General features: G+C 37.2%; 3 protein-coding genes and 1 long non-coding RNA gene across 8 annotated transcripts; 1 reads left to right on the top strand and 3 right to left on the bottom strand.

The window, feature by feature from the left end:
* Positions 1-4373: 4373 nt before the first annotated feature.
* Positions 4374-6054, bottom strand: LOC122646451. The gene is made up of 3 exons (XR_006330619.1): positions 5988-6054; positions 4535-4639; positions 4374-4447 (listed from the first exon to the last, which is right to left on the bottom strand). It is a non-coding gene; the product is annotated as an uncharacterized LOC122646451 (long non-coding RNA).
* Positions 6055-29505: 23451 nt separating this feature from the next.
* On the bottom strand, positions 29506-39637 carry LOC122646414 (putative recombination initiation defects 3). Of its 3 annotated transcripts, none has more exons than XM_043839965.1 (13): positions 39537-39637; positions 39253-39427; positions 37790-37943; positions 36771-36971; positions 35691-35743; positions 35378-35581; positions 34942-35007; positions 34778-34827; positions 33480-33660; positions 31395-31476; positions 30589-30700; positions 29791-29824; positions 29506-29751 (listed from the first exon to the last, which is right to left on the bottom strand). In XM_043839965.1, exons 1-11 carry the CDS (start codon positions 39599-39601, stop codon positions 30591-30593), a joined length of 1341 nt encoding a protein of 446 aa, XP_043695900.1. In that variant the 5' UTR covers positions 39602-39637; the 3' UTR covers positions 29506-29751; positions 29791-29824; positions 30589-30590. The 3 variants fall into 3 exon arrangements, with proteins under 3 accessions (XP_043695900.1, XP_043695902.1, XP_043695903.1); XM_043839967.1 differs by having other exon boundaries at positions 35387-35581; XM_043839968.1 differs by lacking the exons at positions 29506-29751; positions 29791-29824; positions 31395-31476 and having other exon boundaries at positions 30659-30700.
* A 4714-nt stretch (positions 39638-44351) lies between these two features.
* Positions 44352-51254, top strand: LOC122646415 (mitochondrial pyruvate carrier 1). Of its 2 annotated transcripts, XM_043839969.1 has the most exons (5): positions 44353-44494; positions 50388-50505; positions 50679-50733; positions 50821-50956; positions 51190-51254. In XM_043839969.1, the coding sequence occupies exons 2-5, from the start codon at positions 50413-50415 to the stop codon at positions 51227-51229; spliced, it is 324 nt and encodes a 107-aa protein (XP_043695904.1). In that variant the 5' UTR covers positions 44353-44494; positions 50388-50412; the 3' UTR covers positions 51230-51254. The 2 variants fall into 2 exon arrangements, with proteins under 2 accessions (XP_043695905.1, XP_043695904.1); XM_043839970.1 differs by lacking the exon at positions 51190-51254 and having other exon boundaries at positions 44352-44494; positions 50821-50960.
* Positions 51255-52814: 1560 nt separating this feature from the next.
* LOC122646413 (potassium channel SKOR-like) lies at positions 52815-61821 on the bottom strand. Of its 2 annotated transcripts, none has more exons than XM_043839963.1 (12): positions 61496-61821; positions 61296-61359; positions 60275-60614; positions 59447-59742; positions 58554-58634; positions 57502-57600; positions 56641-56862; positions 55981-56169; positions 55670-55745; positions 55287-55581; positions 54125-54246; positions 52815-53175 (listed from the first exon to the last, which is right to left on the bottom strand). In XM_043839963.1, exons 1-12 carry the CDS (start codon positions 61525-61527, stop codon positions 52928-52930), a joined length of 2064 nt encoding a protein of 687 aa, XP_043695898.1. In that variant the 5' UTR covers positions 61528-61821; the 3' UTR covers positions 52815-52927. The 2 variants fall into 2 exon arrangements, with proteins under 2 accessions (XP_043695898.1, XP_043695899.1); XM_043839964.1 differs by having other exon boundaries at positions 55287-55576; positions 55670-55735.
* Between the last annotated feature and the right edge of the window lie 9915 nt (positions 61822-71736).

The raw sequence follows: 71736 nt of genomic DNA, 5'->3' as shown, positions 1-71736 counted from the left end.
AAACCAAAAATGAAACAAGAAAACTAAGAGCCCGCCCGCTTGATAATCTTACGAAAAATAGTATCGCTTGATAACGAAGTATTTTTTGTGACTGTTTTTGAAAATATAAATCAAAATTTATGCTCCCTAGAAGACTTTTGACTCGTTTCTGAGCTGAAAATTGAAAAGTGTGCCCGATTAAAAACTCCTATATTCGTTCACTATACACTTTTGTAAAATTGAAAAAGTGTGCCTAACATATCCTTTTGTTAAATTTTTTTTTTTTTTTTTAAATAAAGAGTTTTGCTTGTTTCCAAGAACAGGTTTACCAAGCGAATCAAAAACGATTTTTCAACACAAAAAATGAAAAAACTATTTTACTGCTTCTTAGCACAAAAGTAGAACAGAAACACCCGTAAGATTATCAGTAGTATAAAATTGTAGGTAACTAGAAGCCACAAAATTAAGTAGTTCATCCATCTATGAACCACTGAGGTGGTTCATTAAAACATAACGGTCTACTCCATATAGACTGATTAGCAATTTGGACACACACTTGAGTAGATAGTCCTTGATCATGGAATATTTGAGCCCAATTAAATTCAGAAAGAAGATGAACAATCCTGGTAAGAATCTTTTCCAACCTTCGATGAAAAGTTTGTTTTTCTCTTCCAGTAATTATAGTAATAGCATCAATTACCTGCTTTGATTTAGAAACCAAACCAATGCGCTGGATACCTTGGTCACGAGCAAATTGCAACCCACAAAGAATGGCTTTTGCTTCTAATTCAATCTCATCTCTTGCATTTACTCTCTTTCCTTCTATTGCAACGAACTCACCTCTAAAATTTGTTAGATATCCCCCATAAGAATTGTACAATGATTCATAACAAAAAAGTGCAAAAACGCGCACAATATAGATTGGTGGATCCATGTCTGCCAACTGCTGTGATTGGGAAGGAGTAACTCCAATAATTTGATCAAACTTGAAACTTCTCTGCATAAAAATTTATAAAATAAAATAAAACATTAGTGATCGAGACTAACTAGATTCATGCATGGGGTTCTCTTTAAGTAATTATTGTACAAACATAGTAGTGTAAGAGGAGGACTAGAGCCTCTTTAAATCAAATCAAAGAATAAGGTGCCATGGGATCTTAGGTGCCGATCCAATGGTTGGTAGATGGCAGTTGGGCATTTTTGAATTTTGAGCGTAGGCCATCATTTATCCACCAGTGGATTGGCATGAAATCCATATGAGTTGAGCACAACACGATAGCTGCTCAGCTCCAGGCCGCAAAAATCCAAATCCAAAAGGTATTAGGGCTAAGATTTCAATCACCAATCAGCCTGAGAAGGGGAGGGGGGAATTGAAGAACCTATATTACAATATAATAAATAATAATATATCTTAAGGAAGCAGTTAAAAAAGAAGGTTGAGTACCTTTAGGACATATCTTAGTGAGCGCAAACTCTCCGTATAGAAACTGAAGAAGGAACGATTCTTATCGCAAATAAATTTAGTAAAACTTGCGGTTTGGATATCGTAAAAGAATGATACTCCGCATTTGTTGTCCTCAATAAGCATCTTATTATTCCCGTCCTCTTCCTGTATGTCTCTAGGAACATAAAACTCATCAGGGTATCGCCAAGATCTGTTACAGTACGGAGCGTCCACCAACGGAGTCAAATCAATACTATACTCTTTTACCCACGTAAAGGTCTCATTATTGTGGTGGTGGTGGTGGTGGTGGTAGTCTTTCAGACTCCATATGTCCATTTTGTTGTTGTGGCCTTCAAAACATGAGAGGCAGAGTAACCCTCTTAACTCCACCAATTGGAGATCCACGGGTCGAGTTCGTGTGAGATCACAACATTCTCTAGGACGTGGGAGGATTCGAAATTCTTCAATCTCCAAGTTGAAGGCCAAGATTGAGTGTTGGATGTCGATCATAAACTCCGGATGGCGCTTACGGTTGATGACCCAATGAAGAGCTCCGTCCACGAAAGCCGGAGATTGATCCCGCTCAACATTGTAGGGGGAATTTCCTAAATCTTTCCAAGCCCAAGGAGAAGCATAAGAAGATGGAGAATCCTTATCCATCCCCAAGGTGAAAACTCTACATTGAGTAGGAAGGGTTGGATCATATTCGCTTATGTCTCCATCAAAGAAAGGAGCATTCAAATTAACTATTTTATACTCATCGGTAGATTCAACATATCCAAAACCGAAGTTGTCAATATTACTAGGCAATAATGGTGGCAATGTTATGAGTTCATGTGTACTTGGATTGCAAACATGGATTTCATAATTGTATTGGAAACATACAAGATCGAAGCGGGTAGGAAACATGATGGGGACTGCTTCTTCAGCATTTTTCGTATTGATCTCGAAATTTCTGTTTATCAAATTCCCTTCCATGTCCATGGACGATTGGATAAGAGTAAATATGTGATCATGATTTGGGTCTGAACTAATTACCTTTGGAGGTATAGAGGATGAGAGAAAGAGAAGAGGTGGTTTGGACTTGGATTGCTGAGTGTGGAGTTGAATGAAATGAAGATCAGTTGATATGATCTCAAGCCATCGTTTACTTACGCACTTGAACCTGAGGAGGGACTTCACCGGTAGCCATGACAACACTTCGATCAACAAATCTTCAGGTAACAACACCAACAACGTCAACACGACTGATGGATCCTCCTCCTCCTCCTCATGATCATCGTCGTCGTCACTCCTTCTCCTCCTTCTCCTCCGCCTACTTCTTAGAAGCCCATCTCTTCTCTTACTCATCATCTTCTCTTCTCTTGAGTCCATCAATTAGAAGAAGGGAACCCTAATTATATAACTTATGAAAACACAAGAAATTAGGGTAGAAGAGTAAGGAGGAGAAGAGACGTACTGATTCTAAGTAATTAATACCAAGAACCAATGAAATTAAAGACAAAAAACGAATTGAGGAGACGTGGAAGAAAATAAAAAATGGAGGATTTAGGATAAGTATCCTATGTAGCGTGCATCTGGCGTGGCCCTCAGAGCTGGAAGAAGCTTCATCCAACGTGCTCGATGCAATGAAGTTCTGTTTTGTGTTTTTTTGTTTTTTTTACCTTCTTCTCAATCTGAGCACCGTTAGATGTTGTATCTTTCATGTGTCACACTCTTAGGCCCACACTGCAGTGCATCACCAAATTAGGGTTGATGAATTTTTTCTACTATTCCCCTGTTGTAAGGAGATTTCTTTGCCTTTTTAAGGTGAGAAAGGCTGTTTTCTAACTGATTACATTTAAGGAGAGAGAGAAAAAGATACGTAGCAACTTGGAGGGGAAGAGAGAGAGAGAGAAGTGGAAAGGGAGGAGAGAAATTAGGTTTTCTTATTGAAAGGGAAGTGATATGTACAGAATCCTATCTTCAATAGCTTGAGGACACGTATAACTGGGCCAACTTGAAGAATATACAACCCTAAGGATAAGTATGACGTTTTAGACAATCTCATATAAATAAGGTAAAGTTTCATACACCTTTTGTAAGTATATGAAATGTCACAAACACCCAAGACTATGTCAAAATATCACAGATAACTCCCTATTTTCTGATTTTAATTTAACTTAATCCACTCTATTTGATAGTGTAGTTAAATAACTCTTAATTATTTTATGGGAAGCAATTTTCTATACAGGAGAGTGGCTTACGCTAGCAGTCCCATGTGTCTATCTCTCTCCTCCTTAAAACAAGGGGGCAGAGGTGTGTTTTCACATGAGGAGGAGAGAGATAGACTCATGGGAGTGCTGGCATAGGTTACACTGAGAACTTTTTTTTATATTTTATAATGACAAAATTACCCTTACCACAGGAAACTTGTGATTCTATTTGTCTTTTTTTTTTGGTAATTTACACATCACCCCTGAGGTTTAACGAAAGTATAATTTTACCCCTCAATTTTGGATAAATCTGTGTATCCCCCTGAAGTTTACAAACGTTAACAAATATACCTATTCCGTTAGTTCATGATTAACACCTTTAAAAATATGCTATGAATTGATAGAATTGCCCTTTTAAGAAGGGTGGGGGAAAAAAAAACCCAACCTGCAACTCATCTTCCCCTAAATCGATTGGGAAAGATGAGTTACAAGTATAGGAACCCCATGAAAACCGAGACAGTGACACGGCGAGCGAAGGATCCGGAGCAATTTGGAACAAAGTCTACCCAAATTAGATTCCTCTCTTTAAATCCTATCTTTCATTATGATTTCTTAAATATGGGTTCATAATATTGTTCTGGTTTCATCAAATCATTAAGTTTCCGCCATTGATTTCAGCAATCCTATTTCAATTCTGATTTCTAAAAACTTCAGTATCTGATTCTGGAATCTGAATTACTATTTTGTTCGTATTCAAAAGAACACTGCTGTATCTGTTCCTTGTGAATCCTTGAATGTAACATATGCAAGCTGAGACTTTTCAGATTCCCTAAAATTAGGTGATGCAAGTTTTTTTCAGTATTGAACTACCTAGTAAACAAACCCAGCTAGCAGGTCCATAATAATAGTGACCAACCTTTGCATTTCAACATAATTGAATATCACCAGAGAAAGAGAAGAATTCTTTGATGTCCTGCTCTGATGCAGCTAATGAAATATTGCTGACTTTCACTGTCCTTATCTGACACAAGAATGCGCAAAATAGTGCATGATGGAAAACAAAATTAATCTAAAAAATTCCAAGAAAAACTGCAATATGAGTTTATCAAATAATTTAGGAACATATAAAGTGTGTTGAAAACATTAAATTCCAAAATCAGCATCCCAATCATAGCAGAACACACACAAGTTTGACAAATCCTTGGAGCTAAATGAAAGCAGTCTTAACAATTGAAACTTGCTTATGACACAAAACATAACAAGAACATGAAACTGCAGACAGTAAACCATGAGATCTGACTAAAGATAGAGAGATTGCAGCAGTGAAACAAAAAAAATTTGATTGGAAAATTACAATAACCTCCCATATTAAAAAGAAAATAATTAACAAAAACTCTCTGTTTTAAAGAATTAATTAGGGCTCTTAAAAAGGAAGACACCCACATCTCCTCCTACCGATTCCTCATCTACTGTCTTCCTACTTTTCCACTTTTACCAACCTAGGGTAAAGATTTCAACTATACTTGCTCCCATCTGCATGAATGCACACTTCCCTCCCCCCTCTATCCTCCCCTTCTACTTATTAATTAATGGCATATTTGTTGAGGTATCACGTAGGCGCCTTGATTTGTTCCCTCCTCCAAGTATAGTTGTCCAGGCATCACCTAGGCGCCTTGGTTGCCTTGATTTTGGACCCTCTCCAACTCCTTGGGTTGCCTAGACGCCGTGAAAACTATGCCTCTAATGCCAAGAATCGCCTAGACACCGTGACAACTATGATTAATGGTAGGGCCCCCCCTAAGAAGGGTAGAGGTGAACAAGACTTGTAGGAATTCAAGAGGGAGAGTTTTTGACCCCCTCAGTTAATGACTTTCTTTGTTCAACTAGGCTTGTTCAAGATTTGTGAAAGGAGAGACAGGCAGTATTGTGGTGGAGTAACTTCCGGAGAAAGAGCAAAGAGTTTGCTATCCTAAGAGGGGGACTGGAAGGGGATAGAGCTTGCTCTGAAACACATTTTAGAGGTACTAAAGGAATTTTGTTACAAATGCACACCCCTTTTTTACCATCATTAGAAAGGGGAGGTGTAGAGATAAATTTTTTTTTCCTTTTAAGAGCCCAATTATTTATTTTTAAATGGGGAGATTTATAAATTACTTTCTGAAGAATGGAGATCAGAGCAAATTTCTCTAATTGATTCCATTTCCTAGAACATGGTCTTTCTTTGTACATCAACATGATCACTGGATTTTTGCATTTGCAATTATTTTGATTGAAAAGATAATTGCATCAGTAGTGGAACCCAATTAGTGAAGAGAGGTCTATTATAATTTCAACCAGATAATGGAATTTCAATTAAATTTTAGCCTCACATCTGAATACATTGATCGTCCAAATTTGATGTAGCAGTTACTGGGGAATCCGGGCCTTTGCTTGGATAGAAAAAGACTCAAATAATTGTTATATTAATGCATTTGATTTGAGCTTAAACACTACATTTTGGATTTTATTGTAACTGTACTCAATCCTGTAGTCTTACAACTTTGCTTCTTTTCTAAAATTTGATTGCATCCTTGAAAAAGCATTCCCAAGTCTCACACATTATTCAATTTATCCTTTGTTGAATTAATTTTTTTCTCAAATATTCTTTACCATAATTAAATCGACTCCTTCTCTTTCTCAAGTGAAATCACGAGTTGAGTTTTTAGTATGGCATCAAGAAGCAACACAATATGATACGGCTAAAACATATCGAACTAGGTACGTACATGTGGAAGTTACCTATTTTGCTCCATTTCACTAAATCAACTAATCCAACATAACTTATACAGTTCAAGCAAACTGAAACTTAGACCAAAAAAAGACGGAGGAGAACTAAGGGAAGAAGAAGAAGAAGAGTAATAAGAGGAGACCAACATAACCAACCGTTAAAGCAAACTGAAACTTGACCTAAAAACAGAGGAGACCAATATAATCAACAGTTCAAGCAATCTGAAACTTGACCAAAAAAACAGAGAAGAACTAAGGGATGAAGGAAGAAGAAGAGAATCTACCCAGTTTGCTCTATTTCAATGGCATAGTGAAATCAACTAATCCAACATAACCAACAGTTCATGCAAACTGAAACTAGACCAAAAAAAAAACAGAGGAGAACTAAGGGAAGAAGAAGAGACTCAGAGAAGAGTAGTAAGAGGAGACCACCGTGCCTATAACCCAAGCCGAAAGGGTATAACTGTTGTTCGATGGCTATCACTAAGAGGGGGTGAATCAGTGATGTAAATTTTTCAATTTCTTCGCCACTGCACGTAATTACTGGCGGATCTAAAACAAACCACAAAGTCGTGTACACACCCATGCGACTCAAAGGCTCTACCAAGTGTGTGCACCCATTCCAGCCCACACTCCAAATGCAACAATAAAGATATAATGCAAAAATCCACACGCACAACACGAGGTATACGTGGTTCGCAAGTTGCCTATATCCACGAGACAATGCCACTATGGGTTTCATATTTGCTCAAATACTCAACTTCGCGCACCTACTGGGAGCACCCACACCCAAATTTTCCAGATAGAACCGAAAGGGCAATTAAGCCGATACAAAAAGTACCCAATGCCCGAGAGCACCCACTCCCAATTTAGCACCCACTAAATACAAGACAAAAATCAATAGAGTTGGGTTTATATCAATACCCTACAAATAAGCTCAGACTAACTTAGGTTATCAACATGTATCACCTAACACTAATAAAAATAGTGAACACAGACAATCACAAAGAAAAATGGAAGATTGGAGGCCTTACAACCATTTGTCTGTACCGATCTCAGATGTGATGGAGCCCACCTGGAACTACTAACTCTTCCCTTGCAATGAGAGACTTGGGTTTTCAAGTGCACACTGCCATAAGGGGATCACAGTTGCTCCTTTCTTCTTGTCTCTTCCTCTTCTTGTATTTCTTCAAGAACCAATTAAAAACCCCAATTTCTCTATAAATAGATCTTCAAAAACCATTGAGAACCAAACATGTAACCCCACAACAGCCTTCTATTTCTTCAAAATTCAAAAATATAGAGAGAGAAATCAGATTCCATCTTCACCCATTTGGTTGCTCTATTTTTCAAGCAAAAATCCCTCTTTCTTCTTTTCTTTTCTTTTCTTCTTCTTCCCTCTCCTTTCTCCCTTTTTTTTTTTTTCCCTTAACCTCTCCACGGTTCTGTAGCTTCTTTTTCACTTAGAGAAGAAGAAGAACCATTTCTCTCTTCTTTCTACAAAAGATCAAGTAAAAGACTAAATAGCCTTTTTTAGATGGGCCAATGGAATTTACATAAAAAGAATCTTCAATCAAGCATTGATTAAAATACTTCTCTTAAAGTAGAGAGAGATTGGCACAGTTTTCAAAGTGCTTTTTGAAGAACCAATCAAAAGCTTTTAAATGGAATCAAAGACTTTTTGAAAACCTTTTTAACTCGTCCATTCACAACCTTCACGTGGGAGAGTAATGATTTCCTTTTTTTTTGAAAATCTCTTCAACTTTGATAATTTCAAAAAGAATCCCTCAAACCTCATTTATTTATGTCATTATAAACATTAATTAAATTTATTTGCATGTAAACCCTTGAGACCAAAAAGTGATCTTAAGCTGCTGGCCGATAGCAAAATTTGAAATTCAATTTTCCAGATTTGCTTCTAATTTGCGCATCCAAACGGAAAAAATCATAACTCCCTCATTTGACGTTGGATTGACAAACTGTTTGAACCACTGGAAAGAGGACTCGATGAACTAATTTTTTCTAGTTCAAACCTCTTCAAAATTCTGATGTAGGACCCACTGAAAAAATATCTGAAGGTAGCACAGCCGCGGTGACTTATGAAATAGTAACCCATAAGCCTCCAAACACTTTGTATCGCTGCTACCCATGCTTGTAATGCTCTGAACTGCAACCAACAACATTTCCTAAGCCACTGGACACTGTCATAGCCTCAAGACTGGCCACCTCATCACTGCTCTGTGCTTGGTTGCCAACAATGACAACCCATATGCAACAATAACATGGTAGAAAAAAAACACTTACTCCCTCTTCTTCAGAATATCTATGTAACGACGACCACTGTGCTTATAACCCCAAACCTGAATCGTTGCTCTCTGCCTCCGTGTGATTTGGAGAGCGCTCCGAATGGGTCCAAAGCCAAGAAGGAAACTGCCATTGTTGTTGTCCACAACTTGGGCCTCAAAAGGATCGTGTCTGTCGTTCCTGCCTTCAATGGAGATGTGAACGATGTCAGTCTTTGGCTCGATCTCCAGGCATGAGTCCTTCGAAGAGTAGTTCTGTTAGTGGCGCTTGACGGTTTCCCACGAATCGTAAACGTCTCGTCTCAGATGCAGCAACTTTCTTCTCAAACATGAAGAAGGGCTGTGTGACTAGGCCATCTCTGTTATATATTTGTGCGGCTCTAACAATGCCTTCATAGGAACGAAGCTGTTGTGGTGGCCATGGACGGGGGTGGTTAGGGAAAGAACTACGTGGGTAACGGGGTTTTTGTAATGGTTGATCTGTGAAGGGCATTCTTGCTGGCGACTCAGAAAGCCTCCTTCACAATAAAGAAGATGAGCGAAATGCACTACAGAGTAGAGACCGAGGATGAAATGGAAGGGGACGATGCTCTCTTTCTCTTTCTCTGGCAATATATATATATATATATATACACATGATTCTCCATGTGCTATGTGGATTTTGGGCATTTGAAAGCAAATTAAATGAGGATGGCATCAAAATAATTAAATAAACAAGAAGATTCTGCAGGTATTGGTTAGTGAGGTTTGTATTTGGAAATTTTAGTTGTTGTAATTTTGTTTACTTAGATTAGATTGAAGAAGTAGTGATGTTTTCTTATTAAAAAAAAGTGAGAAAATTCTCTGCCCTGGAGTGTGGCCTACGCCAGCACTCCCATGAGTCTGAAAAAAAAAGAAATAAAATTATCTCGTTTCTCTCTTTCTGTCTCCCATTCACACTATACTATGACTGTATTAAAATAAAATCACATTATTTCAATGTGCCAATACTGTAGCAATGACACAGTCCGGATAAGGGGTAAACAATCAAAAATTTTCTTTTTTAAAAGGATATCAGGGGCAGTTTTGTCCAAAATGGATCGATCCATATCAATACTGTATCGGTATCATATCTATTTTACAAGTGATCGATACGTGATCCGATACCGTGTGCTAAAACCAAGTGTGGATCAATGGATCCGTTTTTGTTTAAAAAATCCCACTATGGGGACCATGGTTTGAGGTATCAGTTTGCTACGCTATAATGGGATATATTGCAGTGGTTATAAAAAAATCCACCGCTAAATATAACAAGTAAATTAAAAAATTTTTTAATGATTATTTTTATAGAAATTAATACATCTTTTACTATTTTTATTACTAGTATTATAATACTATTACTACTAATAATAATGTTTTTTTACTGAATTTTTAGGGTTTAGGATGTTTAGGGAAAAATTTAGTAAAGTTACGTAGAAACTAAAATGTTGATCATATTCATACATTACCATGTATGAAAATTTTCACCAAAAATAAAATAACATATTTCTTTTAATTAAAATAAATTGGTTGAGGTCCAATTTTAGCTATAGGTTATTATTACAAGTTTAGGGCTACTATTATTAGTTTCTATGGTTTACGCTTATTATGGCCGATTCCAAGTAAATCAAAATCGGCTAAGGTTTTAGTTAGTCGATATTTTTTTTTCTTCTTCTTTTGTGACCTTCAAAACTCCACTTCCTCAAAACTCTTGTTTTAGCTAGTCGAGCAGTTTAATTACTCCACTAGTTCTTGATGATAATCGGAGAAATTCTGTTTTGACCCACCTTGGTAGAAAGGACCAAAATGCCTCTTGCCAGTTGTTTTGATCAAACTATGGTCAAATACCCTTAAAATTTATTTGTTCTTTTCAAGTTATATGATGATGTTTATCATTAAAATCTCTATGTTAAACATAGTTTGAAAATAATTAATTTCGATATTATTTTAAAGAGACTCAGTTTTGATTTGAAGTGATCATATTGGAAAATAAAATTTTCTTATGGAAATAGGTTTAGAATTTTATTTGAAAATTTTTATTTCAAATAAATTGATATGTAAATTTTACATTGTGAAAAGTATTCCAATATTCTACCAAAATAAAAAAATATTCCAATATTTATTTTTTGATAAAAAAATATTGAAAAAGTTTTTAACATATAAAATTTTACATTTACAAAATATCTGGATACTTTTACATGCGGTTGGCTTTTCAGGTTTGGACCTTGATTTGTATTTGATGTTAGCGACAAAATTGGGGCGTGGTTTATCAAGACAAAGACAAAATTGGGGCGTAGAAGGAAAACTAGGTAATGATTGGTCATGGGTAATTTGGTCTCTAAAAATAGAGAAGATGTGATACGGTGGTACCTTTTGTGGCAGAGAATAAAAGAGAGAGAGAGAGTGATGTGATTCTGGCAGAGAAATCTCCGTTGCCGGCAGACGTGCTGTTGGAGGCGTGTGTTATGGTACAAAAGGGTTTTCTTATCATGTAAATCGGGTTTCACTACGGTGTGCAACGGGTTTTTATTTCATCTAAAGTGGGATTTTGGTATAAAGTGTCTTAAGGGTGGAATTTTATCTCCTCCCATTCTGACGCCCTCCAATCCCTCACATAGGAGTTGAAATGATCACCTTACCCCACCTTGAGAAGTGTCCAACAGTGGGTAAGTGGTCATTTCAACTCCCATGTGAAGGATTGGAGAGAATTGGAGGTGATAATGATATGCCATAAAGGTGGTTTTTTAGGGTAAAAGACATGTACCTTCTGTCATTTGAAAATTCATGCTTAGGAGAAAACTGGAACACCATTAGAGCTGCAACTCGCGAAAGGGAAAGGGCAATTTGGGTACTTTGCTTTTCTAATTTCTGTCATTTTTGTTGTTTAATTTAAGGGTATTTTGGTAATTTAGCCTTAACAATGGTATAATTGTACATTACCTTCTTCACGTTAGCATTTAACGTTTGAAATTAACGGCGTGGACTTAAATGGCTTTAGGTTGAAAAATAGGGGTAGTACGTGGAATTTTCAGGGAGTGCATGTCGACTTGTCAGAACCTTAGGGGGCATGAGGAATATTGGGTGCATTTTTGGGGGGTACGTGTATTTTACCCTTTTTTTAAGCGGTTGTCTGTTACTCGGGAACCCAGTTGACCAAACCCTGACTGAGTTGTCTCTGTGACTTCAATGAATTAACCCACTGAGTTAACTTATTAAGATTATCTAATTATTTAACTTATTAAGATTATCTAATTAACAATTGTGCTGACTCTTAGACAACGAAGGCTTTATCGGTGACGTGCACGATGGTGTGGCCTATTTCCAATCCATGGTTATTGAATTTATATATCCTTCAACCATGAGTTTTCACGCTATCTAAATAAAATGTTTTTACCCAAAAAAATATATATATTTTCATAAGGTTTGTTTAGTAATTGTTTTAACAAACAACTTTTAAGGACTGTTTGGTTTCTGTTTTAAGGAACAGTTCTGGTTGGTTACACGTTCAAGAAACAAGTTACTTTAAAACAAGTATAGGAGAGGGATAGGTATGCCACCCATGTGCACGCACACGAACGAATGGCACCATTGGAGGCGCGGACAGGGTATTATACAAGAAGGGCAAGGGATCATTTCAAAGGGGAAATAGAGAGAGATAGACATAATGGGGGCAAGTGTGTGTGCATGCACTGGTGATCTAGCGACTAACAAACCAACCCACCATTCCTTCTCAAAGACCCAACAAATTCGGCCTCAGAATGAATTTCGGTGTTGAAGCCCGAAAACTTGAAATTCAACTCAACATAAGTTAATAACAAATTCAATTTCAAACCTACTAAGTCAACTCAAGATGCTATAAGCCTAAGAAAGATGATTTAACAAGATAGAAGAGAACAGAATACTAAACGAGTAGAAAAGCCAGAGAAAGCCTAAGCCAAAATGTTGAATAGTAGGAAACTGGTATTGCCTTTTCCCAACAAGTTTTAAGGTTTTTACCAAAGAAATTTGTTCTAACTTTTGGGAGAATGATTTTTTATACTCCAAAGAAGATTTGATAGGTTAGTTTTATGTAATCCCATAGTGACTTAGGAGCTGTAGAAATCTCATTTTTCACCCTAAAGGATACACAACAATGATGAACAAGTTTTTGATGATAATAGGAGAAAGTCTGGTAATGGCTTAAAGCCTAAAGGCAGTTTAAACTATGTTTCGAACCACCTCAATTAAAATGATCGAAATGCATCTTACCAGTTGTTTTGGTCAAAATATGGTCAAATTGCAATAAAATCAATTTATTTTTTTTAAATTATATGATTTTTATCGTTAAAATAGCTATGCTTAAACATAGTTTGAAAATGATTTGATTTCAACATTATTTGGAAAAGAATCAGTTTTGGTTTGATGTGATCATATTGAGAAAATAAATTTCTCTTACAGAAATGGGTCTTGAATTTTATTCCATGTCAAAATATTTTGAAAATGCTTTTTAATACTTTTTGCACCACTCAATTTGGAATCGTGATTTAAAAATTACGAACTTTTTAATATTTTTATGTATTTAAATGGTTTGAATCAAATTGAGTTGAACCAGTTCTAATCCAAACCATATCGGACAAACTCATGGTAAATAAGATTGTCTCAATGTAAGAATTTTTATTTTTCTGATTGGTGCGGTTCCCTAGTGCTTCTCACAAGAGGAGGATGGACCCCACCTAGGCAGAATGTTCGGTCAGGTGTCCCAAGTAGGTCCCACCCCCTCTTGTGAGAGGCACTAGGGAATTGCAACTGTCAGTGAACCGTAGAAGATAACGATTCCTCAATGTAAAGGTCTTCGCCAACGTGTGAAGTGCCCTCTTCTCTTCCGTATCGCAAGTTCCTCGGATGTCAAATGACAAGTCCCCTTCTAAAATAGTGTCCTGCCTCCTCACTAATTTTCTATTTTGGGAATTTTTGAGGACTTTATTCCTATTTATTCTTCTCTCTGCTTGTCGGGGGAGAGGAAGGGGAATGAAGTCTTAATTGCAAGGAAAAATCCAGTTAAGCAGCGAAATTGTTTGAGTGTCAGAATTCTTAAACGGATAAAAATACTCTGCAGTGCCTTGCAGTTCAGGCCTGAGATCTCGACATCTGGAAGATGCTTCATCCAACGGTGCGAGCTCAAGAAGAAAGGGAAAAAAAATATCTGGATCAATCAAGCTTGCACTGTTGGATGAAGCATCTTCGATGTGTCGAGCATTCAAGCCCAAACCGCAAGGCACCGCTAAATTAAGGCACTACAAAAGTTTTTTATCCCTCTTAAACCTGATCAATTACCTTGTTTGAGGAATAAATTTTGAATATTAACTTGCAATCGACTATTCATACAAACTTTTTTCTTATACAATATTCCCGCAAATATGGACCTGTAGTAGACAAATAATGAAACTCCAAAAAAAAATTTGCAGTGCATAAAAAGTTCTTCTTTCATAGTTCATCCCATTGGAGTATGAAGAGGAACCGCAAGACCAAGTTTATCCTCAAGGGTGTCAGTTGGTTCGGTTTTGATTATTCGGTTCAGTTTTGATTCAGTTTACATCTTGACAAAGTGCAAATCACAATTGAATTGGAAGGATCAGTCAGAAATAGAATCCTTTTGCATTTTGTCCGATTTAACCATTTACTATTATGTTTTCATTATTCGTTTTTACATGCGGTTTATAGTACCAATTTTGAAAAACAGTTTGCAATTCTGATTTATAATGTGTTCACTTCCTGTTAATATTCAATTTATAAGCGATTTGTAGTGCTGGTTCATATTCGGTTTCACTTTCTTACCCTTTAATTTAATTCCTTTTATACCTAATTTAAGAGCATGATTTTTCACCCAGAAAATAAAAATAAAAATAAAATAAAAAAGAACATGAACAAATAAACTTAGAATAATTAAAACTTGCCATCTTAAATAGAATAGCGGATTCTCTTATTACACATTTTAACATTATAAAAAGCTACCATAGAAATCGAATTTCTTGAAAACATGGAATCAACCTTTGCTTGAACATAATGTAGTACAAATAATTGTGTAATGCAATGTATGATTCTTCATGACTCATCACAGGCCGTACCATCATAGTATCATGGAAGTAAACAAATTAATGAAAGACTTACTAAAAAAACCAAAAACAAATTAATGAAAGAAGTGTTACTAGAAATTGAATGTCCTTATTTTTAAAATGTTGGAAACTCCAGGTTGGAAGGGAGAAATGTTTTCTGCTTTTTTGTTTTTTCTTGTAAAAGGGAAGGGGCAAAATTGGGGTTGAGCCCTTGACACCGATCCCATGTCACTAGGAAACATGCTCTGTGATAGAAGAAGGGACAAAATAGTTGACTTGCTAATATTACAACTATTGGCGCATGGATTGTATTGATCTCCGTACAGGGTGATGCTTTGGCGGGTTGTACTCTGGGCTTCTGGCTGTCCTTTTTATTACTGCGAAAATAAAAAATAAAAATTATGGCACTCCTTTGATTATGTTCTGATATATAGTTATGACAGTTTGGCACGTGGAAGATGCAACATCCAATGGTGTCCAGATTGAGAAAAAAGAAAAGAAAAATAAAACAAAAACAAAGCTTCATTGCATCAAGCTCGCTCCATTGGATGAAACTTCTTCCACGTGTCAGTCCTCATGGTCACGTCAGATGCACGCACTACATAGGATACTTATCCTAAATCCCCATTTTTATTTTCTTCCATGTCTCCGCAATCCGTTTAGCACTATCCGAATACGTCCGAAAGCTAAACAGATGCGGATATGGATAGGCTATAGCTATCCAAAAAGCTATATTTACAAGTAAACGGATAAAATATCCGATCCGTATCCATGTCCATATCCCTTTAGCACTATCCGAATCCATCCGAAAGCTAATCAGATGCGGATACGGATATAGCACTATCCGAGCCGAATCCGATCCGTTTACTATCCTAGCGAAAGGCTTTGTTCCAAAGTACAAAGTTTATCCTTAAGGGTGTCAATTGGTTCGATTTTGGTTATTCAGTTTGGTTTTGATTCAGTTTATATTTTGACAAAGTGCACATCAAAATCGAATGGGTTAGGATTGGTTAGAATCATAATCATTTTGCATTTAATCCGATTTTATCATTTACTATTCGGTTTTCTTTATCCAATTTACATGCAGTTTATAGTGCCGATATTGAAAAACAGTCTGCAATTCCGATTGTAATGTGTTCAATTCTTGTCCACATGTTGTTTGTAGTGTTGGTTCACATTCGGTTTCACCTTTGTATTTTCTGTTTCATATTTTATTTGATCCTTTTTCATCTAATTTGAGAACGAGGATAGATAAGTTTCAAATAAATTCAGCAAAAATTCAAACCCCTCGATACAAAACATCATATGAAACATCAAAACCCAAAACAGACATTGTTTCAAAAATTCAGAAATTTCAGTTTAATCTCGCTCATTTCGGTCTAAAAAATGTACTGTTTCGTTGAAATTTCGATTATTTCACTCATTTCGACCTTTGCATCTCGAAATGGTCAAGAAAACTCATAAAAAAAATGTAATGTTACGACAAAATTTCACTGAAACTTCGAGGTTTCGGTGGTCTCAATTTGATCGTAACACCGAAAAAAGACAAGTTTTCGAACTATATATGTTACCAAGTACCAACAATCCAACATGATGAACACATGATCTACCTTCATGACGGAACATTTTAAAAGAGTCGCTGGCCCTCATTCCGATTCCTACCGATTTGAATCCCCAAAGACAGACAGAGAACTTCAGTCCAACGGTCCAACCAACCTTTAAATTACGGAATCGCGATCACTAACAGCCGAGTAGGCGAGTATAAAAGACAACTGAGAATAGAGATTTGAGAATGTGGTCCAGTCTGTCCAATGAAGCTTTAAATCGGATGCTCAAATCTCAATCTCAGTGGATAGTGGAAAGCTGCTCTGCAATTGTTCGAAGAAGTTGCGCGAACCTTCAGAATCATCGCTTTCTCAATCTTCTGATCTCGATCTCTACTACAGTTTAGTTTAAATGAAGTTAAAGATTAACAAAGCGTAAGATTTGAATTCGATTTCAGTTTTTCCTCTTCACTCCAGGTTCGGATCCGTTTGAAAGTGGTTTTCTGCTTCTTCTTCTACTTCTTCAATAGTGTCGTTTCTTATGCTTTTCGTTTTTGTTTTTTTTTTTGGGGAATTTACATATACCACTCCAGAGGTTTGACGAAAGGATATTTTCGTCCCCAGTTTTGGAAAATTCTATGTAGCTTCTGAGATTTGCAAACGGTAACAAATAAGTCCATTCCGTCGGTTCATGATTAACACTTGTTAAAAATTAGACTTGAACTAACGGAATTGTCCTTACGAGAAAAAAAAAAAAACACACACCTGCAACTCATCTTCCCCATACATACAACTGTAAAAGAGAGAAACTAGAAAGGGAGGAAGCCACTACAATTTCACTACTGCTTATTGCTTGGATTATTGAAGAAGAAGAAGAAGAATGAGGGTTGGAGCAAGGGTTGAGCAAAGTAATTGAACCTCTGCAAATTAAAATTGGGAGTGAATGGAATCAAAAATGGCAGTATGGGTTAGATACATAATGATATAATGAAACAGATCCATGCGATTCCAATAGATATCCTGACAGTGGGTGATATTTATTTCTCTTTCAAAGGTTGCATGACTTCAAGCCAATTAGATCATCACTTATCACCACCTCCACTCTCTTGTCACCTTTTTTTTTTCCTTCAAAAACATAAAATAAAATCAGTTACCTGCTTCACAGCAAGAAGCTCACAGCAGTGTTCTTTCAAGGACAATAGGTCTTCCTGTACATGTATCTTCTTTATCCGATAAACAAGCTTCATCGGATTCGCCTGTAACATTCACATCCAAAAGGAAGGGAAAAATTTTAACTTGATGTAAAGTAAAGCATGTGAGATCATAAAATTAAACAAAAATGAAACATAGCATTTAGTCTAGAAATCATATGAAAAGAAAGACGAGTACAAAACCGAGGGAGAAAAATTAGATCTATAGGAGAGAGAACGGAGGGAAAACATTTTCAGGGTAGATTTGCTGGAACTCCTTCTCCAGCCGGTGATGAACAACGCTCGGGTCATGGTTAGCTTTGGTGAACAAGTTCGCCAAATCGTCCACCACTTGATGATGACGATGAAGGTGAAGAGGATTCTGGTGCCCCATGTCTCTTCTCTACAGAGCTGTGTAATCTATCTCGCTCCGTCTCTCAGTCTCTTCTTCGTTTTTCCTACCGGTTTTCAAAACTTAAATAGGGAAGCGGGAAGCTGCAGTTGAAGCCTTCTAAATTGTCGTCTTCTCGTGAGATTTAAGGATTTCGGATTTCCTTCATGGCCCAGCCAAATCTACAATGGACGGCGATTTTCCTCCCTCAAATTAGGATTTCGATTTTCGAAAGCAGAGGTTTGATTTTTTTGGGAAAGCTCGCATTCCTTTTGCTTTCTGCTGTACACTGAATTTGTTTTTGTGGGGATTTGCTAGATGGGCTAACTCCTGCGTTCTGGGTGCGCTGTGGCTGTTTCTTCATTTCTGGATTTCCCGTCAAAGATTGATTTTGTGAGGAGCATTTCGATCAATGCATCTTTCACTATGGAAACATATATCCCACTGTGCATCCCTATTCCTGGAGAAGAAGAGTAGGAGGAGAGATGGGTCGGATTTGACAGAGGAAGGCAATGGTAACCCTTCCACCCTCCGGCAGTTGCAGGAGAATAAGCTCAGAGAAGCTCTCGAGGAAGCATCGGAAGATGGGTTACTGGTCAAATCCAAGCAATAAGCAGTAGTAGTAGTAGTGATGAGCAAAGCAAATCAGAACTTTTTATTGCTTGGACAACCTAGTGAAATGCTTCCACCCTCCGGCAGTTGAAGAAGAAGAAGAATGAGCTGCAGTTTTTTTTTTTTTTCTTGGAAAGGTAATTCCCTCAGTTCAAGTCTAATTTTTAACAGTGTTAGTCATGAACTGACGGAATGGACTTATTCGTTACCGTTTGCAAACCTCAAGGCGTATGCAAAATTTTCCAAAACTGAGGGATGAAAATGTCCTTTCTTCAAACCTTAGGGTGATATGTGTAAATTTCCCTTTTTTTTGTTTTTTTGGCCTTTTGTTCCTCATTTTGATTCTCTTTTTCGCAGGAGCGCAAATCCAATACCTTTGGCAACGGCTTCGGCCTTGGGCAAAACCCAAGGCTATCAGCTCCGATCGCAGCAGTCGTTCTCGCAACCTTCATCTCATCTTGGAATGTCGTCTCAGCTCTCTCAGAACTCTCTTGATGAGATTATGACGAATGAACAGGTAAGGATTTCAAATTTGATTTACTTCTTGAGGATTTGTAGGAAGAAAATGCATTGTGACATGAAATTAATCTCTCTTTTGCTTTTGAGATCTTTGAGATTGACCTAAATAGATCATTGAATTTCCATGATTCATTCTGCTCTGAAGATCTACAGTATCTCTGTATGATTATTCTCCTAATTTTGAGTTCTAGTTTTATAATACTATTCATTTCTTTTTCACTTTTCTCCAATCTCTGAAACTTCCTTTCTGTTTTAACCAAAAACAAAAACAAAAAAATGAAATTTCCTTTTTACATAAAATGGAGAAAGCGAACTGTGAACCACAGGATTCTGATCCTCTACGTCCGGCAGCCAAGCAGCCATTGTGCGGCCTCACACAAGCAGGGGCACCATCCATTGCCCGAGCACTCTGCCCAGGTGAGGCCGTACGTGCCTTGTCTGTGTGAGGCTGCACAATGGCCACTCGGCCGTAGCAGATCCAAATTGGCGAAGCATACCAATTTAATGGAGGGTCATTTGTATAAATTAAAGGAGTTTAATTATGCAATACATTTATTGCGAAATAATACTAGGTTAATTATATGTTTAATTATGTCAATGGGATATGCTTTAATTATATTAATTTGTCAACCATAATTAGAAAATATATAATATCTAATTTAGATGCTAGTCCTTCCCATTTTAGACACAAGATTGTGTGCGCAATATTTTGGAATTCTATCAATCACCAAAGTAGCATATTGAGTTTAAGAAATTGAACATCTTAGAAACTGACCATTCATCACTGAAGAGAGGGAGGAGGTTGGATCGAATTTTCTAGCCTCTCCCCTCCTTGGCCAAATTCTCTCTCTCTCTCTCACACACACACACACACACACACACACACATTTGGTGAAAGTTCTATCAATCTTCCTTTTGTTACTCAAGCTAGCTAGGAAGAACTACTATCAGGAGGAGGACTTTTAACCTAATGTTCCCTTTTAAATTTGTTAAGGTTTTCTCAAATTTGCATTAAATACGAAGCTGCAATACTCAATCCAAATTCACTACACAATTAGGTCTCATTCCTTCATCAATATAGAAAGGTTTTACAAAAAAATATATAAAAAAAATCAATCAAACTACATAAAATGAAATCTTTGTAAAAGATTAGAGATTTGAGCTTTCAAGCTCATTGTTTGTACTGCCGTATGAGTATGTATTTATACAAGAGATTGGAGTTGTTTCACTCCTTGATGCTAGGTAACTACCCTGTACGTGTAGATAATGATAAGAGTGAAAGAGAGTTGAGATAAGGTGGAACTCAGTTCTTGATAAGATACTGAGATATACACTGTGAAGTGAATGGGATAAGAAAGGACTCGATTAGTGAGGTGTAAACGAGTCCTTGTTTATAGGAATGTGACTATTACTTTGGCCTCTTTAAAAATTAAGAAGCACAAAAGAAAAACTTCCTAAGATTTGTTTTTAGATAGAAAAACTTCTTAAATTGTTTTTTGTTTTTTTTGGTAAATAAACTTCCTTAAATTGTTGAAAAGTTATATTATCTGAGTTGTTAATAAAATAAGAAACATAATAATAGAATCACCTTAAAGAAGTTAACCGAATAAACTCCTTGTTGCTGCCAAGATCATCCTCCAACGGTCCGGTTCAGGTCTGCACACAGTAGAACAAGAAGGACAAAATGTGGGTGCAGACGAAAAGCTTAGTTCCAGAGCTTCAGGGTCGGAGCCAATGGAACACTAGTAGGGGAAACAGACTTCTTTATTTATAGGGAAAATTTCACACCCACCCTCTCTAAGTATATGAAATGTCACGGACACCCAAAACTATGTCAAAATATCAACCATCCCCCTCCCTCTCCCTCTCCCTCACGTCTTAAATTAGAGAATAATAAAGCTTCTAATAACAGGGTTTGAATATCAATAACAGGTCTGGGATCAGAGATATTAAACCAACTAAAATTGATTCCCACCCAATCTATGACATAACTCGGGTCTTAAAAGAAAGGATTTTGAGATGGAGAGAGAAAACCAAGAATACAAAGGATCTTGAGATGGAGAGAGGTTTTCTAATTTCTGACCTTTATTTTTTCGCTGCGCCCAGGAGGGAGTTGAGGGACAGAGGGGACGAGAGTACTAGGGTTAAGAAGGACCCGTTGGCGAAGAGGAAAACAGGGTCTTGGGGAGGGGCTCGTTGGGAAAGAAAGGTAAAATATAGGAGCAGGTGGTAGCAGCACCAAGGTATTCCGACCTTATTCTGATAGGTTAATCTTAAGAAACCGAAAACTGCCTGTGAATCCCCAAAACAATTGTATGATCTGATTAGCAGATCCACCTGAACTCACAAAACTCTGAAACTGGGACACACAACAAGGAAAAACGATAATCAAAATTACTTCATTCGGGTTCCCCGTGAATCCCCAAAACAATGGTAGGATCTGCTAAATTAGCAGATCCGCCTGAACTCACAAAACTCTTAACTGAATCACTTGAACAATGACAATCAAAATGACTTCATTCAACCCCCACCCCACACAAACCTAGAAGAAGAAAAGGAAGACCAGTTTCCACTGGTAAGGGTAATTTTGCCATTATAAAATAATTAAGAGTGACTTAACAGCACTGACCAAATGGAAAATCAGAAAATAAGGAGTTATCTATGATATTTTGACATAGTTTGGGGTGTCTGTGACATTTCATATCCTTACAGAAGGTGTCTGAAATTTCACCTTATTTATATGACATTGTCTGAAATATCATCTTTATCCTTAGGGTTTCGTATTCTTCAAGTTGACCCAGTTATACGTAACCTTATGCTATTGAAGATAGGATTCTATGTTTGACCAAAAAAAAAAAAAAAGATAGGATTCTGTATATATCACTCCCTTTTCAATAAGAAAACCTAATTTCTCTCCTCCCAGTCTACGTCTCTCTCTCTTCCCCTCTAAAATGCCACGTATCTTTTTCTCTCTCCCTAAACTTAATCAGTTAGAAAACTGCCTTTCTCACCTTAAAAAGGCAAAGAAATCTCCTTAGAAGAGGGGAATAGTAGAAAAAATCATCTACCTTAATTTGGTGATGCATTGCAATGTGGGCCTAAGAGCTTGACACATGGAAGATGCAATATTCAACGTTCCAGATTGAGAAGAAAGAAAAGAAAAGATAACCAAAAAAAAAAAAGAAACAAAACTTCTTTGCATTGAGCTTCACACTGTTGGATGAGGCTTCTTCCAACTTTCAGGGCCGCACCAGATGCCTGCACTACATAGGATACTTATCCTAAATCTCCCATTTTTATTTTCTTCCACTCTCCTCAATTTGTTTTTTGTTTTTTCATTGGTTCTTGGTGTTAATTACTAGACTCAGTACGTCTCTTCTACCCTAATTTCTTCTGTTTTCTTAAGTTATATAATTAGGGTTCTTCTAATTGATGGACTCAAGAGAAGATGATGACTAAGAGAAGAGATGGTCTTATAAGAAGTAGTCGGAGGAGGAAGACCAGGAGTGACGACGACGATGATCATGAGGAGGAGGAGGATCCATCAGTAGTGTTGACGTTGTTGGTGTTGTTACCTGAAGATTTGTTGATCAAAGTGTTGTCATGGCTACCGGTGAAGTCCCTCCTCAGGTTCAAGTGCGTAAGTAAACGATGGCTTGAGATCATATCAAGTGATCTTCATTTCATTCAACTCCACACTCAGCAATCCAAGTCCATACCACCTCTTCTCTTTCTCTCATCCTCTATACCTCCAAAGGTATTTAGCTCAGACCCAGATCATGATCACATATTTACTCTTATCCAATCGTCCATGGACATGGAAGGGAATTTGATAAGCAGCAATTTCGAGATCAGTACAAAAAATGCTGAACAAACAGTCCAATCCGTTCCTATCATGTTTCCTACCTGCTTCCAATACAATTATGAAATCCATGTTTGCAATCCATCCAAGTATAGTAGTAGTAGTAGTAGTAACTCCCTTGGTGGACGTGACAAATCTTGGCGATACCCTGTTGATTTTTATGTTCCTAGAGACATACAGGAAGAGGATGGGAATAAAAAGATGCTCATTGAGGATAACAAATACGGAGTATCGTACTTTTACGATATCCAAACCACAAGTTTTACTAAATTTATTTGTGATATGAAACGTTCCTTCTTCAGTTTCTATACGGAGAGTTTGCGCTAGATATGTACTAAAGGTACTCTACCTTCCTTTTCTACTGCTTCCTTAGGATATATTATTATTAATTATATATTGTAATATAGGTTCTTCAATTCCCCCCTCCCCTTCTCAGGCTGATTGGTGATTGAAATCCTAGCCCTAATATTTTTCGGATTTGGATCCTTTGCGACCTTGAGTTGAGTGGCTATCGTGTTATGCTCAATTCATATGGATTTCATGCCGATCCAATGATAGATATACAGCGTCCTGCGCTCAAAATTCAAAAATGCCCAATCGCCATCTACCAACCATTGGATCGGCACCTAAGATCCCATGGCACCTTATTCTTTGATTTGACTTAAAGAGGCTCTAGTCCTCTTACAGTACTATGTTTGTACAATAATTAATTAAAGAGAACCCCATGCATGAATCTAGCTAGTCTCGATCACTAATGTTTTATTTTATTTTATAAGTTTTTATGCAGAGAAGTTTCAAGTTTGATCAAGTTATTGGAGTAACTCCCTCCCAATCACAACAGTTGGCAGACATGGACCCACCAATCTATATTGTGCGCGTTTTTGCATTCTGTTGTTATACATCATCCCACAATGCTTATGGGGGATATCTAACAACTTTTAGAGGTGAGTTTGTTGCAATAGAAGGAAAGAGAGTAAAAGTAAGAGATGAGATTGAATTAGAAGCAAAAGCCATTCTTTGTGGGTTGCAATTTGCTCGTGACCAAGGTATCCAGCGCATTGGTTTGCTTTCTAAATCAAAGCAGGTAGTTGATGCTATTAATATAATTACTGGAAGAGAAAAACAAACTTTTCAGCGAAGGTTGGAAAAGATTCTTACCAGGATTGCTCATCTTCTTTCTGAATTTAATTGGGCTCAAATATTCCATGATCAAGGATTATCTACTCAAGTGTCTGTCCAAATTGCTTATCATTCTACATGGAGTGGACCGTTATGTTTTAATGAACCACCTGAGTGGTTCATAGATGGATGAACTACTTAATTTTGTGGCCTCTAGCTAGCTACAATTTTACACTACTATGTTTTTCTTTTAATTCATTAACCTTTATCTTCTTCTATAGATTCCAATCTAATGCTCTATCTATCATTCTACCAAACTAAAAGGATACATGTTAGTTAGTTTCCTTGTTTCATTTTTGGTTTGGAGGAAGCGAGAGCAAGGTGACGTGGAAAGGGCAGGACAGTTTTCTTCCATATCTCTAAAAATCTATCTTGGATGAGTTAAAAAGGATATTTTTTAATAGGGGATGTGACTGATTTAGGTAGAAGATTTGAAGTTCTTTGATTTCAAGAAATGTTTCAGTAGCCACTTATAGGAATTTTTGTTGGGGTTTCACGTGGTAGGTGAAAAAATAGTCTCACATCGGATATAGATGGGGATGTGGGTGGGTTAATAGGTACTTGGGTATCCTCTCATTAATGATTAGCTTTTGAGGATAAATTCTACCCGAGTCCCTAACAAGTGGTATCAAAGCCAGGTTGTGACAGGGCCAAACTTTGGAAAAAGTTAGGGCGTGGAAATCCAATGTGATCTCGGATGATCCCGTGTGGAGGGGGAGATGGGAAGATCTCGGTCCCTCCAGCGTAAAGGGGGAGATTGTTGGGGTTCCACGCGGTAGATGAAAAATAGTCTCACATCGGATATGAATGGGGATTTTAGTGGATTAATAGCTACTTGGGCATCCTCTCCTTAATGGCTAGCTTTTGAGGATGAGTTCTACCCAAGACCCTTATAAGTGTAGTTACCATAGCTTTTAAAACTTGGACTAGACTGGCACCCAAATCTGGAAGGGGAAACTACCTTCTTTTTTTTGTTCAATCAAGAGATTTGTGCATAGGAACACCTGTTGGTGGGAATCCCCATTTGTTTGATTAAAGATAAAGATTACAAGGACATCTTTTTCCATCGTCCCATGAAAATAAGAAACCATTCCATACCCGAATGCGCAGCGAACAAGCACGCATGAATTCATTCCTGATCAATTCACTCAGTGAAAGATCTTCAAGTCAATCACCAATCTTCCTAAAGGTTTTAAATCCACAACCTCCAAAAACCAAGGTTTCACCAAATCCAAAATCTCTAGATTCTAGAGTGGGAATTAAGAGGCCAAGAGAAGTGAGCAATAGTGGAAGAGGAGAGAGAGAGAGAGAGAGAGAGAGAGAGAGAGAGAATTCGGCAAATGGGGAGGGCAGCCGGATAAAGTCACGTCTTTGGGTATTAGTTTATTTCATTCTCAATTGACTATGAGACTTTTCTTTACGATAAAAAACTTAGCACAATCTTAAAATTGTAAATATTTTAGTTTAATAGATAATTAGCCTTTTTTTGGTAAACCAATAGATACTAAACAAAAATTGTGAAATATAAACAATAAATTATATAACATAACCTAACACAAGACCAGGTCGGGTTGGGCTTAGCCTGAAACCTCAACCCTAGCCCAACCTGACCTTGACCTAGAGCCTGAAAATTTCAATCCTAACCCGCCCTCAAGGTTGAAAAATCCAGCCCAAGCCCTGTTTGGGCTCAGGGTGGGCCAGAGTGGGCTCGGGGCCGACAAGGCCAAACTTACACCCCTATCTGTGATAGAAGAAGGGACAAAATAGTGGTTGTTATAGCCTGGATCCGGATCCTCTGTGGCGCAACAAGACGTTCAATGCACACCTGACAGTTAGGAGCACCTGAGCATGCAGCCCAACACACGGGCATTGGATGGGGCTGCGTGCCTGAGTGCTCATGACTGTCGGATGTGCGTCGGATACCTTGCTGCCCATGGTTTGAGGTATTGGTATCATATATGGGCAATACGAACTGGTTTGCAAGTGATCGATTTTGATACCATGTCAATATCGTATCGTTGACACAATACAGATAAGGGTAAAATGATTAAAAATTCAATTTTAAAGAAAAATCAGGAACAAATTTATTCGATACAATCAATCCATGTCAATACCGATTCATACCAAATCGGTTTCTGAGTTGACTGATACCATTCTGATATCGTGCACTAAAACGACACAGAGGAGCCGCATCCTTATGGCCTCATGGAGTCATGGGTGAAATGGAATCTCAGAAATAGAGATCTTTTACTGCATGTCTGAGGATGGCATGGGGAATGAAGAGGGGAAAGATGTGATGCAAATTATAACGTTTGTTTTTTTTGGTGAAAGGACGGGGGGGGGGTTTGATTACTATTAATAGCTGCATAGGGAATTTCATACAGGTTGGTTCATAGGCTGTATTGCTATCCGTACAGAGTGATGCTTTGGCGGGTTGTATTCTCGCACTCCTTTGGTCGTGTTCTGATAGAAACCAGGTGGCCTTCAATTACCTTTCCACAAGATAGAATCTTATTTGACTTGTCATACGGTAAAACAATTGTTTGCCTGCAAAACCTTCCGTAGACTGATCTACCTAAGAAATATTGTTCCCCTTGTGACTAGAGATGTAAATGGATAATCGAAAATTCGATTCACATTTGTATTCGTTCAGGGGCATCCATATTCAAAAAATTACTATCCGAAAATTATCCATATCCGTTTGAATATTAATCGAATACGAATTCAAATATACCAAAATTCGATCGAATATTATCCGATTCATTAACCCCTCCATTTATAAACTTAAGTAAATATTAATTTAATAATACCATATATTGTAAAACTTGTTAGTGGACAGTTGGACATCATTAATTTAATTTTTTAAATTAAAAAAACCATAGTGGAGACGGGGTGGAGTACTAGGGTTTTTTTTATTATTCCTTCTTTTTCGTACTTCGTTCTTTATTCTGTTCCTTCTTCTTCACTTTACCCGTTTTTGATATCCTTGTCTCTTCCTCTTCTCGATTCAAACCCAAGATTAAGAGGAAGAATGCTGCAGGAAGAGACAGCAACAAGATTTACCTTTACTGGCTTGGAATGTTTCTGATCTGGAGGAGGTGCTGCTATTGGATGGAGAAGCTTGCGGCGGGAATCCCTCTTGTAGCTGCTGCATCCCTTCCTCTCCTTCTCATGTTAACTCCTTTGCAGGCATTAAAGTTGCAATATTTTCAATTCAAAATGCATATCAAGCCATGCATCAGAAGTATGATAAATGTCTGCTACATATATGAAGATTTATTGGGTAAATTAGATTCAGCGGTGACGATCAACAAACGCCTTTACTTCACAGATTTGTCTTATTTTACCACTTTCCAGCAGATGAACCATCTTCAAATTTACGCTTTACAGGTCCCTGTAGTCGGAATTGTGGGATCTTCAAGGGAATCTTGTCGCAGGGGATGGGTATTCACAGTTCGAATCAAATATCCGGATGTCCAGGATATCCATAACGTTAACGAATTCGAATCTAATCAAGGTTTTTCATATCCGTTCGGATAAACGAACGAATTCGGATATTTAACTTGTTAAACGGATTCGGTAACGGAATTGTCAAATTCGAGCTGAATTCGAGCCGTTTACATCTCTACTTGTGACTGACATCTAGGGATGTAAAACGGAACGGATATGGATCGTATGTGATCGGATTTGGATATTTTCTGTCCGAATATAAATGTAAATCAAATTTGCATTTTCGAATATCCGTGTACATCTCTGATTGTGTAACCTAGACCTTCCTCCCCCAATGAATACAATTCATTCTCAATCTATGTTTTAGGTTCATAATTCTCATTTTTTAGCTCATTCTGTAGAACCTATTGAATCTTCAAAAATCTTTTATATCATTAGTTGGATATCTATTTAGATCGGACAATTATTTTTCTGATTATTTGAATAAAATTTCAAATATCCCTAAATGGACATAAATACCCTTAAAAAAATATGAATATAAAATCCAAATTCTCGAATACCCGTTTACATCTCTACTAATAACCAATAAAATTACATTGTTTCTTATCAGAAAAAATAATAATAACATTACCACTATCCAATTAAGTTTGAAGTGCATGGCAAAGTACCAAAAGAGGCCAACTATTTTATGTAAATCATTCTTATGGTCTTGTGAAAAGGGCTTTTTCCACTTGTGACTCGGCTTGTATGGATTGTAGTAGATTTATCTAGGTATTTATACATGGGGATAGCTGTTCAAGTTTGTATCTTGGTTTGTATTGGATGTCATCTAGAAAATAGGGGTAGCTGATCCAGATTCGGGAGTGGGAGAGGGAAGTTAGGTAGTGATTGATTTCCCTAGGTAATTGGGTCTCTAATGGAAGGGAAGAGAGTGTAATGTGATCCGGTTGTACCTATCATGGCAGAGGTGTTGATGCAGAGCTTGTTTGACCTGCTGGTGACATGTTGTAAAGGGAGATATGTCGTTATCGTTATCTGCTACATAGATGTTTCCTCAAACCTCCTAAACATCCGATCTCTTCTGTTATGCATCCATACTACTAAAATACACCTATCGTATAAGAGGATGTAAAGCGGGTTTTGCTATGGTGTAAAACAGGTTCTCATATGATATATAGTGGATTTTGCTATGGTGTACTGGGGACAAATGTTTTGTTTTCATTTTAAGGGAAAGAGACACAATGTTTATCCTCTGTAAAGTTATAAGCTGTAGCACCGTATCCTAGCACTGTCATTCTTTGTAAGCGTGTTTTTGTACAAAACCATCATTTTTGAGGAAAAGTTCAAATAAAACTGAGAATTTTTGGTATAGCCTACTAATATGATATCGGTATTACTCAAACCGTATCAGATTTAAATCGGACAAAAATTCAAAAAGAAGTCCCTTCCATCTTGGTATCATATTGGTCAAGGGCTCAAGGCTGATATCAATATGAATCGGCTAGTAAGATCAATCTGATACCGGTATCTAAAACCGTGTTTCACACCCATTTGTCTACATCTAAGCTTCCTATATAAAGGGAAAAGGTTCTTTGAACTGTTGGGATAGGTTACGCTAGCCCCCCTGTGGTTATCTATCTTCTCACATGAAATGACCCCTGCTGCCTTGCGATGCACCATACCACTTTGCTGCACCTCATTGATGCAGCTCTAATGCGTTTGCTCAGAGAACCTTCTTCCACAAATAAAACACAAGCACCAAACTGGTTTGAAAACCTAAATAATTGGATCACCACTACCAGTGACTCCTGTTAGGTTTTTAAAACTAAGACCGGATTCGCTTAAGCCCATATATAAAACATCTGGGCCAGAGGCCCAGGCCCATCGGGTGAATCACACCTGCTAACATTGCTCCTTGGAAATACAGGTAGCAAGCAACAAATAGAGCTCTGACTTCTACATGCAATGAATCACAAATAGATCTTTAGGAAATGCGCATCTATGACTCTATGTAGACAACGAAATCCCTCTTTCTTTTTCAAAAGAAAAGCTGCATTTTAATCTCAATCATCACCTAATTGCAATATTCCATCTCTATATAGCAAATTAGAAGCTCACTGAGATAAACCAAACCAATGAGCTAAAATTGGAGTAAGACACCCAGTGTAGGTAAATTCTAACCAAGTAATGCTTCAGAAGCATCTGTTTTATTACCTATGGATCGGAGGTGGTATCTTGCCTGACATTTGCAGTGGCACGCATTACTCAGATTTGAATTTCCTGTCCAGAAAAGCCATCTGTATCCAATGCGATGATTAATTTGAAAGCTGTATCCAAATCTGAAGCAAAAAACCATCAGTTAGCAATTCGCTGACATACATCAAATACAGTAAAAACAACCAATTAATAATGTCTCGCACTTCTAGTGCTAGCCTGTTACTCTTAAATTGACTTGATGGTTGACAAACAGATGAGCAGAACAAGTTCAATGAACTGTAATATAAATCTTGGTTTCTTCTTTTTTTTTTGGGTGGGGGGGGGGGGGGGGTTGTTCACTAAAGAGGATTTCTACTATGTACTAGTTACCACACCAGTGATTGTTGACCAAGACTAACAAGAACACAAAGTCTATCTAAAATTGTATCGAGGTACATGAGCTATATATGGATCTGAGTGGCACAAGCACAATTGGTATTTGCAGTGAAAGAAAAGTATAACAAAATTTAAATTGATGGGTTTCTTCTAAATAAGTTATAATTGAATAATGTATCACATCTCTCACACTAATAATAACGTGATACGACCCATGTTACACCATGATTATAATTTGGAACCCATACCATTCTGCAAGACTTGCCTTGCTGGCATACTCAAGTAAAATAAAAAGGCTACACTAATGATAAATTGCTCTGGCTCTGTAGGTGGTCCAAGCCCAAAGCTATCATGGCACATCCAGCAACATAATTTAGGTATTTTAATAATCATAAAAAATGTACAGCGCTTTGCAATGCAAGAATTATGAAAGTTGCAAATTGCCAGCATACCTTCAGTTCAAAATTATGGGATTTAGGAGTTTTCTCTTTCGCCTTCTCCTTGCTCTCCTCAAAATCTGCTCTGTTTCTTGCCGTGTTTCCTCCATCAAATAGCTTCCTACGCCTTCACCAAGAATAGAGATCAGTTCAGTAGTAAGGTTATTGATAAAGCTTTAAACTCTAAATCGTAATATTCTCTCTTATGTCACTAGATCTACATATCCCAATATGTGTCAAAATAACTAAATACACTTCCATCATCTTATGCTTTTAAATAATAGTTAAGATTCATAATGGGATAGTAATAAAGTCATACCATGTATGTTTTAAGCAGGTAAAAATGAAAAAAAATAATAATAATAAAAAAAAGCTAAATGACAGGATTAATTAGACTTAAAGAAACTGGGGGGAGTCATGTTTACTGTTAACTCTGTATTAAGGAGATAAATAGAAATAAAGGACACCGGGGTGATATATTATGACTAGAAACTAGTCAGTTGGGTGATGACTAATATATTGCCTAATAGCATCGATCAATTCTACCTCAAAACTGGCAATGAAATCTTGGCTTAGTTGAGTTGATAGACTAGTCATTGCCTGGGCTACGTTAACTCTACTCCCATTCTCAAGGATCTTAAGTTGATTTAGCATCTGAGAACTGAAAGGAATTAGGGCCAGTGAACCTAATATTTCTGAAAGAAATTTATCAATCTTCATTATTATTTTTTGCACATTTTGGTTTCCGATGAATAAGAGATTCATAGACAACTACTCACGTGGACTACATAAAATCTGGAAGCCAACTTTGGTTTACTTACCCGAATTCTTTTCTTCAAGAAAGAAGGAAAATCCACCATCATTATCTTCATCTGACTCAATAATTATTCTCCATTCTTTTTCCTGAATTAATCAAGCTCAAGTCAGTTCATGCCAAATGGCTCTCCCACATATTATATAGTGGTAATATGTCTAGGAAGTAGAATGAAGTGGCAATAGAAGTTATTAGTTACTACTTTAACAGTCTCCAGACCCATAAGGTGGTGCAATGATTCCTCCTTGGGTGTTCCAAAATAACAATATATATAAAAAAAATTTGCAAACTTCTGTTCCTAGAGTCTCAAAGATACTACCATTCATCCAGGAATATGTCAATGGCTAAATGATATGGTGGGGTACAGCAACTTCCCGATGCTTGGAAAAGTTTTATTCAACTCCTTTCTAACACTAAATTTTTATTCTCAAAAGAATAATTGATTTGCCAGAACATATAAACAATCACATTTCTAATCTTGCTGCAAATTTTTTTACAATTTGAAATGAAGTTCAGGACTTTTTTTTTTTTTTTTGGTGGGGGGAGGAGGGGGGGGGGGGAAGAAAGACAAAAAGGCACATAGTATAAAAGAAAGCTAATGATGCTCTGAAAAATGGGGAGAAGTCATTGTTGGAATTTCCTTTAAATTTTCAAATCCAAAAGTTACTAATGAACTTTTTCTACAAGCTTACAGCTCACTGATGCTGTTAAGGAGACTAATGCAAACAGATTTAGTGGCCAACCTGTAACTTTCTAAAGAACATAATGAAATGCTTTGTGATTTGGAAACTGGCCATACCAACACATAGATTTTCCCAAGTTATCAAGTTACTGATATTCTACACCGAAGAAATACAGCCTCATAGTAAGGGAAGAACTATGATGATAATATCTGAAGGATCTGAGACATGAATTTACTGCTGAAAGCAAATTATCCAAAAAACTTTTCCCTTAGGCTCAAAATTTTAGTTTCCAATGTTTCAAAATGTGCAAGGGTGGGCCTTGGTGCAACGGTAAGGTTGCTCCATTGTGACCAAGTGGTCACGGGTTCAAGTCTGGAAACAGCCTCTCTGTGAAAGCAGAGGTAAGGCTGCATACATTATGACCCTCCCCAGACCCCTCAGTGGCGAGAGCCTCGTGCACTAGGTACGCCCTTTTTTTTTAATGTTTCATAATGTGTCATACCAGCCATCGGTACCAATGCCATCCAGAGCTTCAAAATTCTACCTTATATATTCCACGTAGAGGTCCAAAATTAGGCCCAAATTCCTCTCTAGCTTCTTCACATACCATAAACCTTCAGCAGCTCACCGTACAATCCACTTTTAAATTCTTTTAACAAGAAACAATTTAATCGAAAATCAGAGGAAAAGGCAAAACTAGTGCAAAAGAATACCACCCAAACCAATGGTTTTACTTACAGATGAATGCTTTCGCCAACCGAGGGCCTCACTACTCCTGCTTGGCCAAATCATCGGCCAGCTCCTCAACTGTCCTAGGATTCCATTGAAAGATATAATCCAGTTTACTAAGATGCAACTGCCTAATTAACTGAATGAAATGAGGAAACTCCCAAGGCTCCCCTAAACTCTGGCGTTAGACATCCAGGTAATAACATTTTTTGCAATCTCCTTCCATAATTACTCCATCATAACCTCTCCAGGTCACAAGTTTCAAACCAATTCTCAAGTAGATCATCTCCATGCAAATACAATCTCCCCACCCCCATAGGACCTGATTATGCCCAACCAAACTGAACCATGAGGCAGTCTAATAGAGCCACCACCCAGGACTGACCATGGTTTCCAGAGAACAGCAACTGAAACTTAAATCACTTCTCCATTGATAGAATTTTTCTCAAAGTACATGTTTCTTTTTTTTTTATTGTATCCTAGTGCTCTTTTATGTCATAAGAAAGTTCTGGATTACTTTTCAATCACAACAGCAATAGTCTGCCTCATATCATCCATGAAAGAATAATATAAAGGATATTATTCAGTTCAACTTTACTGCTATACTATGTTTTAAGCTCTTAATAGATTAGCATAAAAATGTACACCACCACCGACCGATAAAGTATTAGTAAGAATACCTGTTCCATGAGGTGATTTTCCTCCTGCGTTTGCTTTGTATTTTCCTCTCTAACAGTTGAAGTAGCTTTTTGTGGTTTAACAGACCGCCATCTTCCCGTTTCTATCTTTGGGGTCATATTTTCTTGTGTTTTAACCTTCGGAGGCATCACTTGACTGAGACGAGGAATATTCTCTTGGGTGCTAAAGAAGGTAAGGAAGAACAATTAAATAAAACAATAAAGTATCAAATAACCAAAAATGTCACTACTGTACATGCTCTAACATTGATAGAAATCATTTAGGTCATTAGCTAAATCCAAGAAAATGGATAAAATGAAAGTACACCTAACAGTTCTTTCTTAAATCAATAAGTTAATCATGTATTTGCATATGCAAGTAGATCTACTTCTGCATGGTTTAATGAAATTAGACAAGACCAACATATGCCCTTTGAGCAATCAACATAGTTCATCAGTTGGATATTTCAAACACCCCATGGCTGTGCCACCTGTTTTGCAGGATCTTACATATAGTTTGCATCTAGATGCTACATCACTAAGTCAAGTAAAATGCAGGATATTGAATTCATCATCCTCAACTCGTCAAAATGAAAGCATTATCTAGTGGTGCTCTAGTCTTCTCCCTAAGGTGTCTTCAGATTGTTTATCCTTTTAAACATGCACATGCTCAGGATACACCATGGATACCATGAGAATTTAGCTGCTGTTCCTTCCTTCCTGCTTGCTCCCATTGGATTGTGATAGTCACACACAATTATTTTTCTCATATGACATCAAATAATTTACTGTGCAGTTATCATGTGTAGAGGAAATATTTGAAACAGTTCGCAAAAGCTGGCAAGTGCACTTTTTAGCTCATATTATGGCTTGCCCTCCAAAAGCAACATACATCACAAGACAACGCCACATGTTACCAGCTAGCAGCAGTAATTTAAAATAAAAAGAAACAGTATGATTAAATGGCACTAAACATTCTATGCTAGTTCTTTCATATGAGGTTAAGATATATGATGATCCAATGAAACTGAATAGAAAAATTAAATTCCAAACCAGCTATGAATTATTCCTATAGCGTTTGAAAGAATTTTCTCAACATGTGTGATTTGTAAATGAAAAAACCAATTATGCAACCCTGAGAGAATTTACTATCCCTTTTCAGGGGTTTTTTTTTTTTTTTTTGGGTAGGGTGGGGGGTGTTATCCCTGAGGAAGTGATTCCAATAGGTTGGATAAAACCTACTCATATAATTGCATGAATAGCCAAGGTCAAAAAGGAAAATGTGAGCCTCAGAAACATACTCCATGACAGGTTGCTCTTTCTGTAACTGAACAGCTCGACAGCCTCTCCTCTGTGGATTATGAAGTGTAAAAGCTTCTGAGGTGAAAGGAATGCAGAATAGATGGGCACAAAAGAAGAAAAAAAAAACTAGAATAAAATCATTCTGTGAGTAAAAAGAAAATACCTTTGGTGGTTGACTGGTGGGTATCTGACAACTCTGGTTTGGAGGCTTTATACTACCAGCCATTGTCTGTACGGGATAAAGAGAAGCAGTTCAATGAACAGAGCTAGAAAAACATATAAACAATATTATTCTTCAAAAATTTTAGAGGTTTCTATGAGGTAATTTATTTATAAAATGATTTATAACCAGCATTGTTTACTCTACCGTGCCAAAGCATCTGATTCAATTTTTTACAAGGCATGCAGCTTATAGAAACAGTGGCTTCAACATTGAGAGTTTTGAAAAGAGCTTGCAATAGAAAAGAACAGTGTAATAAGTTTTGTACCTCAATATTTCAATATTTTTGTTTTCAAAATTTCAGAGTTTAAAAAAAAAAAAAATGCTAGAAATTCTGAAGCAGTTCAGAACTTCTGAAAGTGAATCTTCATGAGAGTACCATACGTACTTCCATTTCTTTACTGAAGGCTTCACTAAGTTCATTTTGTAACTTCAGTAATCGTGCTTCAATCTGGTTTGGTAAAGCAGAAAGCACAGAAATAGTCTCTTGTAACTTGTGTTGGTACAAATCTTTTTTCAATTGATCATGAATTGATTTCAGGGTCCCATCAAGGCTGGCTTTGATGTCGTCCTGTCCCTTGAGCTGGTTATCATCATCATCTCATTTCAGTTGTAAGAAAGCATACATTCATGGATATATGAAAGACGTAAAAAATTAAAGAAAGTTAACAGAGAGAATTTCCTTCTGTTACCATTAGCTGTATTGAATTATCATGATCGATCAACTTCTGCCTTATGCCTTCCACTGAAAGAGGAACCACAATGCAAAATTAATTTTGTTCTTCGGATGTCTGATTGTTTTCAAGATTCTATAATTATTTATTTTGCAATTTGTATCTCTTATTTGTTGAAAATATTTTAGAAAATTTTGATCCAGTGGCTACATTCCTTAGAACCAGGCAAACCGAAATTCATCATGAAAAGTTTCACTTCAAATAAAGAATAAAACACAAGGCTTCAAGACTAACAGGTAGAAATTTTTTTGCTAAGAATTCATTTGAAGTGGCCTTAAACTTCTTGGAGTTACGGAAGGCCTACTCATCCTTAGGACACCATACACCCTCTTTGAAACCAAAAAATTCAAGTCAACAACAAAATACTTAAAGTGATCAAGGACATTTCAGTTTTCTTTGAACTTTTCCTCAGAAATGATAGTTTTGTGTTAAGTTACTTAGGGCTTAGCATTGACCTTAGCAGTTGGAAAGGACATTATTGATGTTTCACTGCCCAAGAGGTGAACAGACAAATGTGGACTAATTAGCCAATTGTTGTGTCATGGAGTTCCTATATTTTTTCTTGGCAGGTGGGATTTGCCATAGAGTTCTGATATTTGAGATGCACCTTTTATACAATTTAAGTGCTTGTAGTTTACATGAGAATCCTTATCAATGAAATTATAAGTTTCCCTATTTTATTCTGAAGAATTACAGTTTCTTCCACACAAGAATGCTTGCTTAGTCTTGGAATGTCATTTTTACCTTGATAAAGAAATTATGGACTTAAAACAAAAGCACAATGACAGATTATATTGAAAGAAGCTGAAACAAGATTGTTTTATACCCCACTAGCTGTTGGAAACCATCAATTATTCATTGATACGTTTTGCTCCAAATGAACCATGAACTTATAGAGTTTCACAGACACACGCTTGCAAAGAATGGCAGTGGCACCATACACTGTAACCACTGAATACCGACTGCAGCTTTAAAATGGATAAACATTTGTCCCTTCCCATCTGAAGTTTCCAGCATTTAAGAAACAAGGAAACTCACTTTCCAGTGACACTTCTTTAATTGCTTTGTTCACTTGCATGATTTCACCCTGAACAGAGTCGAGGACCCTTCCTGGAACTTCTTTAATCGATTTGTTCACTTGCATGATATCACCCTGAACAGAGTCTAGGTCCCTTACAAACCTTCTCAGTGAAGTTTCCATCAGTCCAATCCTGTGCTCAAGTTCTTCAGTAACCTGACCTGTTCAGGGAAACCAAAGTTAGTACCCTTGCAAAATGAACTTGTGCCTGCTATGACACAAGCTCAAGTGACCTAAGAAACATTAAAATACAATGAGGAATACTAGCACTATGAATCATAGCATTACACAATTTGCTAAAACAGAAGAAAAAAAAATTTTGAGGTGGGGGTGGGCTTTGGTGTAAATGAATGCCCCATTTACTAGAAAAATATGTCCCTGAAACTCTGTCATTGAGGTAGTCAAACCTTGCAAGCATTTTTCAATACTTTCCCATTTAAAATGTTTAAGTTCAAATTGATGGCTGAAAATTTTCTGAATCATATTCCAGCTGACCTTATCTTTGCCAGCTTGTGGCTCCAATCCAAGTCTCAGGCTTGGCTTGTGGCACAAAGCATAGGCCTGCCTCATTGACATTTTAATAAGCTCGGCTTAGGCTTGGCAAAAATATTGGACTCAGTTAGATCTAGAGTTCAGCAGGATCATAAACCAAAGCCTGCCATCCAAAATACTAATATGCCCCTTACTAACTTAGCAAACACTATTTTTTTCATAACCAACTTATTAAACATAATATTCTAGAAGATAAAATATAAAGGAACAAGCAAAGCCAACCACAGCTTTCTCAGGCTCATTTAGCCATGAAGTTTAATCTAGCGCTAAGTCTCCTATCAAAGCTCACCAAACAAACCTCATGCTTGGTCAAGTGAGAGGTCAGCTCATTGACAACCTCACCTATCGGGTGAATTGTAACAAAGACTTAATCATGAATATTTAGAACTTTATCACTGAATCATTTGAAGTATCTTGGCTAAATTACATCTGTGATCTTGAATTGAAACAGAGCTCCATTTTCGTGTAGGGTTGTTGGAAGACATTGACAATGCCATCTGAGACTCATCTCGTGTGTATGCAATTGGCGGCAAGGAAGAAACCCTCTTCATGGAACTCTTCCTTTCTTGAGAGCAAATTTTCTGTGCAAGGAGCAAAAATTAATAAAGAAAAAAGGATATTGAAAATATATCGAATAGAGTTAGCAACTCAGAACAAAGGGGCAAGGGAGGGGAGAGAGAGAGAGAGAGAAAGAGTTCTGCAGATTTATAAAAATTATCACTATGACCATATTTTTAGATGAAAATTATTATATAAAGGATACAAAATATATAATTTGGTTTTCCAATCCATCCTAAAATCATTTAAAATTGGTCCACTATTTTAGAACACACAAGACACATTGATATAAAAATCCAAAAATGATAAACACCAACACGAAATATAGTGAGTTTATGACAAAAACACATCAATACTAGACTTGAAACACTCCAGTCTTCATACCAATTCCTCTGCAAAAGAAATTTAAGAATTATAAATAACAAACTACATATTATACAAGTACTTAAAACTTGGCTAAAATAGTAGACAAGCATGAGGATAAACTTGGTCCCGTGGCTCCTCTACATACTGCATTGAGATGAACTATGAAGAAAAAAAAAATTCTCAAAACAGATTTTTTTGGACGTTCATTATTTGTCAACTGTTGATATAGGTCTGTCTTTGGGGGCTGAATTTGATGTAATAAAATGTGGAAGTGACAGTAAAATACCATTTTCCTTTCCTTTCTCTTCTTTTGGGGCCATAGATAGCCAGTGGTTTCTTAAGAATAAGAAAGTAACAAGAAACAAACTTTCAGAAAATTTGAAAAAGAGAGCAGAAGACAGGAAGTTTTAACTGTACAACAGAACATCCGATAAATGGGACACTGAAGCAACCCCTGTACCAGCATAATTATTAAAGTAAATATTCACAATTTTATTCCTCAAACAAGGAAATTAAGGTTTAAGAGTTCCACACACACACAGAACAATAAATAAGATGGAAAAAAAAAAAAGGAATCAGATCCTTGGAAATTCGTAGAAACTATTACCGAGTGACAGCAAATGAGGATACCTTAGCTTCTAGATTCCTCCAGAATTAGAAATTGGTGGCTTTTCTGAAATACTACCAGCTGTAATTCACAGTTCGCTTTCTCCATTTTATGTAGAAAGGAAATTTCAGAGAAGGAAGAAAAGTGAAAAAGAACTGAACACTACTAGAACTCAAAATTACAAGAATAATCATACAGAGATACTATAGTTTTTCAGAGCAGAATAAATCATGGAAATTCAATATCTATTTTTAAGTCAATCTCAAAGACCTCAAAAGCAAAAGAGAGAAGAATATCATATCACGATGCATTTTCTTCCTACAAATCCTCGAGAAGTAAAACATATTTGAAATCCTTACCTGATCATTCGTCACAATCTCATCAAGTGAGTTCTGAGAGAGCTGAGACGACATTCCAAGCTGAGATGAAGGTTGCGAAAACGACTGCTGCGATTGCTGCGATCGGTGCTGATAGCCTTGGGTTTTGCCCAAGGCCGAATCCGTTGCCAAAGGTATTGGATTTGCATTTGCTCTCCTGCGGAAAAAAAAAATCAAAATAAGGAACAAAAAGCAAAAAAGAAAAGAATAAGAAACGATAATATTGAAGAAGAAGAAGCAGAAAACCACTTTTAAAGGATCCGAACCTGGAGTGAGGAGGAAAAACTGAAATCGAACTCAAATCGCACGCTTTGTTAATCTTTAACTTCATTTAAACTGAACTGTAGTGGAGATCGAGATCAGAAGATTGAGATGCGATGATTCTGAACGTTCGCGCAACTTCTTCGAACAGTTGCAGACCTTCTTTCGACTGTCGCAGGAGATTGAGATTTGAGCATCCGATTTAAAGCTTGGTTGGACAGAATGGACCACCTCCTGAAATCTCTATTCCCAGTTGCCTTTTATACTCGGCGGTAAGTGATCGTGATTCCGTAAGTACTCTTTCTGGCGGGAAATCCAATTTGGTTGGACCGTTAGACACTTGGACTTGGACTGAAGGTCTCTCTCTCGGATTTGTTTACCAAAACAAAAAAGTTCTCTCTCTCTCGGGTTTCTAAACCGTTTATTAAATCTCTAACCCAACCCTGAGTCATCTTAATTCAACCTAAGCCCAACCCGGTCATAGGTTTGGGCTAAGATATCTTAGTGTGAATGCTGAATTTTGGCACCTTACTACCTTAGAAGTGTGACTTGGCGATGATGATCAAAGCCTGACTGGCTTGCGTGGTGACCAAAAATGATAGAAAATTACCAATTTACCCTTATCCCACTTTTTGTAACCAAACTATCCCAAGTAGAGCCCAAATCCCTAGGATAGCCTTCTTTAATCATTTTAAGCCCACATGTGAAATTTCACTCCAATCTGACACTTTTTGTCAAAATGACTGTTTTACCCCTAGCCTAGTTTTTGGTATCTGGACCGTCCGAATTGGCTCAAAAACACTTTGGATGACCTTACTTGGTCATATTATGCATTAATGTAAAGTTTTGGCCAATTCGAATAACTTTTGTTAAAATGATCATTTTGCCCTTTGCATGGTTCTTGGTATCTGGACCATCCAATTTAGTCCGAAACATTTTAGATGATCTCATTTGGTCATATTAAGCTTTTACGTAAAGTTTCGACCAATTTGGATAACTTTTGTTAAAATGACCATTTTGCCCTTGGCCTGGTTCTTGGTATCCGAGCCACCCAATATAACATGAAATCATTTTTATAACTTTATTTGGTCATATTTTACTTACACGTAAAATTTCATGTAATTCCGGTATCATTTGGACCTTGATCGGTGTGAAACACCATTTATGTATTTTTCTCGATATCTGTGCCACTTTTAGGAAAAATCCGGCCATATCGGCCACACGGATGGAAAGTACATGTTGAGACCTTCGCGATGATATGTGACGCGTTAAAATGGGCCATTTGGTTTTGGAGATATTAGCATTTGAGCGTGGACCTTTAAAATGGAATCTTTAAAAGGTTTATATTAAAAATTAAATTTAAAAAAAAAAATGGGGCAAACTGAGTTGCCCGGAACGGGTCAACCCAGTGTGACCCGGTCCAGCTGGCCAGTCGGCAGCCTAAGCCTGTCGGCAGAGGCTACAACACCTAAGGCCACATGCACAGGCCGTGGCCATGCACCTGGCCGCAGCCTGCCAGCGCACAGGCCACAGCCCGCCAGCCCCAACCCCCTTTCTTGTCAACCTGCATTAAATGCGTATGGTTCATTCAGTCATTTGGTCGAACATATTTGGGCCTATAAATAGGCTGTGTTTTGGAGAGGTAAGAGACCCAGAAGAATTCAGGAAAAAATACCTTCATGATTTTCACGATCCCCTCTTTCCATCCATACCAGATACATCCCCAGATCATGTTTCCATAGATATAAAAAAATTCCTCAAATACCCTTTTGTTCACCACCCTTGCCATTCAAGGCAATCACACTTGGAGCAGCTTTCGACACCTTCCAAAAATAATTCCGGCCATCCAAGGATAGGTAAACTGAGCCCAGACTCTTCCACGCTTCGAGGGTAGTTTTTATATATTTTTAATTATTTTTATGTATTTTTTTTTATTCTTTTTAGCTAAAAGAGGTTGTTTTCAATTAAAAAATCGTCAAAACTATCACAAGAGTGATTAAATTCTGAAAATTTTAGGGAAGATGTTACCCACTGTTATTGAAGTCCATTAATTTTCCCGAGCTCTAAATCATGTTTTATATGACAGTTTTGCCCCTGTGAGTATTTTAGAATTTTATGAAATCTGAACCTGTGGGTGGGGATTTGGACAAAATCATTCTAACCATGTTAAATATCATGTTTTGATTAGTAAGTGTGGGATTTGGTTTAATCCAATTCAGATCTGTGATAGGGATTTTGTATTTTTTCTTTGTTTTCCCTTATTTTTAGCATTTTAGAAAATATAAAAAATAGCATCAATGAATAAAAATTCATAAAAAAATTATGGGATACATATTTCATCAGGATTGATTTTATGGGATCATTAATCACTGACATGAATGTTTGATCATTTTCATAGGTGTTCCCTACCCTGTTAGGGACGTAGATGTTTTTTTCTATTTGTTGTGAAAATCCAAGAACATCAAAAAATGTATATTTCTAAGCATTAAATTCTGTTTTAAGTTGTTTTAGAATGTTTTCATATCCATAAATGCCCACCATTAATCATGACCATGCATAAAAGTCATTCTTGCCCTTGGGGGTATTTTGGTAATTTACCAAATGCAAGTCCAATGTGCCATTCGGTAAGCTTATTTGGCATGTTTAGTAATTTCAGAATGTTTAATGACATATCAAATGCCTGAAATAACTTAAAAGTTCTTGTCCTAGCATTCTTACCATTTTGTTTGTTAGGGGTATTTTGGCCATTTTGTGACCAAATCATGTTTAGGGCCTCGAAAAGGTTTTTGTCACTTCCTTTGCATGTTTAAACATTCATAAGCATGTCTTAAACATAAGTTTTCTTTTTCAAGAGTTTTTCATGCATTTTTGCCCTTCAGGAGCATTTTCATAATTTTGGTCATTTTGATCCCTAAGACATTTTGTTTATCAAACTTCTCCATGATATTACCATTGCCCTAGGATCTTAATAATTTGGCACAATTGACCGTGTTTTTGATCATAGAATTAAGTTTTTTAACTTAGGTAAAATACATCAACTAGAATAATTAGGGCGTATAATGTATATAATCACCTAACTTAGAAGTAGTATTTAGGATTAAAACATTAATTTTAACTATCCTAACTAGGTTCATAAATTTCAACAAAAATAATCAAAACACAAAAAAAAAAAAAAAAAAAAAAAAGTTTAATTAGGTGCATAATACGTATAACACAACAATATACAATAGAGTTTGGTCTAGGAAGACCGGTCGTCGGCCGAGCGGTTGTTGGGTGCCTAACACCTTCCCAGCCCGTAACTTGATACTTACCTAGAGATCTGAAGCAGACCATCCATTGAGTCATTGGAATCAATTTAGCACCTTTCTGCGAAGGACAAGCACATTTGTAGGTCCTAGACCCCAATCTAGGTGGCGACTCCCTACACCATCAACAAGCAACCCTCGAGTCACTCCCACGCTCGGGTACACGCCAAGAGATAGGGGTCACGAATCGATCTTCGTCAGTTGTACCCACACTCAGCCCAAGCCCAACCCTGTGGTAGCATCCTATGCTTCATTTGCTTCCTCCTTCCCCTTCATGATCTTTTGCAACCGTGTTTTAAGTGCACGGTATCGGATCAAGGATTAGTCACCTTCGAAACTAATACAGATCGGCCTAGATCAGATGGCTTTGCCCTTGGTATTCCTTAAAATTTGGTTTTGATAGTTTTATCCATGGTCCATATTGTTCCACTGATACGAGATCGACCTATGTCGATATCAATCCAGATTGGCTGATATCTATGACCGATACCTCAAACCATGCTTGCATCACCCACTAACAACGATCTCCGTCATACTCTCTTTGTCATGCTCTATCTTTAGTACTTCAGATGTAGCACCTACTCCCATGGTACGACTAACAATCTTCGACGTTGTATTGGGCGGTTTGGCCTATGATGAGACATTCTTTTTCTCCTTTCCTCTCATTTTGCAGTCACTTGGTTGTTGTTACTATTCAAGCTAATTTTTTAAAGGGTGGAGGTTTGCTTCCAAGTCGTGTGACCCTTGCACCAACACCTGGGCCAATGCAATCACGGGCATGGGCATCCACATGAGGGGCAGGGCGGTCTTTTTTCATGCGGCCATGTGTTTGTGCATAGGGGTGCCATCGGTTAGCAATGTAAATTCAGGGATAAGTTCTGGGGGGGGGGGGGAGCGTGGCCCCTATGCATTTAGGGGCCAATAGGAGCACATGGAGGCATCAACAGGATAGGCATTTCCGCCTTTCATGGGGGTGGGGTGTTATTTCGTTCCCCTCTGTGCCCTGGGCGTGGGTGCTATTCCTCCATAGGTATCATTTCTACATAAATTTATTGGGAAATGTTCTCTACACAAACACATGGGGTAGCTGAAATGACCACCGCACCTCCTTGAATGGCCCAAATGACCCCCTTGCCCTGCCTCATGTGTTTGGGTGCAGCTTGCGCCCATATGCTCTCCCGGACAGCAAACAACGCCCCTTAATTTATTTAGGAAGAAAGAACATTGTCTGGTCGCATTAATTCTAATTTAGACATAGAAGCGCACAAAATTACCACGCAACCCACATACCGGGTCAAAGCTTTACCAATGTCCCGGTACCACATGTCGACCAACAAACGTAGAACGAAAATTCTACCATGAACGGTTAATAACTCACTACTTTTTTATGGGGTTAGATCGTTCACGCTGGAAAGGAACCCAACATCCCAAACAATGAAACTGAAAGTCTGAAAACAAATAATGCTTCTCCTTATGTTTTTGGCTTCGGTGTGACTCTTGTGAGGCTTATTAGTAAGATCCCTTCGGAGGGTAAAGCTGTCCAAGGGAAAAGAAACGGAGAAGGTCAGAAGCAGGGCAGTGGAGGAAGGAGGTTTAGGAGGAGTGACATCCTCAGCAGTTCCTGAATTTTCCTCTTCTCTCTGTGAAATCCTACCCAGGTATCCACTTCCCCTCCTCCTTGGTCTTCACTTATTTTTATAGATTTTTTTTTCTTATGTTATTCTTTTTTCCTTTCTCTTTACGATTAGGAAAGAAAAAGCATTTGCTTGGATTGATTTCCTGAACTTGTTCATCTTATTGGGGGTAAATTGATGAATGGTGAAGCTAAATCAAACCATTATGTATTATAACCCAATCATCATTTAGGAGTGGATATTCGCAATAGTGGAATTAGAATTGATCTCTGCAATGTCGAAACTCCCGATTTTTTTAGGAATTGGTCTCTCTCTCTCTCTCTCTCTCTCTCTCTCCTCTGCTTTGCCGCCTCTCTCTGTATCTCCTTTTAATCTGCTCTTTCCTAAATTTTTGTTTTCTGATCTATCATCGTTGGAGGTGAGAACTCTAGAAATTTTGGAAGAAAAAGCTAGGGCTGATAAAGAAGAAAAATCCGTGAAAGACAAGCAAATGAAGATGCAGAGAAACGCTTCAGAACAATAATTTGCATTTCCATTCGGAGAAGATGCCAAAAGAACAACTTAAAAACAGGAAAGAACAACAAAACTAAGGAAATTAGAAAATAACTCATATCAAGCAACAGCCTTCGATTTTGATTTATAAGAATACCTCACTCACATCAATTCCTTTCCTATCTCAATTGGGACTTGAAGCTGTTGGTGCTAAACAATCTTCAACCTCAGTATATCTAGGACCTAGCGGATAAAGAAGTAGAATGTGCGTGTATATCCGAATGAGATAACCCCAATCCCCATAAAAAAAAATTCTTTCTATAGTGTAACAATAATTGGTGAAGGGAACGATGGGAAGACAAAGCCGATGAGGAACACCATACAGACGCAAATCATATTCACAGATCCATAGTTACCGAACTGCTATAGAATGACAGATTCTTCCTCCACCTTCGACAATAATAGATCTGCGGCAAACAAAAATTGGGGCAGGAGCAGGTTGAAGGACAGATATACATAGAGGGGAAGATAACTGCAGAGAGAGAGGGGGAGATGCTGGATGGTATGTTGCAGCGACAAAGTGGGGAGAGAAGGAGGGTGCAACGCTGATAGAGTGGAGTTGCAGCAGCGGATGCACTGAACAGCTGAGATGCACATAGGGGTATCTGACGGTCAATAAACTTGAGGCGTAGGGCTGCATGGGAGATTCCATCCAACCATGTCGGGTCAGAGAACCTTTTCCCTTTCTTAAAATATGGATCATAAGTGAAGAAACTGGTTATCACTTATCAGAGGCAGAGGATCAGTTGGTTTTTCTTGAATTGGGTTGGGATTGATCCTCCTTGAAGAATCTAATTCAGGTGAAGCAACATCTGCATGGTTAGTCGCTTGGTTCATATCTATAATCAACAACAACAACAACTACTAAGCCTTATCCCAACTAAATGGGGTCGGCTACATGGATCCGTGCAAAGCAGAAGAAAATAAATAATAAAAGTGCAAAGAGAGGAACACAGCCACTTGGGAATATCCCACCTAAATGGGGTCGGCAACATGAATCCTTGGCCACCAATCAGCTCTATTCGAGGTCATACTTGATACTAGATCTAACCTATGCATGTCTTTCCTCATGAATTTTCCTAGGGTCATTTTCTGCCTATCCCTACCTCTTTTGGCTTCTTCGATCTGGATCAGATCACACCTCCGTACTGGGTTATCCCAAGGATGCCTTTGAACATGGTCATGCAACCTCAAACAACTTTCTCTCAGTTTACCATGTATCGGGGCAACCCCCAACTCAGCTCTAATATTGTCATTCCTTAATTTATCCTTACTAGTTTTGCCGCACATCCATTTCTACATCCTCACTCTCTTACACATAGTTCATCTATATCGCGTTTCTTAATTGCCCAACATTTTGCCCCATACATTGTTGCTCTTAATTGCCCAACATTCTGCCCCATAAATCATTACAGGTCGAACGATTGTCATGTGGATTTTTCCTTTAAGTTTTAAAGGAATACGGCAATCAAACAACACTCTGGCCGCACCTCTCCATTTCATCCATCCTACTTTAATTTTGTGTGAAACATCATCTTCTATACCACCATCTTTATTTAAGGTTGACCCCATATATCTAAAATAATCACTTTGTGATATCTCTCTCTCGTCAATTCACCATTTCATTATCCGTCTTAGTGAAGCTAAAGTTACACACCATATTTTCCTTCTTCGATTTACTTATTTTAAACCTCTTGATTCCAAGGTTGATCTTTGTAACTCCAACTTAGTGTTAATCCCTGTTTTAGTCTCATCCAGTAAAATAATATCATCAGCAAAAAGCATACACCACGGAGCCTCATCTTGAATGTGCCTGGTTAAATCATCCATGATAAGCTCAAACAAATAAGGGCTTAGAGTTGATCCTTGATGCAACCCTATTGTAATTGGTAAACACTACCTTGACCTGCCACTGATCTCACACTTGTAACCCTGCCCTCATACATATCTTTAATTATGTCTGTATACTTACTTGACACCCTTCTCTTCTCTAGTACATGTCATACTAACTCTCTAGGGACTCTGTCATATGCTTTTTCTAGGTAAAAAAAGACCATATGGAGATCCTTCTTGCAAACTCTAAATCTTTCCATGAGCAGTGAGCAAGGATTTAAGTATCGGTATCGGGTATCGTATCGGTCGGGCGATTTTAAGAGATGTATCGTATCGTATCGTATCGGAGATACGTATCGATCGGTGCAGAAACGCATGAAAATGATCAAAATACACATGGAAATACACTTTTGGACAATAAAAACAATATAAACAAGCAATTTGTGTCATATATCATGCATATATACTAAGAATTGTGAATAATCAATAACCAGACAAGTGCGGCACATTGAAATTGTTATAAAAGATTAAAAGATGAAATTTCTTACATGTAAAGTCACTCAATTGCCATGAAGAATTTTGGGGTGGATCAAAGTCATGTCTGTAAGGGTCTTCAACAATAGGAGTGACTATTGTGATAGATTTTAGGGTAAATATATAATCTTCTTGGAATGTGATAGATCTATACATAATATAGTACATATATTATATACATTAGCATTTGTTTTAAATTTTAGAAGAAAATATAAAAAAAAAATCATTTTAAAGAAGCAATTTTCGGTTTTGGGTAAAAAATGCAAAGAAACATGGATTTTGAACTCAAATCTTTGTAAATGTATACAAAGAATGCAATACTAAGTTAGTTTAACATATTCCCTTTGAATCATAGCAAAAAAAAAACCAAAAATCAAAGATTTAAACAAAAGAATCAAGTTTTTTTCAAAAAACCTACCTTGCCCTTCAAGAACACCTTTTGATTTCGAATGTGGGCTGTTAGATGCAGCAAATGATGAGATTTCACCTCCTTTAGGATCATTTTTGGCAAAGGAATCAAAGCCCTAAACAAATCTTTGGCAAAAACCAAGTTTAAAGATGTTTTTTATGGTTTCTCAAAGTTGGAACTGTTTTTTCCGCCAGCCTGCTCCTGCTCGAGTTTTCTTTTGAGAAGACTTGGGCCCATGTGGTTTTTAAGTTGCCGATACGTATCGAGACGTCTCGGTATGTATCGTTATTTCAAAAATAATAAAATAATGGTTTAAATCATGTCTCGTCTGTATCGATACGTATCGACCGTATCGTATCGTATCGATATGTATCGGTCGATACATACCGATACATTCTAGACATTTACATTTAAAAAAAAAAAGATACGTCTCGACCTGTCTCGTCTCGGCCATGACTGATACTGAGACGTATCGGCCGAGACGATACGATACGCTCCGATACTTAATTCCTTGGCGGTGAGCCTCATGAGTAAGTAAATGGCTTCCATCGTGGATCTACCTAGCATAAATCTAAATCGGTTCTCCAAGATAGTAGTTTCTCCTACTTGCATTGTCTCCATTTAGTCGTCTGTAAAAACACTCTTCCCATCTCTTCATCATGTCCTCATCCCTTACAAGCAATCTACCATCGTCACTTCTATACATCTAACATGATCGAAATCTCTATTCTTCTTTTCCCTCATTTTAGCTATCTTATAGATAGCTTTTTCTCCGTCCTTTTTGTCTAGATGGTTATAGAGATCTTCATACTTACTTGCCCTTGCTTTCCCCACAATCTTCTTAGCTTCATTTCTAGCAGATTTACACCTTATTAAATCCTCTACATCCTTATTCCTTTGCCAAGTCTTAAAGCTAGCTTTCTTAGTCTTAATCGCTGCTTGAACGTCATCCTCCCACCACCAAGTCTCCGTAGTGGGGTGATGTTTTCCTTTCGTTTCCCTTAGGACATCTTTCGCAACCTTCTTAATACAAGTTGACATCTCGTTCCACATCGTGTTAGTGTCCCCCTCATAGTCCCACTTTCTTTGTTCAACCACTTTTTCAGTGAATGAATTCAAGTTGACCCCCTTTAAGCTCCACCACTTTATCCTTAGGCAAATAAGCTCCCCTTCCTTACGAGCCTGCAAAGTGAGGCAAATATCCAAGACAGCTAATCTGTGTTGAGTGGATATGCTCTCCCTTGGTATCACCTTACAGTCCTTGCACAGTACTCTATCAGACCTTCTTGTAAGGAAGAAATCTATTTGGCTACTATAATACCCACTTTTATAGGTAACAATATGCTCCTCTTTCTCTTTTCAAAATAAGTGTTTACAATAGATAAATCATAGGAGACAACAAAATCTAAAACTGAGATCCCCACTTCATTCCTCTCACCACATCCATAACCTATGCGGACACCTTCATAACATCTACATTCTCTCCAAACATGTCCATTCAGATCAACCCCTATAATAATCTTTTCTCCTTGGCCAAAACCTTGCACTGAATCATCCATAAGTTCCCAGAATGTAACTTCGTACTTTCATCCAAACCTACTTGGGGTGCAAAAGCACTAATTATATTGACAACCTCTTTCTCCAGCACAAGCTTGATGGATATAATCCTATGTCCAAATCTTTGCACATCAACCACATCTTTATGTCTTTATCCACCACTATTCCCACCCCATTTCTATTACTTTTATTCCCCGGTATACCAAAGTTTAAAGTTGTCCTATTGTCCAACACTTTAGTTTTGTTACCCTTCCATTTTGTCTCCTGGATACATGCTATATTAATTTTTCTTTTTCTCATGACATCAATTAATTCAAGAGTCTTATCCGATAAAGAACCAATGTTCTAAGTTGCTAATCTAATCCTACGCTTTTGCTTATGGATTAACTACTTTATCTACACGTGTTGGTTCATATCTGTCACATTTATGATAATGACTTTGGTCATGCGGGAGTTTAGCCTACTATTTTTTGCGGACTTATTGGGCTGTCTTGGGGAAAGCTTTGGCAAGTGAGACACTGTTTTGGACATACTCATGATAATTTCTAATGAGGAATTAATAAGATCTAGGGTACAAGTACTGTTTCAGTTATCATGATTCACTTTGACCAATGTATTCCTTGTGCTATTCTTGCTTGGTTTTCTCATTTGTTCCTTTGATAGTTTGATTAGTTAAAAACCATTGAATATGGAGGAAATATATTTTTCACTCCCCAATGGATTCATTGATTTTAAATAGTGGTTCTGCCCTCGGAGTACGTTAATTGTTATAATTTTGTGCTGCGTGGGATTTATTTCTTGTTACTTCTCAGACATTGGTTTTAACTTTTGAAAATTTTAAATACTTAAAAAACTTTATTCATTCCTCTTTAGCTCCAAGTTTTTCCTATTATATGTATCAGCCATTCGTTAATTGTTCCCATTGTTACTATCATAAGATTTTGTAGCTGATTGATATTTCGATGTTTCCATTTCAATCTTGCTTAAGCTTTTCCATTCTTTGAAATTATTTTTAATCTGACTTGTCTCCAGGTACCTAAGAAACAATCAGTCGAAAATGTCAGCCTTCCGAGCTTTCTGGAACAGCCCAGTGGGTCCCAAAACAACTCATTTTTGGGGCCCTATTGCTAATTGGGGCTTTGTTATTGCTGTATGCCTCTGCTACTCTTTCCTTGCTGTTAATGTATTACTTTTTATGTTTATCTGTGATCGTTTTTGGATGCAGTATTTGTCCTTCTAAACATAATTTTGAAGTAGCTATGATGTCACTTTTTACAACAATTTTTGATTTAGTCGTAAAATTGTAACTGGTTGCGTTTACAGGGATTGGTAGACACACAGAAACCCCCAGAGATGATATCTGGCAACATGACTGGAGGTTTAAAATGTTCAAATTTTCAAGTTCTTCATGCTCCACTGACAATTATTATTTTCTTCTAATTTTCCCCTTAAATCATTGTCACAGCGATGTGTGTTTATTCAGCATTGTTCATGAGGTTTGCCTGGATGGTTCAGCCCCGCAATTATCTGCTTTTGGCATGCCATGCCTCCAATGAGACGGTTCAGCTCTATCAGTTATCTCGTTGGGCAAAGGCTCAGGGGTAAGGAACTGGGTCTATGTAACTCACCAAAGCCAATAAGGTTTCTTATTCATTTCTACCCCACAAATGCTGTATCCCCTCAGTCCCTCACCCATTAGTGGGTGTCCCAATTGATGAAAACCTCACAGGGGCCTTAGCTTTATACGCATTGATGATCATAACTGTCCTTTCAATAATGTGGAAACATTTTGGGAATAACACACTCGCATTGCTAATGCTTTTCTTTTTGGCAGGTACTTGGACCAAAAGAAAGAGGGAGCTAAACAGCTGTAGCATTGATGCCTCTTCCCCCTCCCCTCCCCTCCCCTCCCCTCCCCTCAATTTAAGTGGGCTCATGCTTGATCTTCTGTGGGCACTATATATATATATATATGGCACTTGCTTCTCTTTTATTGAAAATTGGGCAGACATAATTTGGGGGAATTTGATTGTTTATGATTGGCCCATTTCATTATATAGATTGTGCTCGTAAACATTCAAATTTTGTTTGGAATGGATGGTGAACCATAACTAATGATGACCATGTGGATCTCTCTCTCTCACAAGCACAGATGTGGGCACACACCCTTTTGACGAAATTGTTTCCTATGCCTTGATTATGCCTTGATTGGTGCGGCATGAGAGTTCCCCTACACTGGCAGTGTGGAAACTTTTACATTAAAATTAATTGATTTTAAAATTGGGAAGCAGTTTTCTGTCCGGGAGTCAGCACTCCCATGTGTATATCTCTCTTCTTCCAAACAAAAGGCAGAGGTGTCTTTTTATATGGAGAAGAGAGAGAAAGACTCATGGGAGTGTTGGTGTAGGCCACAGTGCTACACTCCCCGATAAAGTTTTTTTTCCCTTTAAAGTTAGACTGATTTTTTGTCAGCCATTGTCAAGGGATGGGGGGTACTATCAACACCCATTGATGGCTGTACGCTACCTTCACGGAACGGTGAATGAGAATTTTCCCCTCTGAACTTCTTTTTTTCACTTTTTAACAAATTCTGCTTCCATTCATTTTCCCCTTGCTAGCTACCACTTTAAATCCTCTATTTAAACCCTTTGTCCCAAGTGACAAATAAAGTAAAGGTATACCAACAAAACTGAGGTTCCCTTCTCTCATGCCCTTCTCCCTAATTCCCTTAATAACCGCTTCCGCCCTCCAGTGTCTGTTCCCTTCCTCCATCAAAACAAGGTTGCCACAGAATGCAGTGCTGGTACTTACAGCGATGATGAAAAGCTCCCTCATCTAGGATAATAAATACCAATTTTACTCATTAAACAACCAAAATCCAAAGACATCATCTTGGGAGTCTGCAATTATAAGGATCCAAGACTCCAATCATGGAGTCAGTTAACCTGTGGAGAAATAATTCCAAGGGTGAAGGAAAACTTTCGCCGTAACAAGAATTATTTTGTTTTGCTTTTTTGTTTTTTTGCTTGCATATGGTCTCTACATTCATACAAGGTGACGAAGTTTTTAATCAAATTTTCAAACCTTGGAAGGCTACAATTCCTAAAAAGCTCAAATAATGAAAATACTCTGGAATTTTTAAACAAAAAAATAAATGATAATTAACAGTCTATTTCATCGTGCCAAGTGGACAGATTATGTTATAATTCCAACCATTGGATGGAGAGGACATGGTCGATCTAGATTGACTATCTGTTGTAGCGGAGCCTTCCCTTTGGATTAGGAGGGCAGGCATTGTAGAACCAGATATAAACAGTTACAGATATACACAAAGAAGTTATGTTTTACATAATGGGGAAGTGCTCACTCTAGTTTGTTCTTCCCTACTAGAGATGATTTCCCTTTGCTGTCAGATCTTGTTCATGAGAAAAAATGAAGTTAGAATTTTCCGCAATGGGCGAAAGCCTGAAGTTGCCAATGCCGCGTGGAGGAAGAAGGCCCTAATAATTTGGGAGATGGTATAAAACAGAGGCCAAGCTGCCCAAAATTCAAAATTACAACATTCAAAACATTCATGTTTGGTCATTTTCACCACTTAAATACAGCTTCTGACCATCACAAATAATGTCCACTTCTAAGATTCGTCCATCATCTTCAGATAAAATGCAGGAGGCACCTGAGTATTTTAGCTGCTCTGCTGCCATCTCGATAAGCTCTTGGATCGTGTGTGGGATCCACAAAACAATTCCAGATCTTTTTTTCTCCTTTGGATCCCATGGGTGGAAGGGGAAAATGGTGCATTTCCTTGGATGCATTTTATCTGTAATTTTTGGGTGACAGAATTGCTGTTATAACTTGATGGGAGTGATGATGGTAATCATAATAACAATAATAATTATCAAGGACTAACAATTCAATAATAACTAAGGGAGTTGCTGTCAGCCTCTAAGCCATATTTTCTCCATATGGGACACTAGAAAGTCATCATACAATTGAAGGTTATGAAGAATCAGTAGCATCCATGCTGTCAGCTCTCATGGGGCTGTGCACCCATACTAGATGTGGCAAGTTTCCATGAACCTCACTTGAGAGTGATATGTGCAACATTTCACCTTCTAATATAATAAATAAGCTCGCAACTTGTCAACAAAGTGGTGAATTAAGAAGTTGTACGTGCCGAAACTCTGCAACTTGTCAGCAGAGTTCCGGCACATACAACATATCTGCCATGTGGACTGATGATTTGGCTTCATTTGAAAGATGAGGAATCCTAAATATGCCACAGGTCAAATTTAATTGCCCATCTCAACCACCTACCCTACCATGTATGGGGGGGGGGGGCGTTTCTCCTCATTTTTTCCTGATGGCCCAAATTTCCAGAGTTCCAAATAACTTAGGCATTATTAGAGTCTAAACCCTGAATCATGATGACATGGACAACAATGTCCAGTGAATTTGACATCTATCCAAACTACAACCAGGCAGTGGTGCTGGACTGGCTTCCAGCTTTTTTCTGATGGAAATTGGACCCTACACATATTTCACCTTAATATTTGCCACTATTCTACAAGAAAGACAGAGCCAGAAGATCCCATTACAAATTAAAAGCATTATAAAAACCTTAAGAATTAGAATGAAAAATGGTCAGTTTCCAATATATTTATCTTTCTTTTACTGTATATGGACATTCTGTCGCATGATGTCAACTTGTCAAGTTTTTTCTCTAAGAAGTAAGAAGTAAGAAGTCAGAGAGATAGTGTCCAGAATACCTCTGATTGCCTGAGAGTGATCAGAGTGCTCACACAACTGAGCACGTTTCGCATCTTCCAGAAGCTTGAGCAAATTTTTGTTGCCACAAATGTGACCTTCATCAAGAGGAGTATTTCCCCATCTGCAAAGATCAAATACATTGTTTTGGCAGACTTTACAATGAACATAAATATAGATTCAGATCTGTACTTTGACTTTCTAGATTGACTTCAAATTTTATCCTCTTTTGTTATCCACTAGACAGTTATTGCACAGTTTGAAAATTTCATGACGGGACGTACTGGAATAGATCTAAACTCTATCCAGGATCATAGAACCATTGACAAACTTTGATTAAAATATTTTATTCAGTCTTTCATAGTGATGCAAATCAGAATACCTATAGTCCCAGAAATCAAAAGAAGTGGAAGAAGAGATGATGATTATGACAGAATAAGCATGAAGCAGAATTTGTGAAGCAGTTTCTTCCTTTGACTACCTTGCACATAATTTCAGGGCATTTGATTAACTTTAAATGTTTTTCTTGTGGATGAAAGATAGATCACCAACAGATAAGGGAAAATTGGGTGGTAGGAAGTGCCCTTTGTAGTCCAGCTCTAGCCTGTGAGAGCTTGTTCCTAATTCCACCACAGTAACCAACATCAAATCAAAGTCAAGATTTGACCATTTGGCTAGAGCTCCTGGGATGTTTATTTCCCAGGCAAGGTGAATGATATTCAAATTTGTACAACTAGAGTTATGAGAGCTTTTGGCCTATGAATTTCTTGAGTGGAGCAGCACCGGGGCAAATTCCAATGCATGGATTGGTATGGTTGAAGGGATCTGAGAGTCAATAAGCCCACTGTTTTGTTCTCTTGCCTACATTTGATCTGACTCTAGCCACAAAGCATCTCTTGCTTGGACCAATTCTCTGTGGTTGAGTGCTGTTTTAGATTGAATAGAGCCATGGGTAAATTCAGGATTCTAGAGTCTTGATGTATCCTTGAGATTGGAATTTCTTGGTGCAGTATCCGCACCTGGAGTCTATTCAATTAATCCAACTGAGAAAATAGTAGAGTAGGTGTGGTGGGTAGCAAAAAACTCAAATCAGGAAAGGACAAATAAACAAGTAATACCACTTATATGAGTATATGACAATCAAGACAAATGTGCAAGTCATACCTGTCCTTTGAGAAAACACTTGCACCAGCTTCTACCAGTATTTTTGCCATCAAATATAACCCCTCTGCAGCAGCTACATGAAGTGGCGTTCGATGATCATAATCTTTGGAGTTTGGATCAATGCCATTGGACAATAATCTTTTCAGAAAATCTGAATCCCCTCTTACAACAGCCTTGCAGAGACAGCTACCAGCATCATCAATATTCAAAGATGCCCCTTCTTTAACAAGCAAAGCTGCCACTCGATCATGCCCATTCTTGAGAGCTTCAAGTAGAGGACTGTTTCCAAACTTATCTAATTGGATATCAATTTATCAGAAGTCATTACTAAGATAACTTCCAATACCTGAGTGCACGAACAAGAGTGAAAACTTAAGACTTACCTGAAATATTGATATCCACACCTTTCTGAATGAGGAAAAATGTAATATCTTCATATCCTCTTGAAGCTGCAAGATGCTTAAGAAACCAAAAGCTCCTTAATCAGGCATTTGAAGATTTATTACACCAATCACAAAAAGTACTTCCGTGAGTTTGTAGTAAAATTCTCCTGATGCATACCACCCTAAATGATTTAATATAGCATATCCACTCCCAAGATAAAAAGATTAAATAGACACAAGCTGGGTATAATAACAGGAGCGACCAAACTAAGTAAAAAAGATAACAAGAATGTGGCTAGTAAATGACATACCAGAGGTGATCTTCCATCATAATCTGTCTTACTTGGATCTGCTCCAGCTTGTATTAAACCCTTCAACTGATATAAATCCCCGTGATAAGCCGCATTATTTACCCTCAAAGCAAGTTCAGCTTCTTGCTTTCCAATATAAAATGTGATGTCAGATTCCAGTTGCTTTATCCGAAGATTGGATTCTTTTCCCTGTTAGTTGATAAAAATATTAGAAATTTTCAGCACCCTTACCTATTCTGAAGTAAAAATTCTCATGAACAACAAAATAATATGTTGCTTCAATTAAACTTATGAAAAATATAGGATTTCCTTGGAAAGTATATGAAACATGGGAAATGGTTCTCTGTCCGGGAGTGCGGCCTACGCAAATGCTCCCACGTGTCTATCTCTCTCCTCCTCAAAACAAGGGGGCAGACATGTCTTTTCACTTGGAAGGAGAGAGAGATAAATGAGAGTGCTGGCATAGGCCATGCTCCTGGACCAGAGTTCTGTTTCCCATTAAACATTATCTCATATTGTTTATACCTCATATACGTTATTAATAGCTAGTACTGATTAGAAGAAGGAATAAAGAAGTAATAGCAATGGAGACAAGGGCCACAAAATGTTTAAGCCAACAAGAGAAATTGGATTTAACAAAACTTGCCATGGCTAAATTACCTCTAGAAGGTTGGTCAAGATTGTCCTTCCGTCAAAAAAATATATTTGTAGGATATTTGTGAAAGATTGTTTATCAAGCCGCAGAAGCCTACATAGTTCACAGACTTGAACCGTGCAAGGCTGAGGAATATTGCAGAGAACAGAAACTTCCCCAAAAGAGCTGTAACGTTCCAGGAGTGAAACAGTCTCTTCAGTTCCATCTTCTCCTATGCCTACCTCCTCCTGTGCATGAAATTTTGTTAGATCAATATAAACTGTTTAAAATGCAGTAATCCAGATATAATTTTCACACATATGGATAACACAAAATTTAATAGAATGTAGAAAACTTTAAATTCTGATGCAATGCTCAAAGATCGGATGAACAAAGATTCTATCAGATAATAATTAAACTGAATGTTCAAATCATGAGAAACATATCCTTATGACTCCAAGAGAGGCCGATAGGGTTCAACTTATGGTTCTTCCAAGCAAAAATCAAATGTTTCAACTATGTTTCAACTATGTATTCCTCAAATATTGTGCATTCTACTTCAGATGAAAGCTCATTAAAGAATATATTAAGTAAAAAAAATGAAACTTTGACTACAAGGTACTATTTCTGTTGACTTTATGGCAGATTACTGAGTGAGTCATAATATAGTTGTCATTAAATGTCATCGTCCAATGCCACCCTAAACAACATGAATTAATAGAATCAAAAGAGAATTATTCTTCACCCACAGTTTTATTTAAGTTGGTCAAGGGACAGAGTAACGTCACCTAACACAATGAAGAAATGCACGCTCTCTTCATTTTGGATGGGGAAACAGCATGTATATCCAAATTAAAACATGATTTTTAAGGATAAGTGATTCGTACCAGCACACCATGACAAACAAAATAAATTTGATCCACCACATTTCCCTGTTCCATAATCACTTCTCCAGGAAGAAAAAATTCCTCGTGAAGCCTGATTACCTGCAAAAGAGGAATGTGTAAGATAACTTTCCACATCCATTCATATATCCATAATTCATGATTAAAAAGTGAAGCCATGTATTAGGAATTTGTTATGTCAGTGGAACCTAAAAGAAAATACTGAACTGCAGAAACAAAATGGAGCTATAGAGAAATACCTAAGCAGAAGGTGTAACTCCATGTTACTAAAAATAAATGAATGCCAACTGTTTCTAATATGTTAGCTTGGATTATGGGAGATGCTTTACAAACAAAAACCCCAAAACTGTCATCTCTTGAGCTTTAGCCCTTCATGTGGATAGGGTGCACATAGTTAGTAATATGCACTTCAAAAGTGAATTTAGAAATCAAAATCTATCATTGTCTAGGACTATGATATTATTCAAAATTCACTAAAAATGCCTCCACCATAGATTAGCAGTGCACTTTGACCACAGATGCTTAAGAGGAGGTTGGGCATCTTCAGTCAGCACCTCCCCCAGCATGCATTCCCTTTTTGGGATCTGCCTTCAGTGACCATGCATATGTAAATGCAAACTGAAATGGCCTGTTTTTATTGATTCTCAAAATTACAGTGTGGTATATCAGAATAATCTAAAATTTAGATCTTCCTAAGTTCCATGTTAATAAGTCATGAAACAATAGAAAGATATGTTAAACTTACACCAAGAGTTTAGTAGTACACCTCTAGAAAAACATTCTGCAACACTTGGTTTCAACTTTAATTAAAAACTCAATAGAATTGTTTAATTCCAAAATAAATAAAAAATATAAAAAAGGTTCACAAAGAGAAAGGTGATAAGTTGGGAGCTTTCCAAGAGCAGAAAAAATCTCTGCCAGTGGAATGCAATCTTCAAAGATTGATATAAAATTTTTTTATCGTTACTTCTATCTTTAAATGCAAAATATATGCAATTATTGCTCATTAATATTTATGGGGTTAAAAGGCTTACAATCTGATTAATGAATTCAGGTGAGCATCCTTGAAAAAGAGGGACCTTGTCAATTAATGGTTTATATATTTTCTGTGAAATCTGCAAAAAAGAATGTGCTTGTTATGGTATATCAAGCAAAACATAAACAATATTAGAAAATAAATGGTTCAATGGTTATATCATTTGATACATCATCTGACTCACCCCCCCCCCCCCAAAAAAAAAGGGGGGGGGGTTAAAGCTTGTCATTATCAACAATAATTGTATATCTTAACTCGAACTTACTGAATCTAGTAACCAAGTTTTCCTTTAATTTTTTTCCATCTAAATTACCTATATTTTAGTAGAATAGTATTGTATGGTCCATAAGTTGCTCACAAATATAACATTGTCAGATTTCACAATTGTCTACAATGATATGTTTATTCAGTAGTTTAACCTCTTTGGTTATAACTGGCTAAGTGATGGCGTTTAAATAATTCAAGTTTCAGAAGCCAAATTTATGAACTTAGTACCCTCTATTAGTTAATATTTTCAATTTTGATATGTTTATAATTTCTTAATCTAGTCATTATCCAAATTATAGAGGCTCTCTGCACATTTAAATATATCTTAAAACATTTTATTTTGCTTGAGATACACAGGTAAACATATCAGTATGCAGCTAACTACTTCATTCTTACAACAACTGATAGGAAAATCCAGGAATAAGGGATCACATATAAATAAAACAAAATGTATACCATACTAATTTGCAGATAAACCAATTTCTAGCAGCATATGAGGGGATAATCACAAGAGAGGAAGAAAGATGAGCAACTAAGTGAGCAATTTCAGTAGAATAAGGAATGAAGAAATTAATTTGAAGCACTGATTCAGCAAAGGCTTTTATTTGACTGCATATTTCATACCTTGGCACGTATGGAGACTGGAATATCCTGAAGAACAGCACCCTCAGTGTAGCTGCTCTCATACTGTAATGACAAATGGCCTTTGATCTGATTACGGATATCATTTCCAAGTTTGTTTCTATTCATGTATTTGATTAGATCTGTCATTTTATCTCTAAACCTTTCTGTTTTTGAACCTTTTACAATTAATGCTGTCATGTTACCTATAAGATAAGCACCAAGAATCATATCAAATGAGACAAAAAACATGACGAATATCATTTCCCTGATATTGACTGCATGTATATCACCAAATCCTGCAGTGTAAAGAGAACAAGCATTATCATTTCCACTCTATAGTCTATACAACACTATAATTAATACATCATGACAGACCTTTTTGCACCTAATTGGTGTCATGCACACTAACGAAACATTTAATATTCTGACAGAAACAATAGACACCGATGGATAGCAAATCATTCAAGTGATTTTTCTTAAATATAGATTTTCTTCTATTTCCTAAATAGGACTGTGTTGAGAGAAAATAAAAAAGCTCTAATTAAAGAAGGAGCACTGGAAGGTTGGAGAACCAAAAATCCCTTGAAAAATATTGAAGGATGAAGTTACAGTACAAGTAGATTAATGATGACACTTTTACACTGCAAGAAGCTTCACGCCATCAATTTAATATGTAGACTTTGTGCCTCAATAACATCAAAGTCACTTGAATTTATCAAGGAATTGGTATGAAACCAACATAGTTCATTGGGGGGGGGGGGGGGGGGAGAACCATGAATAAGTGTCTTCCATTAGGTTTAGTAAAATAAAAGGAGAGGAAGAAATTACCTACAGTTGCCATGGTTACGATGGCATAATATAATGATGTCCAGTACCGCTTCGATAGATCAATTTCTCTGAAGTTGGAATAACTATAGTCTCCCAACTTTAAACTTCCTATCCATGTGTAACCTTCCTGGGTGGGAGGCAAGGTTGTAGCGAGGTAATAAAAGATGCAGGCAGCAGTATGGGTGCAGTAGAGTTCAACAACAAGAAGTTTCACAATTCGGGTAAACAGGTAATTGAGTCGGATGTCCTTCTCCAACTTTTGGAAAAATTCTAGTACTCTGCTTGTCCGACTCAACCTAATCCATAGGAGGTACCTTACTTCTTCTTTTCCTTCACAAGCCTGATTAGAGCATCATATATTAGAACAAATACGGAAAGAGCTATATCTTGCAAGACAACATACAAAATATAGACATAGATGCTACGGAAATAAAGAAGAGAATCTGTTCACAAAGTAAAGAAGATCTGTGTAGTACCCTGGAAACATACATAAGACATGCTATGGAAAAGAGCAATTTGGATGAGGAATATATGTTCAAAGGGAACCTGAACAGATTTTTCCACCTACCTGTCATGCAAGTTACATGAACAAACCCAGAATGAAATATTTTATTTTGTTTTCATATCATCTGAATGCAATGAGATCATCATCAAAATGTACTTTTTCACTGGATATTATCCATGTAACCATATCCATGGTTACGCTGAGCTCTCTCCATATGATATGGACCATATAAAACACATGGTAATGACATCATTGTAAGGTAAACCGTTCTCTACTGTACGAAAGAGGGAAAATTCGGTTTGATTACAATCTCAACTTAACTTACTATAGTTACACACAGAAAAACCCTAATTTTTTTTTTCTTTAATGTAAAATGGAATCATATTCTATGTTCATCTCCACAATAAAACCCGTCAAAGAACTAACCTTATCCAAGAAAAATCTAATAATTTAGCAGACAAAACTGAATAATATGGTTCAGGTGATGAGAAGTATATCCAGAATAGAGAATATTACCCTGTAAATTGCATCCCAAGGTAGACAACCAATGAAATCTACCAAGAAACTTGATTTCAAGTACCTATTAAAAGGCAGAAACATCAATAATGCATGTAAGTAAGCATCAGATCCAGTATACTCTTAGTAATTGTTCTAACAAAGGACAAAGGGGGGCAAGGGGAAAAGAGGTGAAGTAAAGAGGTAAAGAGGGAACAGACCTGAGAGCGATACGATTACGATTGTAGACCATTCGATAAGTCTGATCATCTCTGAAAGCAAGGAAGAAACGGACAATGATGTCCACAAGGAATGCTGCCTGTCCAGCGATGTCGAGTATGAATAAATTCTCAGGCAAGCCTCTGAAGAATCCAAACTCGAAAGGGGTGAAGAAAGAAGAATAGATAGCCCATATCAATATTAAATGCTTCCACGCCTGATAATACCTGCAATTTCTTCTCCCCTTAGGTCCCAATACAAAGCATTAACTGTCATCATAACTAACAAAACTACTTTTCAAAACAAGAGAATGAGTAAAGATCTCTCCTACTTGACATTTGAGTGATTGAGTCCATAGGGTTTGGCGCGAAAGCAAAATACGAAGTAAGGTCTTCAAAGATTTGTCAATTGCATAGAACGGGCTGGGCTCACTTCCCCTAATTGGTCTATTCAGGCCCAGTGGTCAGGCAATCCAGACAAGCCACCAATTGACCGGGCCCAACCATCCAACCCACAATATTACCACAAGACCATTGACCTATAACCTATTGGAGAGCTTGTTCAACAGTCTGAAGTCCCGAACGATTGAACCCATAGTTCGAAATTTCGTATATTTTGGCCAGGCCAAGACGAGATGCTATGTTGAAATTAAAAAATACAATATTTTGGAAAAATCTCGTAAATTTCTGTATAAAATATGCACCGTTTCGTTGAAATTTTGGTTATTTCTATCATTTCAGCATCTTATACCCTCAAATGGCCAACCAAAACTCGTAAAAAAAATACAATATTTCGACAAAATTTCGGTATCTCAAAATTTTTGGTCTGACCAAAATGGCCTTCCCCTCACCAACACCATTATCCGAACTGGGCCATGAACTATAGAAGCACTTGACCCAACGCTGGTGTTTGAGGCACCTTTTCCTCTGTTGATTCGATAACTTCAGTTCCCTCTGGGTTGCAAGGGAAAGAAAGGGAAGAAAAATATATATATAAACTTATATGATTATTATCCAACATGATTATATAATTACTTTAAAATCATTAAAAATATATGTAAAAATATACGTTATTTTATAATTAAATCCCTTATAGTGAAGTAGGTTACATAATCACAATTACAAATGTTTTTTCTCCGTCTTTTAAACTATTTTCGCTACTCTTCTTTCTTTCTTTTTACCTTCAACCAAACGACCTTTGTGGCAGCTCATCTATGAGTTCAATACCTAAACTGTCGAGAGCACTGGAAAGTATCGGATCTGGTATCGGTCATCACCGATATCTATATGTAGCAGACCGTATCATTTCAAATTCAAAACAAAAAATTAAAAAAAAAAAAACCCACATTTTTTACTGATATCGATACGAATCGATTACATCAGACGATCTAATACCAATACCTTAATCCATGAATCAACCGTGGTTGGCACGAACCAAAAAATTATTAGTAACAAAAAGGCAACATGTGAAATATCTGAATTCTGAATACCCTTCTTATGGTTCCACCGTCCACCTCACGTTGAATATTAAACTTAAAAACTTTTAATACACCTATTGCTTTATTCGTCAATCTTCATCAGACACGTTTAATTGTTTCCTTACCAAAATGTTGTCTCATCCACTCTCTCCCTCTCTCTCTCTCTCTGGTCCATGGAAGTGGAAGTGCTTGGCATGTTTTTCCGGCGGTGCTCACGTGAACTTCGTTAGTCTTCAGTAGTGTGTTCGTCGTGATGAAACACTGAGAAATAAAAAATTAAGGACGAGATTGCTGTTTAATTTTGCGTACTCTTTGCATCAGTATAGGGCCAATGACAGCACGTGCAAGGCATCAATATGTAAGGGAAAAGGAAAAAAAATCCTTTAACATATATTATTTCATTCCATGCGAGCATCCAAACGTATCCAAAAGAATTGGCAATGGGCTTGATTATCCGACAACCTAATATGGCCTTCTCAATCCTTGGTTGTTCCTATTATGGTCAAGCAAAACCAAACCATCTTCCCCCACTTTTGTCACTTATAACTCAAAGTTCATTCGACGCGTACGTTCACCTTCACCTGCATGTACAGGTCAGGAGCCTACACCTGTCCCTTTTACTTGCATAAATAGCTTCTTCACCTATACATGCAGGTGCATGCCAGAGATTCGATTGAGTTACTTTAGAGTTGGGCTCATGTTCATAGACGTTAACGTATGATATCGGTTTCAACCGTTCAAATGGGATGTACTCTGTACGTGGCTCATAAGTTGATTCGTACAAAAAAACACCAAGCGGGTCCCACATGATACCACTAATAGTGGAATTATAGCATTATATGAAAGACACGTGGAATGCAGAGACTGGTCTTTATCGTCATTTTTTGTAGCCGAAGGGTTAAGATTCTAAGAACCAAGATTCTGTGGACCAAAAGCTTTCTGAAAATTTGGATATAAACCAGTAAGCATATCGAACTGAAATAGGATCTGTAATTAAGCGAGAGAGAGAGAGAGAGAGAGAGAGAGAGAGAGAGAGGGAAGAGTGGTTTTACTCTTTAAGAACTGCTTCTCACCTGTTATCGGGAAGGATGACGTAGCCTTTGATACCTCTAATGACGCTTTCTCGACTGAGTTTACTCACATTGAATCTAGTTTCGAACAGAGCAAATCGACTCCCTTGGGATGAATGGATTTGATCTTTCACTTCCTCAAATTCGAATTCCTCCACTTGATCATCCGACGATTCCTCTTCCGCAATATCGTCGTTTCTTCTCTCCATTCCGTCACAATTCAGAAATTAATTCCAAAAAAAATTGCAGTTGCTCTTTCCAGCCGGTGATCCACTGATGATTTTGTTCGGCCTTGTAATTAAAGAACTCTACAGAAGAAGAAGAAGAAGAGATGATCTGAATGATCATAAACAAAAGCAATAATAAATTGCAGGATCATCACAGGTTAGAATTTACGAACCAATCGATGTTCGATTTCACAAAAGCAATAATAAATGACTCAATCGAAACAATCGAGATTCCAAGCGAGAAAATAAAGTAGAGAGAGTTTGAATGATCGGAGCAAGAGATGGGAAGAATCACAGAAAATCGGAGATTTATGAATGATGATGAGGATAAGAATGTTAGCATTAAATTTGGAGTGATATTTCTGTTATTTCAGTTCTTACGGAGAAAAATGTCTGCTCGATAGGGTATTTAAAGCAGGGGAAGCTTCTTACGAAGAAGTGGTAGTAGTGTTTATGTTTAGGGTAAATTACAGATCACCCCCTGATTTTCAATCGAAACTTAGATCACCCCTTGATTTTTGAAAAAACTCAAATCACCTCCTGGTTTAGATCCCAAAATATCAAATTAGTCACTGATATTAGTTTTATGCTGTTAAATGATGATGTCACCCAGTAAAATAAATTTAAATTTCTAAACTACCCTTGACTAGTGTTGATTTATGATTTTACCCTTGTAATTAAAAACCCCAAATTCTATCTTCTTCCTCACACAACACTCTTTTCCTCACTTGTAACTTAATCTCAAGCTGAATTTCACCAAAGAAGAAAGAGAGTAAAGAGTAGAAATTACAAGGAGCTATTTGCCCGAGAGTGACGACCACTCCTCTCCTAGCCCACCACCCTGCCCCTTTTCTCCTTACTCCATTTTACAAATTCAAGGCATTTATGGACAACAATAGCAAAGGATTCTCTCTCCTCTTCTCTGCAACTTCTCTTTAATCAAATTCTCCTTCCCCTCTGTTTGGCCAGAGTCCGCAGTTTCCCTTATTGCCATCGCTTCAGCTTAATTCTGGCAATTTTGACTTCAATCCTCCACCACCGATCCTTTGAACCCTATTTTAGACTGACAGTGGTTCCCCTTTCTCCATGAAATTGGAGCTCCCTTCAAGCCAACAACCCCAGCTAGCAGACACAACTATTGCTGCCTCTGGCACCGTCGCCAATGGGTATAAGATCATCTTGCCGCTGGGCCAGAGCAATAGTGGATTATTGGATGCTCTGTTGGGTGAATCCAACGCTATTATGGGCGGCGACGATTCGAGGAGAAGTGTTTTGTTGGAAGAGAAACGTGGATTAGATGGATTGGTCAGTGTCAGTGATGCACCTCCTTCTGCGTTAGTTTTCTATGAAAAGCACCACCACCTGTCCTTTAGCTTCTGCTAGTCGTTGGGATGATTCCAACTCTGCCCATTCCTCCTCTGGTAAACTCTCTTCCTCCTCCTCTTCTGCATTCTCACGACGGAAGCAAGGACCAGTGGTAACTCCAACTTAGAAACAACGATCGAGCTATCTTTCCTTGAGCTCAAATCCAAGGACACTGCAAGAATAAAGTTCATTATCAACCAACTCCTCAATCTCAACCCACAGAAGTTCCAAACCTGATAAATTATTCTGCTAATAAGAAATCAATCCAAGTTGTAGGTTTTCGATCTAACAACAGAAGATGACTTAGGGGATGAAGAGTTAGGTTTCTCCTTCTTGTTGAGTTGGATTACATTAGAACCTTATTCTTTCAGAACTCTAGAGAAGTTGTAGGGAAGGGGTGGGGTATTTTAGGTCGAAGATTAAGGAAGGATAGTATTATAAATTTAATTCTAATGTTTTAGTACAAAGGTAAAATAATCTTTTCACACCAATAATTAACAATAGACAAACACAGTTGCTATAGAGAGGATAATTCAAGTTTTTCAAAAACCAAAGATAGATCTTAGTTTCGATTGAAAATCAGGGGTGATCTATAATTTACCCTTATGTTTATATAAATGGAAAAACGAATCCGAGAGCAGAGAAGCTTTGTGGGCCACAGACTGTGGTGGTCGGTGACTAGTTTTTTTTTTTCTGTTAATTATCTGGACAGCAATGAACGATCCAGCGAATCGAAACGCAGGACGTATGGGTTTTGGTAAACAGCCGTTCGAGTAACTAGTTCTACACGCTCTTAAAAGCTGGCGCACGTGTTCCTCTGCGCATTTTAAGGACGCCTGGTCGGATTCAAAAATATATTTTTTTCTATATGACGACAGAGGATCACCGGATCCGGCTCCGGCTCCGGCTCCTCTCCACTGGCCGACACACATCCTCAGTGCACACTGGGATGTATGCCAACCAATCCAGCCATTGGATGTCTTATTATTCCGTTAGTTTTTTTTTTTGTTAGATTTAATATTTTAATACTTGGTGGAATTATATTAGGTGACGCTGACAATTTCTCATTCTAATTTGTTGATTCATCAATGATGAGTTAATGTGTTGAATTGTAATAATGAGGACTTGTGAGGTAATAAAGATGGTGGCTACATGAATCTTCTGAGAAATTTTTGGCTTATAATGTAATGGGGTCTTGATCTGGGAATAATTCTAATTTTTTATTAACTACGAGAAAATCGTTTGAAGTAACAAGGTCATGTTTAATTGAGATCTTTAGATATTTCAGTATGTAGGAGTGATTTGATTTAAATTTAATGAAATAAAAAAAATAGAAGTAAATTTAAAATAATCTTACAAGAAATGACGAGGAAAGAAATGCATAGTTTAGGTCTTGTATTAGGTATGACCTCGAATAAAATTGATTGGAAGGTAAAGATCTATGTAGCCAACCTCACTTAATTGGGATAAAACTACCGATCTTTATCGTGAATACCAAAACCATGAATGACTTCTTTTAACTTTCTAAGTTTACACATTGTAATCGTCCTCCAAAGTTTTTATGTTTTTTTCTAATCTCAATGGGGTTTTGGGGATAAATAAATAAATATATTAAAATAAAATAAAAAAATAAAAATTACAAGGCAAAGATGTCACCGAGAGAAACTAGACCCGAACAAACAAAGACAAAAATATTTTCATCATGTTTGTTTCTGCTATTGTTTTTAAACCGCAGCACTTGACATCACTAATCAGTCACATTAGTACCAATAATCAAACCTTAAGTTGGTTGGTTGCCTCTTTATTTAAGGGAATGATTTTTCCGTCAATGAGTGTGGCCTACGCCAACACTCCCATGTGTCTACCTCTCTCCTCCTTAAAACAAGGGGACAGAGGTGTCTTTTCGTATGGGGGAGGAGAGAGATAGACTTTAGTGCTGGCATAGGCCACATTCCCTGACACAATTTATTTTCTTCTTTTTTTAATTATTGAAAAGTAGACAAAAATTTGAATCTAAATTGCAAGATAGAGATAGGAGAAAAACTGCGACATATATATAGGATAATTTACACATACCACCTCTGAGATTTGATGAAAGGATAGTTTTGCCCCCTACTTTTGAATAATTCTGCGTACCCCTTGAGGTTTACAAACGTTAACAATTACACTCATTCCATTAGTTTATTACTAACAATGTTAAAAATATGACATGAACTGATAAAATTGCCCTTGCAACATAAAAAATAAAAAAAAACTGCAAATCATCTTCTATATTCATGAATCACAGCTTATAATTTTCCAATTCTTCTGATCTCCGAACAAATCAAAACACAAGATTTGAAAGGGGATCAAGAGGGGGGGGGGGGGGAGGGGAAATCCAATCTAAGGCTGCAGAATTTTTTTTCATGCAAAATTGTTGGAATCCAGGCCCAACCTCAAGAACCCAATTTTGTGTAAAAACTCTCGCGGCTCTGCAGGGATAAACACTAGAGAAACGAAGAGAAATAAAAACCTTGGTGGAACGAAGCAGAACAGAGAGATTAAACAAACAGAAACCCATCAAGATGTTTAGATTCCACTACGTAGGAAAAGCAATCTTAGGGAAATCCAGATGGATGCAAAGATCCAAAAGTGATTTGATGGAACAAAAGAAGGGTTTGGGAAGAAGAGGTTGAAAAATTCAATTTAGGGTTTGAACACGCCATTAACAAGAGAGGGTCAAAGCAAGAAACTAAGATGACAAACTGGGGAAATTGCGCCATAAACTAATTAGAGTTTTTATTGCACTACAGATCGAGTAAGCTAAAAACCAACACAACTAGCCACAGTCAAAGTTTAAAATCACCTTGCTTGAGGAAGCCAGGGGAATATTCGAACAGATCTTAATGTTTCAAAAAAATTAACTTGTGATTGCCCATTAATGGTGTTCCTTCACCTCGAAATTAAAGGCCATCTGGACCCCATGGAAACTCCTTGTTACGGATATGCAAATATGGGTATGCAAGAGGCTCTTCAGTGTGGGGATGACCCTTCAATAAATTGACAATAGCTAAAATTGTGCACGATACTATGCCAACATATTTTATCTTTTCCCATTTTGCCACTTCATGAGCATCATTGTGCTGAGCAGAGGAAGCAGAGATCCCCTCTTAGAAGGAGCTGTTCTCGCGCCTCTGCGAAGTGATGCTTGAAATCCAAATCGCATCATCGCCATCACCATTGTCGTCTCTTCTCGTCCTTCTCCAAACGATCAACTAATCCTCTGATTGCAGGTATGTGTTCCACACCTGGAGGTATGTGTATGTGTTCCATATCTGCAACTCATCTTCCCCAAAACAATCGATTTGGGGAAGATGAGTTGCAGGTTTTATTTTTTTGGCAAGGGCAATTTTGTCAGTTCATATTATATTTTTAACGTTGTTAGTCATAAACTGACAAAATGGGTGTAAGTGTTAACGTTTGTAAACCTCAGGAGGTACGTAGAATTATCCAAAACTGGACCCACATATAAATCACTACCATTACATATCAGTTTTTTCCAATCGCATCCGCTAAAGCTAAAACCAAAATGAAAAACAATCAAGAACCCCTTTATATAAAATCTGTACCTATCATCCTCACTAACCAACAAAACCAGGAAAAGAACCTCATATGGTTGCATAAGTATTGTATTCAAACTGGACTTCTATCCTTGATTTTTGTTGTATTGGCATCTTCTGCCCATTTTTTATTATTAATTTTATTTCTCAAAACAGTCTCTCTGCAATAATAACTGTGAAAGCACGGGTAAGGTTGCGTACAATATGACCCTCTCAGACCCCGAAGTGATGAAAACCTCGTGCACTGAATGCGTCCTTTGTTTTGTTTTTTGAATCTAAAAGTATAATTTTCTGCCAAAACACAGAGCTTAATTTAATGTTATAGCTTTTTAGTCAAACAATAATATACCAGGCTAATCCATGTTGAGAACACAACTGGTGTTAATCAACATCTAGCACCAACTCATCGTTTTTATTCTTCCATTTTTGGCTAATATATTTATAGCAAAGATTGGGTCACCCGCATGGACCGAGCTAGGGGTGTGAATATCTTTGTTGGGCGTTTATTGCATCTATTTCTTTGTCATGCGTTGTGTTGTTTTTTAGGGTTAAAAAAAGTCATTATGTCATAACTCTTGAATCTCCACATGAGAACCCAATAGCTGAGGGTGTCAATTGATCGGTTTGGATTGGTTTTAGTTCAATTTTACTAATTTTGATGTGAGAATGAGTGAGTCCAAAACATGATTCAATGAAGGTGCATCGGTTTTCCTTTGGTTTCAATTTTTTATTGGTTTAATCTCAATTTATCATGTAATTATACTTATGTGTCTTTTCCTATTTTACCTCTAAAAGTAGATGAAATACTTATGATAAGAGAAGACCCAATACAATATAAGTATTAAGATTAGTGATTTGATTATGACATTAATTAAACACGTCATCGAGCTAAAAAATTAATTACCAATGGATGGATGGATTTAAATTGACCACATCATCCATCCACGTGCTAGAAAGAAGAGAGGAGACATATATTTATTAATAAATTACAAAGGCTCTTTCCTATGGGTTTCCTTCATAAATTATTATGGTTCTTTATTAAAAATGTTGGAGTTTCAAAAAGACAACAAAAACATTTCGTAAATCTCCTTTTAAGCAAAAGTCAAAACTTTAATTCAACTCAACTAAGCTTTATCCCAAAAAGTCGGTTAATCTTTTGGGATTGATGTGTGGTTTGTGTGATTATATTTTCATTTAAAAAAAAAAAAAAAAAAAAAAGAGAGAGAAGGGGCGTGTGGTTGGATCGTTATCCTCTGTTATTCATTGTCCGAACACCACCTGCTGTCCCCTCACATGGGGACGAAATGACGGCTTAACCTCCTTGCCCGAAGGAGGTTAAGCGGTCATTTTGTGCTCCATGTGAAGAGACAACACTGTGTTGTTCGGGCAACGAACAACAGAAGATAAAAATTCGTGTGTGGCTTTAATCCCACATCGGGTGTGCAAGTGTGATGTATATTATGTATATCCGTCATTCCACGATCCTAAAAATCGATTAACCTTTTGGGATTGGTGTGTGGTTTGTGTGATTACACTTTCATTTAAAAAATAAAAAATTAAAAATTAAAAAAACCTAAGCCTTATCCCAACTCTTAATAAAATATGTCAGCCATATATCGTGCATTTTCCATGCATTCCACATTATTAGGACCATATCGTACATTAAATTAGGTAATTAAACCAAATAATGTAATAAAATTTGTAATTGTCATATAATCTACATCATTTAGCTTCTTAATCAGTCACATCTTAAGTCTGATATGGTAATATTTTGTTTGCCACTTGACGACTTGATGTTAATCTTCATTAATATTAATGATAAAGACTCCATCTGATTTTTTTTTTGGTAAGAAAAGACTCCATCTGATGGGATGATTGAAATATTAGTACCCCCTTTTCACCAAAAAAAAAAGAAATATTAGTATCCCCTGGCATTCTTTATAATTGAATATTTATTATAATAGATGGACACGTTTTCTTCGTAAACCATGATTTAATATACTAAACTAGAACTAACTAAAGCTACTAGCTAGTGACTAAGCAGTGACTCAGCATTATACAATTGTTTGGTTTATTTATTTATGGGACGATGTTCTCTGGAGTGCATGGGGATGCAGGCTGCACCTAGACACATGGGGTGGGATAGAATGATCATTTCGATCATTCAGGGGAGGCGGGCCAGTCATTTCACCCACCTAAGACCAATCGAGTTTGGCGGAATCAATATGAGTCTGGTTAATTCTGGAGTCAATATTAATACAAATTAATTTGTTGATAACATTCTTGGATTCATTTTGATAAGGGAGAACATTTATCAATTTAAAAACAATTTCTTGGCTTAGAGCATGATGCGTGTTTAGGACCTTTTGTGTATTGTTGATCTAATCCAAAATGAGTTTATTATTAGGTTTAACCAATCTAGCAATCTAAGAAATTAACTTAAAATTATAGATCCGTTTAGAACCTCTCAAACTAAATTATCATGTATAATTATGATCAAGAGAT

The sequence above is a fragment of the Telopea speciosissima genome, chromosome 11 (assembly GCF_018873765.1).
Source record: "Telopea speciosissima isolate NSW1024214 ecotype Mountain lineage chromosome 11, Tspe_v1, whole genome shotgun sequence".
NCBI lineage: Eukaryota > Viridiplantae > Streptophyta > Magnoliopsida > Proteales > Proteaceae > Telopea > Telopea speciosissima.
This window is presented reverse-complemented; position numbering and strand designations above follow the sequence as displayed.

What these genes read in the sequence shown, in the direction of transcription:
- LOC122646414 (XM_043839965.1), bottom strand. Translation starts at nt 39,601, where the DNA reads ATGAAGTTAAAGATTAACAAAGCGTGCGATTTGAGTTCGATTTCAGTT. An exon ending in ATAATTCAATACAGCTAATG is followed by an intron (nt 35,582 to 35,690) that starts GTAACAGAAGGA and finishes GATGATAACCAG; the next exon opens with CTCAAGGGACAGGACGACAT. An exon ending in CCACCAGTCAACCACCAAAG is followed by an intron (nt 34,828 to 34,941) that starts GTATTTTCTTTT and finishes CATAATCCACAG; the next exon opens with AGGAGAGGCTGTCGAGCTGT.
- LOC122646415 (XM_043839969.1), top strand. Translation starts at nt 50,413, where the DNA reads ATGTCAGCCTTCCGAGCTTTCTGGAACAGCCCAGTGGGTCCCAAAACA. An exon ending in ATTGGGGCTTTGTTATTGCT is followed by an intron (nt 50,506 to 50,678) that starts GTATGCCTCTGC and finishes TTGCGTTTACAG; the next exon opens with GGATTGGTAGACACACAGAA. An exon ending in ATCTGGCAACATGACTGGAG is followed by an intron (nt 50,734 to 50,820) that starts GTTTAAAATGTT and finishes TCATTGTCACAG; the next exon opens with CGATGTGTGTTTATTCAGCA.
- LOC122646413 (XM_043839963.1), bottom strand. Translation starts at nt 61,527, where the DNA reads ATGGTCTACAATCGTAATCGTATCGCTCTCAG. An exon ending in AGTGTTTTCTCAAAGGACAG is followed by an intron (nt 54,247 to 55,286) that starts GTATGACTTGCA and finishes TGATCTTTGCAG; the next exon opens with ATGGGGAAATACTCCTCTTG. An exon ending in TCACTCTCAGGCAATCAGAG is followed by an intron (nt 53,176 to 54,124) that starts GTATTCTGGACA and finishes CAAAAATTACAG; the next exon opens with ATAAAATGCATCCAAGGAAA.